Genomic DNA, 72,089 nt, shown 5'->3' with positions numbered 1-72,089 from the left:
TCAGATAGTCTAGACAATACCCAGCGGCCTTCAGAATCATGGTCAGAAGAAAGTACTGATAACCCAGAATTCTTAGAAATAAGTGTGAGCACACCATTCCGTTTACCAAGAGCATCAGAGCATACCACATCCAGAACCCAGCCTTTCCACAACCACAGAGCCTCTTTATGGGATAATTTCGTCTCCTGCAAAAATACCAGATCCGAATACAAAGATTTGCAGCCCTCTTAACCGGATGATTTAAACCCTTAACATTAAGGGAAACTACATTTAAGCCAGGCATAGATGTACAACAAGGACAAACACATTAAGAAGCAAAAATGGACGCAGAAACAGAACATCAGCAGTCGACACAAAAAAGAAAAGCACCACCAGGAGATCCAAGAGGAAAAAGAAGAAAGAAAAAGAAGAAGAAAAGGAAAGAGAAGGAGAAAAAGAGAGAGAGAAGAATGGAAGAAGAGAAAAAAAAAACCGCTAGGGTAGGTCTATGAGAGACCCATCTCATACCAGGGGGAACATGGAGAGGGAAACAGAGGACCGTCAGGAAGAGCAATCGAGAAAGCTAAAGATCCCAGACTAAAGAAAAGAAAGAAACAAGCAAGGGTTCCGAGAACGATAGAAGTAGACCTTAAAATATAATGTAAACCAGGGGAAGAAGAACTACCAGAAATATGCACAGAATAATCAAGCCCGGTCAATGACCGAATAAAGACAACAAAATACAATATAAGGCATATCAAAGAACAAGCTTATAAATAGAAGCTAAAATGAGATAAAAGAATCTTGTCTATATGTCAAACAAACAAATGGCGATAAATCCACTCAGCCTTCTGTCCTGTTGTTGCTGTTATTTGTGGCCACAAAAAGCGCAGAGATACTCCTTATGGAGTCGAATCAAGCGCTATACAAACCCGCAAATAAATAAATAATAAATAACTATAAATTCCATACAAAGAACATAGAAGTATGTATGAAAAGCATAAAGTGGTGAGAACTAGAGCTAGCAAATATAGAAACGAAAGGGAAGGAGTACATGGTATATATTGAAATAAAGGGGAGAAAAAAAGAGAAAAAAAAATGCTAGCAATAATTGTGAAAATTGAAATAATTAAGCAGATAGAATAACGAGCAATATCATACATCAGCAGGAATAAAACCTGCAACTTTAAAAACAGTGCGGAAATATAAACAGGACATAACCAATTGACAAGAAGAAAATACCAGGAAAGGAGCCATAAAATAGTATCAATATAACCAAATATAAAAGAGCCAAATTATAGGAGTGAGTACAAGGGAAAACCTGACAATATCGGAACGAACGGCTGACAAAAACAAACAGATAAGCATAGACCATAAAGGGAAGATCAAATAGCGGCAAAGTACAAAACCGAGAAACACCAATAATTGAGGAACAAATAGATTACGACAACAAAAAAACACACCATGAAACAAATATCGGAGAATATGAGAAGCAGAAACAAAGAACCGAAAGCACCAATAGCAAGGAAGATAACCAAAAAAGACGAAATAAACACGTACAAACAGCGGATACATCGAACAAAAAACATAAGTCGTTCAAAAAGAGGTAAAAAACAGGGCAACCAGGCGGATAGATAACAAGAACGAGTCAACAGAACAGTTGACAAGTTACGGACAAATCATCTGGAAAACGAATATCGAACCAACGACCAACATATGAAGCGAAAAAACAGTGACACATGTCAAACAGCAAGACGCACCAAACCACGTGAATCAACAAAGACAGAAACTCATGACCCAGAAGAGCCAGGAGCCGGAGAAGAATCCATCTGTGATTCTGATTGGTTATCCAAAAAAAAGGAAAGATCAGCAGGTTCATCAAAAATCTGATATTGTCCCTTGAAAGTTATACGAAACTTGGAAGGAACAGCAAAGGAAAAGGGGATATTCATGTCCAACAGACGTTTTCGCAGATTGAGAAATCCTTTCCTTCGAATTACAGTGTCTCTGGCAAAATCCTGGGAGATACCAATCCGATGACCTTCCCAGGACACCGACTTAACTTTCCTCATGTGAGCCAAAATCTGTTCCGAATGCTGATGACGCAGCGGTTTAAAGATTACTGCCCTCGGATAAGTGGAGGATTTGGGTTTAAACGCAGGTACTCGATGAGCTCTCCCAATTTCAAAGTCTCTCTGAAAGGAGATTTGTAGGGTAGAAGGAGCCACTTGGAGAGGAAGTCAATCATTGAGGCTGACTGCTCTGCATCTTCAGGAAGACCAAAAATACTCAGGTTACTCCTCCGATTACGATCCTCCTCCTGCTCTGTAAGGTACCTGCGCAAAGCCACCATCGAACGTTCCATCTGTTGAAGAGACCTCGAGTGTTGGTGTGTAGTATCCTCCACCACACTGATACGGGATTCAGCATTCGTAACCCTGACAGATAAGGCTTTAAAGTCACTCCTGATAGCAGCCACCTCAACTTGCAATAAGTCGGTATTAGTCTTAGTAGACTGTGCAATATCATGTACAACATTTAAGCGCGCCAAAATAGCATCCAAAGTGGTGTTAGTATCCTTCTGAGAGGACTCAGGAGTGGGGGACTGCTGTTTAGATCTTTTTAAAGTCCCTTTAGAGTCTTTAGCAGTGTGAGGAGGCCCCATGGTGTCCGCCATAGGAGCAGAGCACAGTACACCGCTCCAAAAACCCACCACAATAGGATAAATTAGTAAGGGCCAAAAATGATACAAAAAATACCTTAATGTAATTTACAAAGTGAGAAGCACTCCTCTTTTTATATAAACGGTGGTTTCGAAATTTTTTGGGAAATATTTTTACTTCTTATTTTAACACATGCGTGCAGCAAAAGTGGCACGTTTGTCCAAACACCGTGCCTCTAACTAAGCAACCTATCTAGAGTGGTGAGACCACTCAACCTTTGCGCACTGTTGCTCCTGGTCAATTCTGGTTAGATTTATTGACCAGGAGCAACAGTGCGCAAAGGTTGAGTGGTCTCACCACTCTAGATAGGTTACAAAAAATACCTTACCAAGTGTCACTGATATAAGCTCCTTAGGCTCAGACTATGCCCATTACATCAGCTCACAAAATGGCGGACAAGAGCAGTTAAGGTAAAAGAAGAAGCCATGGAAATACCACCAGAGTGTAAAAAAACAGATTCTTCCAGATATCAAGCAACCTAGAAATCAGGTTATACAGCACAAACCCCTCAGGTGAGGCAAGGAATCATCATTAGCGAGCAGAGGGAGGTGAAAAATGGCAGTCAGAGATCCACAGAAGTCAGCAAGCATATATTGCCCCTGTATGTAGGAAAACCACTCCAAAGGACCACCAATATATAAAAATAATAAATGTCACCTCATTTCATCCTCCAGTACGCGTTGCGCTCGAGTACATTGCTCTGGTGCCAAAGAAACGAGCTACGCCACCGCAAAGACAAAATGGCGGCCGCTCACAGAAATGCCGGTAACGAGGTTCACAGACGAGAAAAAGGACAGTTCTTGTCTTCGTCAGCTGTTGCAGCATAGATGGAAGCACTCACGGCACCTTCCGACACCTCATGCTGGATTCGGGAGTAGAAACAACATCGAGCGGGATCCTAAAATCGTCCCGACAGCCGCTGTCTCCTTGGAGCTCAAGCGCGACCCTCCATCCCGTAGCGGCGCGCAAGCCACGCCCCCCTTGATGCACGAGTTTTGACCTTGTAAGGATCTAGTCTCTACTAAGATGGTAGGAGAGACAGGAACGATAGGACTGAGACAAACTCAGTTTCAGGTCCAGACACTGTTAAGGGGCTCTGTAATCTCTCCTGTAGCTCTCTCGCCCGGCTGCCTTTAAACCTATTCGGACCTTCCACTGGGGGGATCAGTAGGGGTCAATTAAGGTCAGTGGGATCAACAAGGCTGTGGTTGACATGAACCCCCTCCCGCCCTTCTCCCAGAACAATAATACGGGCGCTAAAGTCAAGGAAAGGGAGCAGCACCGTGCAGGCTGAGTGTCTCCAACTCTGTCAATCAGCCAGCCAGCCACATGCCAACCGGCCCGCCAGAAACCGGGTTAACAGAATTTCCAGCTTTCGCCAGATACCACGATCGCCAGCAGCATATCTTTTAAAAATACCCTGCACCATATATTCTTACAGCAGAGTGTTAAAAAATAACTCTGCCCTGTATCAGTGATGCTCCAGTCCATGTGATGTACAGAATTGTCCAGGATAGGAAAGGGGACTTTAACAAAAAGAAGGTTATTGCATTTTATAAAAGTTGTGTGACTATACGATGGGGGTTTTCGCAGGGCACATTTCACAAACCCAAAATTCTTTATTTCTAGGTACTAATATTTATTGCTTATCTGCCCATTCACCCCATTATTCTGACATTTCGCATTAGACACAACACTACTTTGTGTATCTTAGCTTAACAAAATCAGCAATCAGTCTTCAAACCTGTGGCCTACAAGTTGCAGATCTCTACAGTAAATGCGCTCAAAGCCTGCACTGTCTTGCACATTTTCTAAGGAAGAAGCAAAAGCATGTATGTAATATTTGACTAAGGATCACTAAATGTTTTGCTTCAGTAGCTGAAGTAATAAGAGCTTTTGAGTTGATGCTAAATGCAGTGCAAATTTCTTACAGTGACTTGGGGCCATATGTATCAAGCAAATTAGCATTCGCAAAGGCCAAATGCTAATTTGATAAATGGTATGTATCAAACATTTTTGCATCAAAATAAGGAATCGCTAAATTTGCCATTCCTTATTTTGCGATTGCACTTAAGGAATCGCAAATTTTGCGATTCCTTAAATGCAATGTATCAAAGAAAAATCAATGCAAAAATGCCCATAAGGATTCGCAAATTACCACCAACTTCTAGTTGGTGGTAAGTTGCGAATTCTTTTGAAAAAGCAATTTATTTAAAATTCAAAGGTGGCATATGACGCTCATGTGCGCAATATGCCCACACATGTAATTTTCAGGGGTGCAGCAGGGTGTTCTTGTAACACCCCTGCACCCTTGAAAATATTCGCAATTTGCGATTAGCAAATTGTTAATCGCAAATATCCCCTTCATTCCTATGTGCCTCCTGGCCCATAGAAATGAATGGGAAAATTGTGATTAGCAATTTGCTAATCGCAATTTAGGAATGTGTGGGAATCGCTAAAAATAAGCGATTTCCTACATACATACCGTTTTGCGATTTCTAGATAGCGATTCCTTAAAGTTCGCTATTTAGAAATCGCAAATGGTGAGGATGATACATATGGCCCTATGAAAGGGGCATTATGGTGTTCAGGATACATGTTCTTCGAGTCCTTGTCCACTCTGCATAGACTACCAAGAGGGACAGTGACATATGTGTCAAAACAAGTTACATTTTTTAATGGAAGTGTGTGAAGTAGGTACACAGCAGTTCAATGAATAATAGCTCCAGAGGTAAAGAAACTACAGTGTTTACAACCAGGGAGTGTATGTGTGAGCTAGTGTGTGAGTATGTGAGAGAGAATATTGATGTGGTATATAGGGAAGGAGTATCACACATGGAGAAGAATACTGAAAATAGACAGCAAGGAACAGAAAGTGTGAGAGAGCTCAATATGGAAAGATCATAAAGAAGAGATATGGAGAGGAGAAATGGTATGAGTAAAAATACTGAGGGAATGATTGCAGAGATATTGATTTGAAGGGGACAAACAAGAGTGAGTGAGACACAGAAGGATCCCATTGGCTTGCACAGCTCTGGGATCTCATCGCCCTGAAGAGAGGGTGATTTGGGCACGAGACGACCCATGCTTAGGGTGACCAGAAATTCATATAAAAAATCCGGGGCAGCCACAGACAGAGAAATAGGACTTAATGTTGGCTGGAACTGACCATTGAAGTACTGCAGTGAAAACCGATCCCATTATATTTATACATATATATATATATATATATATATATATATATCAAACTCACAAAGTTTTCCCAGATTGAAGACGCCCTCACGGAGACAAACCTCTCTGCCAGTGAGGTCAGCAATCGCCTCTGTACAGTGCTGCGGTCAGAGATACTTCCTGGCTTAACGCGTTTCGAATTTAAACATTCTTGTTCACAAGCCTCGCACAAACACAGGACAGCAGCTTTCTGTAGGAACACCTGCAATTTATTAAATAGTTCCGCCCCAGTCGCCAGTAGGTATATATAGTTAGGATTTTTTTCCTATGGGATTTTTGAAAATTCTATGTCGAATAACTTTGGCGTTTGAGGACGGAATTGGCTGAAATTTTCAGGAAAATGGAACATTTTGTTTCTGAGCAGCCCCTGAAAATTTGGGGGGGTTTTGTCAAGGGGGGGCCGAGAAAAAAGGGGCGTCCCAAAACGCGTTTTCCCCATGCAATTTTCCATAGGGCGGTTGGACTCACTTTTAGCTCGAACGGCTGAATGGATTTCCATGAAACTTGGCAAAATTGTAGATATTGTTTGCCCGATGTGCCTTTGCTAGGTCTCAATATATGTGCTCCAGTGGATTTTGATAAATTAACGTTCAAAAAAAAATATATATCTGTAACAGCGCTCCGGTTAGCGCCCCGGTTCGCGTACCTGACGCGTAACGGAACTTCGCGAAGCGAAGCTGATTGGCTCTCCGGTGTCTGTCAACATTCTAAACAGTCCGGAGCGGCCGCCATCTTGTCTCTCGGTAGGATCGAGAGACAAGAGGTGAAGAAAAACGAAGGGGGAAATTAATGAAAGGGGGCAAGGTAGACCCCTCCTGACCCCCTAGGATTGATGAGGGGGCTATTAAAGGGTCCCGCGGGGCAAAAAATTTAATAAAACAAAATTCTGTTTTTTCGCGGTAGAGGCGCTACCCGGTACGCGAACCGGTTAGCTAACCGGTAGCGTAACGGGAGTCCGCCATCTTGTGTTTCGGTCGAATTTAATCACAAGATGGAGGAAAAACAATGTGGGAAATGGGTATAAGGGGGCACGGGAGACGTATCCTGACCACCTAGGTTTTCTGAGGGTGGCTGAGGAGGCCCATATGTGCGAAAAAAAAACAAATTTCTTTTCAAACTTTCATGCGGTTAGCGTCTGGTGCGCGAACCGGGTAGCGCTCCGGAAAGCGTAAATCGTGAAAATTAGTAAAAAAAAAGTTACATTCAAAATTTGTTTAGAGTGATCATAGTTAGGGTAGCTCTGAGAAGAGCTTTTGGGTCTGTGGTAGATTTAGGTACTTATAAGTAGGTACCAATACATAGTCTTAAATTCAGGATGAAAACTCTGTTCCCCTCATCTGAGAAGTGAACTCCATCTCCTCTGTAGATATCTTGCATGTAGTAACGCAAGTTATTGTTGTAGATGGAGCCCATTCCATGGTCTCTCATGTAAGCTGAAACAGACTTATTTACATGCTTCCTCGATTTCTCAATTTGTGGACAAAATTAGTTGGACCACCTCCATTTCTGTCTTTGGCATATATTTGAATATACCAAGGCAGTTTGAGGAAAAAGTACCATCAATTGTTCAAAGCTGTCCTTTAAAAGCATTTCCAGACCTACCCCAGTCAAAGTGCCCAAATCATTTCCTCCACAGTGCACAATTAACAGGTCAGGGTTTGGCAAATGCAAAAAGGTTTTCACCAATGGTATCAATTGGTGACATCTCAATCCTCTGTGGCCAATCCAGTTGATTTCCACATTTTGTAAACTGAGGTTGTGTAAATTTCTGTTATCAGCATACCTTTGAGCCCAGTGAATGTAACTATGTCCAATAATCCAGACAGAAAACATGGTGAGAGGAGGTTCTGCTGCAGTCAGATGAAGTGTGGGAATGAAATGGCAGTTGAAACAGTAGGAGTTTGTAATGAAAAAAACTGTGGAGTTTCAGTGCTAATGATTCAGTAGCAGTGATTGGTGGATTTTGATTGCTGAAAACAGAAAGTTAGGGTGCATGGATGAGTTCTTTGAAAGATGTAATTTTAGTGGTCATGAAAAAATCATTTTATGAAAGATTGCACTGGATACGCAGGTGTACTGAGAGTTCAGAGTTCAATTGAAACATTGTTGTGTGAACTTGTAAACATGAGAGGTCTTTCAGGAGGTGGTTGCAATGGAAAAAAGGCAGAAAGGGCAGAGGGGGGAAGGGTGTTGATTTGAAAAAAGTGAGGGAAGAGTTTTGATTGGGTGACATGAGAGATATGTGTGATGAATTACAGCATTTCTGTGCCTTTGTTGGTTGCAGCCTCTGGAGTGCATACCCTTTGCTCTGCTAAAGAAAAATTGATGTGTGTCTGAGACTGTTTTGAAACTCCAAAAGTATTTGCTAAGGTGAGAAAAGATTCATTTAATTTAGATAGAGAATAGTATGCTTTAGGGAGAAAATTATGAAGAAAGTTGTGTATTTAAAATGTTGCTTTGTGTCAAGTGTTTTACAAATAGATTTTGTTTCTTTGAGTTTCATAGCCATGTTAAAAGTGACGCAAAAGTGGTGCAAGGGCCTTAAAAATACGCTTTGATGTGTGTTAGGGCATTTTAAGTCACTTCCCCATGAATCTGGGTGAATAATTTGCTTACTTAATGTGTTTAAAAACGTTTCTTGAAGTCAATTAGGTTTCTTGATATGTGCTGCTAGAGTTTCATAGCCAGCATGGGGCATATTTAGAAGGACTTTGAGCCACTTTCACGTTATTTTCCCCATGTTAAAGGTGACGCTAAAGTGATGAAAGGGCCTTGTAAATACACTCTCATGTTTGAGCCATTTTCATGTTATTTTCCCTATGTTCAAAGTGACGCAAAAGTGGTGCAAGGGCCTTGTAAAATATGCCCTCATGTGTGTTAGGGCATTTTAAGTCACTTCACCATGAATCTGGGTGAATAATTTGCTTACTTGATGTGTTTAAGAACGTTTCTTGAAATCATTTAGGTTTCTTGATATGTACTGCTAGAGTTTCATAGCCTGCTTGGGGCATATTTACAAGGCCTTTGAGTCACTTTCACGTCATTTTCCCCATTGTTAATAGTGACGCAAAAGTGGTGCAAGGGCCTAGTAAATACGCCCCCATGTCTGTTAGGGCATTTTAAGTCACTTCACCATGAATCTGGGTGAATAATTTGGTTACTTGATGTGTTTAAGAACGTTTCTTGAAATCATTTAGGTTACTTGATATGTACTGATAGAGTTTCATAGTCAGCATGGGCCATATTTACAAGGCCTTTGAGCCACGTTCACGTTATTTTCCCCATGTTAAAAGTGACTTTAAAGGTGGTGCAAGGTCCTTGTAAATACGCCCTCATGAGTGCTTTGCAAATTTAAGTCATTTCCCCGTGGTGCAAGGTCCTTGTAAATATGCCCCCATGTGTGCTTGGCAAATTTAAATACTGACAGGGTGTGCTTGTACATAGGAGCTGTGTTGTGTTTTCAAATTATGACCAGAAAATCGTTTTTAAAAAAAAAGGCTTTTTACATTTATGAGGAGGTCAAAATGGTGTCTGCTTCTTTAAATAAATATTTCACTTTCCACCATGAATATGGGAGAATAATTTCCTTGTTTGCCGGTTTAAAAACACGTTTCTTGAAGTCATTAAGGTTTCACAATATGTTCTGCAAGAGTTTCATAGTCAACATGGGGGCAAATTTACAAAGCTTATGAGCCACATTCACGTCATTTTCCCCACGTTAAAAGTGACTTTAAAGGTGGTGCAAGGTCCTTGTAAATACGCCCTCATGAGTGCTTTGCAAATGTAAGTCATTTCCCCGTGGTGCAAGGTCCTTGTAAATACGCCCCCATGTGTGCTTGGCAAATTTAAGTACTGACAGGGTGTGTTTGTACATAGGAGCTGTGGTGTGTTTTCAAATTATGATCAGAAAATCGTTTTTTAAAAAAAAGAAATCCTTTTTACATTTATGAGAAGGACAAAAAGGTGTCTGCTTCTTTAAATGAATATTTCACTTCCCACCATGAATATGGGAAAATAATTTGCTTGTTTGTCGGTTTAAAAACTCGTTTCTTGAAGTCATTTAGGTTTCACAATATGTTCTGCAAGAGTTTCATAGTCAACATGGGGGCAAATTTACAAAGCTTATGAGCTACACTCACGTCATTTTCCCCATGTTAAAAGTGACTTTAAAGGTGGTGCAAGGTCCTTGTAAATAAGCCCTCACGAGTGCTTGGTAAATTTAAGTCATTTCTCCGTGGTGCAAGGCTCTTGTAAATACTCCTGCATGTGTGCTTGGCAAATTTAAGTACTGACAGGGTGTACTTGTACATAGGAGTTGTGCTGTGTTTTCAAATTATGACATGAAAATGGTTCATAAAGAAAAGGAATGCTTTTTACATTTATGACAATGACAAAAAGGTGTCTGCTTCTTTAAATAAATATATCACTTCTCACCATCAATCTAGGAGATTAATTTGCTTGTTTGTCGGTTAAAAAATCGTTAATTTAAGACATTTAGGTTTCACAATATGTACTGCTAGAGTTTGATAGTCACTATGATGATAATGATATACATTTAGAACTATGTAGGAGGCATGGAGAAACTGAGGCTTCTGTAAGTGTCAAGGGAGGTGAGTAATGTACATTGCTCTGTTGCATACAGTCCTCATCTTCTGCGTACTCTTGGATATGCTAGACTACATCTGCACAATGAGATACCTAAGCTGAGGAAATACAGGTGATGTGATTGTGAAATGAGCAAAAATATTTGCACGTTTTTCAATTATATCACCTGTGTTTCCTAACATTACGAATCACATTGTGCAGATGAGGTTTAGGCCTGTCCAGGGAGACAGAGGAGGTCTGGCCTTTGTTCAAGAGTGCAGTGGACATGACTCACTTCGTTGGTAGGCCTGCACATGTATTATCTCCTCTGTACTCTTCAACATGCCTAAATTTCATCTGCAACCCTGAGTAGGCCTCACCTCAAACAAACCTCTGGATAGGCCACACCTTATCGGCATCCTGAATCAATCATTTAAAATGTATGGGGCAGATTTATGATGGCCGTGCGCCTCTTTTGCGCCGCTGTTGCGTCACTTTTGTGACGCAGCAGCGGTGCAAAAGATGCACCATGTTGCAAGATAGGCCTCACTTCATCTGCAACAAGATACCGTCAGTTTAAACTGTATACATTTAGGACTGTGTAGGGAGCATGGAGAAGCTGAGGCTTCTGTAAGTGTCAAAGTTGTTGCATACAGTGCTCACCTTCTGCGTACTCTTTGATATGCTAGACTACATCTGCACAATGAGATACCTAAGCAAAGGAAACACAGGTGATGTGATTGTGAAATGAGCAAAAAAATTTGCAAGTTTTTCAATTACATCACCTGTGTTTCCTAACATTACGAATCACATTGTGCAGATGAGGTTTAGGCCTGTCCAGGGAGACAGAGGAGGTCTGGCCTTTGTTCAAGAGTGCAGTGGACATGACTCACTTCGTTGGTAGGCCTGCACATGTATTATCTCCTCTGTACTCTTCAACAAGCCTACATTTCATCTGCAACCCTGAGTAGGCCTCACCTCAAACAAACCTCTGGATAGGCCACACCTTATCGGCATCCTGAACCAATCATTTAAAATGTTAGGGGCAGATTTATGATGGCCGTGCGCCTCTTTTGCGCCGCCGTTGCGTCACTTTTGTGACGCAGCGGCGGAGCAAAAGATGCGCTATGTTGCGACATATTTACAACTTGATGCATCTAGGCAGATGTGTCACGCTGTAAAGTCCTGCGCCACATGAAACCTGCGTCAGGTTTCATGTGGGCGTTTTGTTGCAGGGTGGGTATTCACTTGCATGAAAGCCCTGTAAAACTAACACAGTGAAATTTACAAGATTTCACTGAGTCAGCTTTATGGCATTGCTGAATCAAATCCTTACGCCTGTTTGAAACAGGCATAAGGAGTGGTGCACCATGCAATGTGTGGCTTGCCCCTGTGCATTGCAGGAGTCATGTCGCGCTTGCGACGTGATTCCTGCAATGCGCCGCTTTTACGGCACAGATGCGTGACGTATCTGTGTTGTTTTTGCCCCATGGTGCTCCGCATTGTAAATGCGGCACACCATGGGTGGCAGAGCAGCGGCGCACGTTAACTGGTGCATCCCTGGGGATGCGCCAGTTAACATAAATCTGCCCCTTTACATTTAAGTATGAGCAGGGGACACAGAGTCGGTGAGGCTTATCCAAGGTTAAGAAGAGAAGAGTCCTGTTCACTGAAAACTTGGACATAGGCCTCACCTCCTCAGCATCGCTGGACATGGCTAAATAATATCTGCAAAATGTTACTCTTGTTAAACAATTTTACTATTATAGTCTCTGAGATTTGTCTCTTACTCTGCAACATCTCATTGTTGTTCTCTTTCTTTAAAGATAACGACAACATCAACCATGAGTGATAATGAGCAATCTGTTGATCTCGATCTTATCATTGAACTTGTCATTGAAACGTCAGTGGAAGTAGATCCCTTGGATGATTTATATCCTGTGGATGATGAAGAATATGATGAGGATGCCGATTTGTCAGAATTGTATGACATAGGGTGGGCAGCTGACCTGATCGAGCCTATTGAACTATAAAGACTTTTAAAAATAAATTTAAGTTACTGGAAATGAAAAGTAACCATGTTAACCAGTTTATTTAAAATTAAATACAACTTCAAAAACAGCTTGTGTGAAGTGTCTTTAATAATATAGTGAAATATGCTAATAAAATTAGTTCAGATTCACATATAAAAGAGCACAGGTCAAATGTAGAAGCATTCCATTTATTTGCTACTATTTGTGAGTTTTAAATTTTTCAATGCACTAAAAATTATTGTATGTAGAATTGACAACTAGTGTGTTAATTTTTTGACGACTGTTATTGATTTACTGTTTGGTAATAGTGGTTAATAACATTTTTTATTATATTTTACCACAGATTCAACTGCAGATCATTTCAAAATTAAAACATGCCTTCGAGGCAAAGGAGGAGAAAGGCTACAAAACGTCAAACACAGCAGCTTACTACATGCTTGCAGCAGTCCTCTACAATAAAAACTCGTCAAGTCAGCAAAAAAGCTCCGGGTAAGACAACGAAATCTTTCCTAAGAAACATTTCCAGAAAACAAAGTATCACTACAGAACATGTTTTAGTCCAGAAGAAGAGAGTCAATTTAAACAGGAAGGAAAGGCCCCTAATAAAGTTAGTGGTAGAGCAGGAGAAAACTGTGAGTGCCGGTAGAAGGCACAATCAATTTACGGACATTCGTACACGAATGTTCCGCAACAGGATAATTGTAAATTTGATGAAAAATGTAAAGAAAGGTCAACAGAAACTGGCTTTTTATAAGAAAAAAAAAATGTTGAGAAAATTATTGATCAGGCTTTGGAAATGAAGCGAAAGTTATTTATTTTGGTAATCAATAGAATTAGGAAACTAAACAAGGCAATTTATGAATTCAAAACAAATAGTAGATGGAAGAGAATAGTTAATCGTTCAAATTTTTGTGAAGTATTTTCAGGAGAATGGATGCATAGTTCAAGTTGTGAGGCATTTTTCAATGAGGAGAGTTACTTTCAGGACAATGATTTGGTGCATGCAGTTGACACCAGTGGTCGAGCATATGAGGTGAAAGACGGTTGTCCAGTTGAAAAAGAAAAACTTGTGTCAACAGAGGCATAAGAGGTGTTAGGTGATGAAGTTTTAGGGAGACGTCCTAAGGGTCCAGTGTACACCTGGAAGTGTAGTAGTATTTGCAGTGTGCGACAGGATTCCATCAATTTGCTTTGTGATTTTGTACGGACATTTAATAAGAAAAGTTTAAAACAGAAAATGAAGTTGTTGCAGAAATTAGATCCATGCAGAGTGAGAGAATTGACAGGTTTACATGGTCATTCACTGGCTTGTCTTTCCATGAGAGTATGCCAGAGTGTTTTTCATTATTTCAGGATGCTAGCAGTCCATCATAATAAAGTGAGGAAATTAGTGAGAATGTTGTATTTTGCTAAGAGTCCAGCAATTAACTTAAACAATTAAGCAGTGCTCTTTTGCATGGTTCTGAAGTAGATGTGAAGAATATTTGTGAAGAAATTGAGTTTTGTTACTTTGCAAGTAAAGAGGAGAATGTTGAAATTGACCCAGAAGAAGAAGGTAATGTGGAAGAGAGTGTACAGATTTCCAGTACAGATAATTTTCAGAAGGAAATTGCCACGTTTCAGGTGAAATCAAGTGAGAGGCCTAATTTCACTTGTGTGTGTTGTCGACGCACTTATTATAAGAATCAGACTAAGTTAGTGGATTTATATGCAAAAAGTGAAAGGGAAAATAATAGTGAATGGAAGGATTTCGCAACATACTTGATGGTAGAAAATTGTTTTGATTTGGGATCGGATCAACGTGTGTGTACTTATTGTTGTAACAAATTAAATCAAAACCGGATGCCTGCTAGAGCGGTTCATAATAATCTGGAATTGGTTGACATTCCTTCTGAATTGAAGGATTTAAATACTTATGAATCTATTTTGATTCAAAGTGTCCATCCCTTTCAGGCTATTGTACGAATGGAGCCAAAGACAGGGAAATTGCCTCCATCAGATTTACAGAGAGGATTAAAGGGAACAGTTGTTTATTTGCCTCTAGATTTGAAGAAAAACATTAATACAATTGGAGTAGAGAAAGTGGAAGAGGAACCTCTGGTTATCTTAGTTAATGGGGTTCCGACAAAGAGTAAGAAAATCTGGCAAGATTTAGTGGATGTTAGGAAAGTCAAAAAGGCAACATTGTATTTGATGAAAAACAATAAGTATTACAAGAATGTATGTGTTGCAGAAGAGGAAGTAAGTGAAGAAGAGGACAGCGATTTGTGTGCTGGACAAATTGAGAAAGTAGAAGCCTCTAAAAATGAAGAAATATATGAACATTATAGTGTTCATCCTTTGCATTCCAAGGAAATCATGGGGAATGCTATTGAGTTGTTTCAAATGAAACAAGCCAAAGAGAGTCCCATTAGTGTTTGGGAGGAAAGTTTGGAAGCTCGGTGTTTCCCACAGCTATTTCCAACAGGTCAAGGAGGAAGATATGATGAGTGACCTGATCAAATTCCTGCTTCTGAATACAGGACTTTACGATTGTATGCAGAAGATCCTAGGTTTCGTCAATGCATTCCCTATTTGTTTCATCTACTGTTTGAAAGTGATCTCTCTGGACTGTCATATGCAGTGAACCACATCTTGAAAAGTGGTGTACAGATGCAAAATATCTCGGCAAGGGACTTTATGGATAAAGTCAATGTGCAAGACAGTATTTTGGATTCTCACCTGATTAATCTCATGGCATGTCAGCGTGGTACTAATGAGTACTGGTACTGTCGTCATGGTGATTTAAAATGTATGCTGAGGAACTTAGGAACTCCCACATGGTTCCTCACTCTCAGCTGTGCTGAGTATGGCTGGGAAGACTTACTTGAATTTCTACGAGAGGCAAATGGAAACATTGAAAATATCGAATTCAAGACACCCGGAGAACTGTGCTCTTTGGATCCAGTGAATGTATGCAGGTACTTCAATCATAGATTTGAAGCTATGATGTCTTTCATCATGAACAAGAAAAATCCACCTCTTGGAGAGGTGTTGGATTTCTTCTGGAGAAAGGAGTATCAAGCAAGAGGTGCTCCTCATATACATATGCTGCTATGGATCAAAGATGCACCCAAATTTGGAACAGATCCGGATGACTTAGTGATGAGTTTCATAGAACAGTATTCTACATGTGCTGTTCCAAAGACAAAGGAAGACAAAAGCCTAAGAGAACAAGTTTTACGCTTTCAAAGCCATCGTTGTGGAAAGTACTGTCGTCGTAAATTCAGAAACAAGGACAAGTTCTACACAAAATGTCGTTTCGGCTTTCCACGACCGGTGATTTCTAAAGGAAGAGTGAACAGTTTGATGTTTTTGCTGCGACATAATGTGACGAGGAAATCACCCAAAAATACATACAATTTGAAAAGAAACGAAGAGTCCAAGTACATCAACGACTACAACCCAGTGATTTTGTCCATGTGGAATGCTAACATGGATATACAGTTTGTAGCTGATAACTGTATGGCTGTGGCTCGGTATGTGACATCTTACATCACAAAAAAAGAAAAGACAGAATTGAAGGATATTTGGGAGGACATTTCCCATGAAAAGAGCCTCAGTAAGAAGTTGTACAGTTTCAGTCTGAAGATGTTGTCGCATCGAGAAATCGGAGCTTACGAATGTTCTGACCGGTTATCTTCAGCAAGTCTCTATGCCAAATCTAGGAGTATCATTTGGGTGAGTCTTGGTCTTGCTGCAACGCGTAATCGAGTTCTGAAACCTGTACGGGAAATTGAGTATTTGGCGGAGAAGGAGCCAAACAGTACAGATATTTTGAAGACCAACATGTTGGATACATATTATCCAAATAGAAGCAGTCACCTCGAGAATGTTTGTCTGTATGAGGTTCTACAAAATTACATATTCAAGAGGAACATCAAAGAAGATATTGATAAAGGAGTGTATGCTGTAATTGGAAGTGAGGGATGTCTGGTCAAGCAAAGAAAATGCCAATTGGTAAATCATCGAAAAGTGAGTGGCGAATCTCCTGAAAGAAAAGAGTTTTTCTATTTAGCTCTTTTGCAACTTTTCAAGCCTTGGCGTGCACAAGAGGAACTGCTTGGAGATTTCCTCTGTTACGAAGATTCTTTCAATGCAGCCAAGGAGACCATAGAATGTCCTGTTTTTCCAAAATATCTAGAAATGTTGAATGCGGAAATCGAGCAGGAAGCAACAATTGCAGCCGAGATTGCTAGAGACAGTTCTCAGGACAGTCAGAGTTCTGTTTCATTGAGTCAGGATCCACTAGGAGGACCAGTTATCGAAAATGAAGCTGCCACTGCCATGATTGAAGTGGAAAGAGCCATGGCACATGCTCAGGAGGATGCGGTTAACTTAGAAGATTTGGAAAGACAACTCAACGTTGAGCAGAGGAAAATATATGACGAAGTTACCAACCAAATTGATCATGGATTAAGTCATGAGAAGAAAGAGTGCTCATGTACGTCGTTGAAGCCTGTCTGACTGTACGTGAGTGGAGAAGCAGGAACTGGAAAAAGTTTCCTCATTAAAGCAATTTCATGTTATCTGCAGAAAAGGACCGAGTCATTGCTGTCTTGTGTTGTCACCGCTCCAACTGGGCTGGCAGCACATAACATTAAAGGGATTACTTTACATCGTCTACTGATGCTGCCAGTGGAGCATGATAACAAATAACAATACCACAAGTTATCTGGAGATGCTTGTTGTGAAGTTTCAAGAATCCTGAAGAAGATGAAACTTCTTATCATTGACGAAGTAAGCATGGTTTCTAATGTCATGCTTGCCTTTGTGCACATTTGAGAATGCAGGAAGTTCTTAAAACAGAGTATGATGTGTTATTTGGTGGCAAACACATCATTGTTTTCGGTGATCTTCTGCAGCTGACACCAGTGAAAGGACAACCAGTGTTTAAACTGCTTACGCATGAAGATACCAGGAAGTGCCTAGGGAGCATTGGCAATGTTAACATATGGTTAAACTTCAATTATGCTGAGCTGCGTGAAAATATGCGTCAGGCGAAGGATGAAGATTACAAGAATATTCTACAAGATGTTAGAATCGGGAAAGTGACCGAGCATGGGAGAGAAGCTTTACATGCACGACTACTGTCAAATTTGTATCCAGAAGAAGACATTCTGCCAGAGAATATTTTTCGGAAAATTGATGAGAAGAAATCTGGAATATGTTTGATGCCAACTCTTGCAGAATGTGCCATCTTCAACAACAAAATGTTGAATTTAGAAAACCAAGAGATTGTGAAACTGGAAGCTATTGACAGAATAGAGCATATGGGAGCAACAATTATTTTGTCTGAGAATTTGAAATCTAAATTGGATTCATTAGAGAAGACTATATCTAAAACTGCTGGTTTTGAAAAGACTCTGAATGTGTGCTTAAATTGCCGTATCATTTTGAGAAGGAATTTACATGTTGAAAGAGGTCTGGTAAATGGATCAATGGGTAATGTTGTTGATTTTGAGAAATACAGAAATAGAGATGGAATTGAATTTAAAAAAATTAAATTTGATGGCATTGAGGAAGTACAGCTAATTGGTCGTTGCTCTGCTAGGTTTTTGCTTGTAAAAGACTTATATGTTCGCCGTAAGCAGTTTCCTGTTTGCTTGGCATATGCGGTGACAATCCATAAATCACAAGGTTTAAGTGTAGACAGTGCATTTGTGAATATTGGCAGTTCTGTGTTCAAGGAGGGTATGGCATATGTGACATTGTCACGAGTCAGAACTTTATCGGGATTGTACTTAATTGAGTGTGATGTCACAAACATTTGTGCGGATCTAGATTGTGTTAAGGAATACAATAGGTTAAGAAGAGAGTATGCACCACATTTGCCTCAATATCCTTTGTTTGAGAAACGTGTGGTAGGCCGGAAACGAAGAAATGTGACCAATAGTAGGGAGGTTGTAGCAAAAAGACGAAAAGTCGATGAACCCGAAATTATAAGCAGAAAGAAAATGGATTCTGTTGAAGATGTTGTTGGTTTTCAATTTGAAAATAGTTCTGGTGTCAACTGCTATGCTAATGTAGTGGTTAATGTTGTCTTTTCTCTAGAAACTTTAAAAGAACAGATTGTGATCAATTCGAGTCAAAGTTTTTGCTGTTTGTTGAATTCTGTGTTAGAGAAATGTAGTACTGATAGAACAAAAATAGAAAGTGTGTCTGAAATTCGAAATCTGTTAGACAAATGTTCAGGTCAAACGCAATTCTCTCAAAATATTCAGCAAGATTGTCAGGAGTTTTTAATGTATATGCTTGATGTATTGCAAGATGAAGGTGTAGATGTAGATCATCTGTTTGGCCTTTCTTATCAATGGCAGCATGACTGCGAGAACTGTAGGGTATCAAGTACTACTAGTGTAGACTCAGAAAGATTTATATATTTAACTTTGCCAGACAGTAAATCAGTGTCCTTTAATAAGCTAGTAAAAGCAGCTGATCAAAACATGGACTGTAGCCAATGTAAGTCTGCAATGCTGTCCACATTATTTATAAGAAGTTATGGCCAGTATGTCATTTTAATGTTCCAACGATGTAGGCCTGATGGAACAAAATTGACAACTTTAATTAAAAATTTTGTGGCTTCGCAGTTGTCAATATCAGAAAGGACTTTTGTAACTGCAGCAATTATAAATCATGACGGTCCTTCAACAACATCAGGACATTACACAGCTTATTTGAAGTCTGGAAATGGCTGGCCATTCTGCAATGATTCTGTTTTAACTTTGAAAAAAAGATTGCCTTTTGACCTTAAAAATTCTTACCTGGTGTTTTTACAACCAAAATTTTAGGGAAGAAATCTCGGGATTTGCTCTGAGGAATTTCAAGAGGTTCTAATGGCTCCTACACTTTTTGGCCTTGAGGATAAGTGTAGTACAGAGTGAAAAGTTAATGTGGAACATGAGTGAGCAAGAAGGGTGAGATATTACTAGTACAGGATTGTGAAAGTGATCTTGGACGTTTTCTTTCTGAAAGTTGTGGAAAAAGAAAATGACGGGATTTGCTTAGAAGAATTCCAAGAGTTATAAATGGCTCTTACACTATTTGGCCTTGAGGAGAAGTGCGGTAGAGAGCGAGAAGTCATTTATTGTATGTAACATATTTGTCAAAACGATGGAGCTTTTCTTTCAGAAAGTGGCGGGCACAAAATAATAACAGCACAACAGAGTATAAGCTGTTCATAGGACATCCTCCGACGTCATGGAAAGTAAGTTACTTTTGAGGAGTTCTGATTTCTGATTGGTTATGTTATATGGGTTTTTTAAACACAATAATTTTGATTGTGTTTTTTTTTCCCCGCTGTTATATGATGAATACCTTCAACTCACTGTTTTTAGTGAAATTTGATATTTTCTGAGAACAGCAAAAATAAACCATTTAACATGTATAATTAATTCTGTACTTTGTATGGTGAATTTTAATTTGTACTCATCTTGTCTCATGCTCACTCGTCTTTTACTACCTTCTATCAATCCTCTTTACATACTCACATTGCCTTTTGTTTTATTCTCTTTCACCCTTGTTCTCTAACTCCACTTATCTTTCAACCTTTGTTTCCCTATTCCAACTCTGCTTTTTTCTTTTCTCCCTTGCACCATTTTTCAGCTTTTAGACCTTCTGCTTCGCTTGTCTTTTCCATCTTTCCTCCCTTTGTTTTCTAAATTAAATATTTTTGGGTTCTCCTTTTTTGGTGCAATCAGTTAGTATAACTCACCCTCACTCATTTATCTTTCTTTGTTGCCTCACTCAGTCTGTATCTGACACTCTTTCCTTCACTTCCTCTGTTTCCTCTCTCCCTCACTCTCTTTTCCTTATTCACCCTTTCCTTGTATAGTTTACCTTACTCACTTTCTTTTAGTAGCTTACACAACTTCAATTTAGTTTTCTCTTCTATCCTTCTTTTCTGTCACTGAAAGTATCTTCCTTTTTTTTCTCTTAGTAATTCACTCTATTACAATTTCTTTTTGTCTCTGTCTGTCTATCACCGTTTCTTTCTCTTTTTTTTCCTGCATGTTTATCTCTAACTTTATTTCTTTGTAAAATTGGATGATTTTCAATCTTTTCCCTTGTCTTTTCTAATTTTTAAATACATGTTTTAATATTTTTCAAATTTTTGTTCTTTCTTTCACAGATTGAAAGTATAAAAATAACAAGTGACTAAGTTAACGACAATTATAAGGTAAGTGTTTTGTACTCTTTTCGTTACATCTCTATCACATTTAACTTTTATTACTTCCACTGCTTAATTTCTTTAACCATCAGTTTCCTGCCTTTGCTACTTCCCTCATTCCTTTTTCTATTACTTACTTACTCTACTCCTTCCACTCCTTTTCTCAGTCCCTCTGTTCTCATAGTTCCTCACTCCTGTTCAATCACTCCGTCTCTATTACTCTCACTGTCTCTGACTCATCACTCTTTCACTACTTGTTCATTATGCTTTCTCCCTGTAGTTCAAGCACACTATGTTATTTACATTTCTTTGCTGTTTCAATTATTCCTTTTCTGTCACTTCTTCTTTTCTGCTTTCTGTTTTTTCTCTCTGTTATTCCACATGTTTTAACCTTAGTCACTGTCATACATCTTGTTTTATTCCTATTTACTTTCGCTCACTTTTTTCTTAACACTTTCCCTCAGGGTTGTTCTTTTAGTCCGGTTCTAACCCTACCTCTCATTCCACATCCTTTACTGTTTTTCTTCTTAATTTGAACATTCACTCACATTCTCCAAGAAACTCTTGTTTATTATTCTTCTACTCTCCTTTTTTTCTTTCACTTCCTTATCTATTTTGTTTTTCTCAATTATACCCTCTTACATCTTTTCTTTGGTAAATAGATCTATTAAACAGTATCTCTGTGTTACTCCCTCTAGCTGTCTTTCTTTTAACATTACTCTCTGTTTCCTTCCCTTATACTCACTCTTCCTTTTTTTTAAACATTTTTTTTCTGTTTCGCTTCCGGTTCGCGTACTGGCGCGCGAACCGGGAAGCGAATCAAAAGAAATAGAGGTTGCCAGAGTGTTACACATTCTAGCAATTTTTTATAAATGTGAGGTAGTTCTGAAAATAACTTTTTTTTTATTGTTTTTGTTGTTTTATATTTTTTTATTATTTTTCGGATTTTTTTTTATTTTTTTGTATTTTTGGAACAATTTTAATTTTTTTTGGTTTTTTTGGGGGGGGACGAAAATCATTCATTTTAAAGGGCTCAACAGGAGCAACAAAAAAAAAGATAATTTACTTTCTGGGGCGTTTTGGACATTTATGATTTTCAATAGCTCTGTTGATTAGAGTTATGCTACTCTCCCTATAGCAAATTAATTTGCCGCAAAAAATGCAGACTTGCTTCACGACCCCGAAGTTCATCTGTATGCTTGGGATCGTCTCGCTCGCCTCTGGTCCCGTCACTGCCTCTTCGGTTGATGTACTGGCCACAGATGGGGGGTTTTCCTGCAGTTCACGTACCTGCGCAGCACTATAATTTATAGGGTGCCATCTCTCCATGTGCCGATGCATGGTGTAATTCCCAAAGCTGTACTTTTTATCAGTCCCTCTGGACAGAGCTTTGTCACAGATCAGACATGTGACGTAGCTGGCATTTACTTTTTTTTGGCCCCGGGGAAATGTATAGAATTGCCAGATATAACTATCCTTCACATGGGACCTCCTTGGCTCTTCAGGCAAAAACTGTCTCCTCTCTTGCTCCTCTTCCTCTTCTTCCTCTTCTTCCTCCTCTTGATTAAGGATAACCTGAGGAGGTGGTCCTTCCTTCCTAGGAGGTGGTGGTGGTGGTGGGGGTGCACCAGCTGCAGCTACTAATGACGCCATTTCTTATTAATCAAAATAGGTCTTCCTCTCACAAAGTTGAAAGTCAGAGTGAGAAAAAAGGTGGGGGCTTTCATCATTTGGGAAAAAAAATGTTCTAAACCAATGAAAAGTGTTATTTTTAGGTCACATGACCTAGCCTTACATCATTAGGAAACCAAAAGTGAAATGAACCAATGAAAAGTTTTATTAACAGGTCACATAACCTGTTACGCTTACGTTACACGCTGCGCGCCGCGCCCCGGATCGCTTCAGGGGTGCTGCGCTTCGCGCCTCGGTTCGCGCTCCGGAGCACTTCCGGGTGCGCTAACGCGGCGCGTCATAAGACGCATTACACGACAACGCGATACGTCGCGATTACGCAACGAGTCACGATGTTGTTTTCTAACGCGGCAGTTGCGCAAACGGAACGTTTACTGGTTCGCGGACTGGGTCGCGGCACCAAATTGAGCTAACGGGAAGCTACCCGATGCGCGGACCGGTAGCGAAACAAAAAAAAATATATATATATATATATATACATAAAAAATTTGTATTAAAAACATATAAAATATATTTTTCGATTTAAAGAAGAATACATTTTAAAGCTTTTGATATTTGCTATTAAAAAACCATTGAAATTCACTGAAAAAACCATAGGTTATAGACCATATATAGTTAGGAATTAGCATTTACAAAACCTTGAAAATTCACTGAAAAAACCATAGGTTATACACCATATATAGTTAGGAATTAGCATTTACAAAACCTTATTTTGCTCACACAAAACCATTGAAATTCGCATATATAGTTAGTTGCACTAACTATATATCGCGCACCCGCAATCCACTGCTGATCATGTCACATATTACATCATTCATGACATGGTCAGTGACATCACTGATGACATCTCAAATGACATCACTGATGACATCACTGATGACATCTCAAATGACATCACTGATGACATCACTGATGACATCTCATTTGACATTACTGATCACATCACTGATGACATCATTCATGTGATAATACGATGAACCTCTTCAGACTCTAATATAACCTTAGATCCACTCAGTGTAAACAGACACTCACAGACTGTCACTCATCCATGAAGTTACACACACACCTAGTCAGTCATGCAAAGAATCAATCACACCTCCATTTTCTCAACTATACAGTTATACACACCTTACTTATTCAAACATATACTAACACATATTTACTCTCTTATACAATCCCGGATACAAGTTCACAATGATCCATACAGCCACTCACACATTCACTGGCTCTTATGCACAGTTATTTATATATGTCAACTCTCAAATGTACTGTGTTTACATATGTACTTACTTTGACATGTAGCACTGAGATATCCATTTACTCACCAATACACTCATGCACAGAGTCAACCGCCCATACAGCTGTTTCCACATGCACTTTTGAACCCATACATCTAGTGAATCAACTGCTCACACATCTATGCACAGAGTCATACACCTCCCAGCCACCCACACACACACTCAGTCTCCCATACAAATACTTGGGCAACCAATCAATAACCCATATAGTTACTCATATAGCTACTGATCAACACATGCAGCAGTTTACAGAACAACAGATATAATGATGCACAAATTAAGACAGTTTAGTCACTAATCCATGCACTCAGTGAGACACATTTAATCACTCACTCATACAGTCAGTCATGCACCTACTAAATCCTTCATCCAGACACTTATAAATCCACTCATTCTTCAATATGTAAGACATATTTTAACTTTACAGAAACATACAGTCACTGGATGTTGTCATCAGTGATGTCATCAGTGATGTCATTTGATATGTCATCAGTGATGTCATCAGTGATGTCATTTGAGATGTCATCAGTGATGTCATCAGTGATGTCACTGACCATGTCATGAATGATGTAATATGTGACATGATCAGCAGTGGATTGCGGGTGCGCGATATATAGTTAGTGCAACTAACTATATATGCGAGTTTCAATGGTTTTGTGTGAGTAAAATAAGGTTTTGTAAATGCTAATTCCTAACTATATATGGTGTATAACCTATGTTTTGTTCCGTGAATATATGTATATATATATATATATATATATATATATATATATATATATATATATATATATATATATATATATATATATATATATATATATATATATATATATATTCACAGAAAAAAACAAACGCTTACTGGGAAGTTATAGTTAAGAAGTAGATTTTTTTTTAAAAAATAGACATTCACTGAAGGCTACAGGGATGTTGTAGTTAGAAAACAGAATTTTAAACAACCTTAGAAACATAACCAAACGAAGAAGCACTTTATTTAGATATTTAAGAGGAAGTTCCCTTGTTTGATGGAGATCCACCTCTTTGTGGTCTCATGATCCTCTCTGTAGGCACATTCATGTTATCACACATTTCTGGAAGAGGAGGTACAAGGAACAATCACATTGCCGAAATTAAATGCATAGAGGGTCACTGGAGACATTTCTTCCTGGTCCATCATGCAGCTTTAGTGTAGAATATGCACTAGACATTTTCCCAACAAGCTAGCACTTGCTATTCAGCCAGTAGAAAAGGACTTCGGTTGGGTAGGCCTTTTGTGCAAAATTGTGGACTCTTATTGGATAAAAAGGCAGGTGAGGTACAGTGCTGGCCCAGTCACTCACACATCTACTGATATACTCACACAGACACTCATACACCAACTCACACACCCATTCAGCCACTCTCACATCTACTCAGAGACCCACACAGCCACTCAAACATTCACTCAAACACCCATTATGTCACTCACATACCCACACAGAAACCCACAAAACCACTCACATGCTCACAGACCCATACATCACTCACATCACTCACATACCTACTCACACACCAACATAACCACTGACACACTCACTCACTTTGCGATTTCTAGATAGCGATTCCTTAAAATTCGCTATTTAGAAATCGCAAATGGTGAGGATGATACATATGGCCCTATGAAAGGGGAATTATGGTGTTCAGGATACATGTTCTTCCAGTCCTTGTCCACTCTGCATAGACTACCAAGAGGGACAGTGACATATGTGTCAAAACAAGTTACATTTTTTAATGGAAGTGTGTGAAGTAGGTACACAGCAGTTCAATGAATAATAGCTCCAGAGGTAAAGAAACTACAGTGTTTACAACCAGGGAGTGTATGTGTGAGCTAGTGTGTGAGTATGTGAGAGAGAATATTGAAGTGGTATATAGGGAAGGAGTATTACACATGGAGAAGAATACTGAAAATAGACAGCAAGGAACAGAAAGTGTGAGAGAGCTCAAGATGGAAAGATCATAAAGAAGAGATATGGAGAGGAGAAATGGTATGAGTAAAAATACTGAGGGAACGATTGCAGAGATATTGATTTGAAGGGGACAAACAAGAGTGAGTGAGACACAGAAGGATCCTCATGGCTTGCACAGCTCTGGGATCTCATCGCCCTGAAGAGAGGGTGATTTGGGCACGAGACAACCCATGCTTAGGGTGACCAGAAATTCATATAAAAAATCCGGGGCAGCCACAGACAGAGAAATAGGACTTAATGTTGGCTGGAACTGACCATTGAAGTACTGCAGTGAAAACCGATCCCATTATATTTATACATATATATATATATATATATTCACAGAAAAAAACAAACGCTTACAGGGAAGTTATAGTTAAGAAATAGATTTTTTTTAAAACATAGACATTCACTGAAGGCTACAGGGATGTTGTAGTTAGAAAACAGAATTTTAAACAACCTTAGAAACATAACCAAACAAAGAAGCACTTTATTTAGATATTTAAGAGGAAGTTCCCTTGTTTGATGGAGATCCACCTCTTTGTGGTCTCATGATCCTCTCTGTAGGCAAATTCATGTTATCACACATTTCTGGAAGAGGAGGTACAAGGAACAATCACATTGCCGAAATTAAATGCATAGAGGGTCACTAGAGACATTTCTTCCTGGTCCATCATGCAGCTTTAGTGTAGAATATGCACTAGACATTTTCCCAACAAGCTAGCACTTGCTATTCAGCCAGTAGAAAAGGACTCCGGTTGGGTAGGCCTTTTGTGCAAAAATGTGGACTCTAATTGGATAAAGAGGCAGGTGAGGTACAGTGCTGGCCCAGTCACTCACACAGCTACTGATATACTCACACAGACACTCATACACCAACTCACACACCCATTCAGCCACTCTCACATCTACTCAGAGACCCACACAGCCACTCAAACATTCACTCAAACACCCACTCTGTCACTCACATACCCACACAGAAACCCACAAAACCACTCACATACTCACAGACCCATACATCACTCACATACCTACTCACACACCAACCTAACCACTGACACACTCACTCATAGACCCATACAACCACCCACTCACATACCTACAAAATTATTCACACACCCACTTACAGATCCATAAAACCACTCACCTACCCATACAATCACTCATATACCCACTCACACACCCATACAGCCACTCACACAACTAATTGCATATTCATACAGCCACTCACAAACTCGCACACACACAGCTACTCATACACACACTCACAGAACCATGCTGCCACTCATACATCTACTCACTGACTCATAAATCCATTCATACACCGACTTACACACCCTCAAAACTACTTACCCACGCACTCATACACCTATACATCCACTCACACAACCACTCACACACCCAAAAACCCACTCACATATCCACTCACTGACCTATAGAGCCACTCATCCACCCACTCTCAAAGGTTACAGGTTGTAGTTAGGAAATAAAATGTAAAAAAAGGTCAAAATTCACTAAAAAGAGAAACATTAGAGCTAGGAAATAAGACTAAAAAAAATAGAACTTCACTGAAACAGCTGAATTTTGGAAGGAGTTATAGTTAGTAAATAAAATTAAATAGACCTTAGAAATTAACCAAAAAAACAAAGGTTACATGGGCTTTATAGTTAGGCTCAGATTTCACATGCACAAAACCATAGAAATTCAGCAGTTAGAGTTATCTGGCCTAACTATAACTTGTGCCCCCACAACGTACTGTTTATGACCATACACATTACATCACACATGACATAGTCAGTGACATCACTGATGAGATCTCAAATTATATCACTGATGATACAACTTATCACATCATCCACAGAATCACTCACACCCCATATAATCTCTTTACACACCCACACAATCAATCACATACTCATTCTCAGACCCATACAGCTACACACATACCAACTCACTCATCCATAGAGCCACTCGGTGAACAACCTTTACAATGCAACTTTTACCACGCAGTGCCTTTCCGACGCATCTTTTACAACGCAAACCATTACAACGCATTGTGCTGGGGGGCGCTCTAGGAAAGGGAATAGGTTTAATTTACTATCCAACACCTTCCCGACTATCCACGGGGACTGGAGTTGGAATAGTAAATTAAACAATTCACTATCCAGCGCCCAAAAGCACTATGTAAAGGCATGCGTTGTAAAAACAGCGTTGTAAAGGCATGCGATGTAAAAGCATGCATTGTAATGTCATACATCCGAGCCACTCACATGCCCACTCACTCATATAACCACTCACACAACCAAATAATCATCCATAAAGCTACTCAAGTACACACTTATTCACCCGCACAGCCACTCCCACACCCACTCACTCACCCGTACAAAATCTCAGCACAGCCACTCACTCACCCATACAATCTCTCATATACCCACTCAAACACCCACACAACCACTCGCATACCCATTCACAAACCCATACAGCTATTCATGCACCCATTCACTCACTCATACAGCCACTCACAAAACCACTGACTCAACCATACAGCTACTCACACAGCTGCTTACTCACCCATACAGCCACACACATCCAATCACTTCTTCATACAAATACTCACACACCCACTTAATCACCCATACAACTACTCACACATGCGCTCACACACCAACATATCCACTTGCATACCCGTTCACACATCCATAAAACAATTTACACACCCACTAACTCACCCATTCGCACACTATATATATATATATATATATATATATATATATATATATATATATATATATATATATATATATATATATATATATATATATATATATATATATTCACTGAAAAAAACATAGGTTATAGACCATATATAGTTAGGAAATAGCATTTAGAAAACCTTATTTTACTCACACAAAACCATTGAAATTCCATATATAGTTAGTTGCACTAACTATATATCGCGCACCTGCAATCCACTGCTGATGATGTCACATATTACATCATTCATGACATGGTCAGTGACATCACTGATGACATCACTGATGACATCTCAAATGACATCACTGATGACATCACTGATGACATCTCATTTGACATTACTGATCACATCACTGATGACATCATTCATGTGATGATACAATGAACCTCTTCAGACTCTAATATAACCTTAGATACACTCAGTGTAAACAGACACTCACAGACTGTCACTCATCCATGGAGTTACTCACACACCTAGTCAGTCTTGCAAAGAATCAATCACACCTCGATTTCCTCAACTATATAGTTATACACACCTTACTTATTGGAACATATAATAACACATATTTACTCTGTTATACAATCCCTGATACAAGTTCACAATAATCCATACAGCCACTCACACATTCACTGGCTCTTATGCACAGTTATTTATATATGTCAACTATCACATGTACTGTGTTTTACATATGTACTTACTTTGACATGTAGCACTGAGATATCCATTCACTCACCAATACACTCATGCACACAGTCAACCGCCCATACAGATGTTTCCACATGCACTTTTGAACCCATACATCTAGTGAATCAACTGCTCACACATCTATGCACAGAGTCATACACCTCCCAGACACCCACACACACACTCAGTCTCCCATACAAATACTTGGGCAACTAATCAATAACCCATATAGTTAGTCATATAGCTAATGATCAACACATGCATCAGATTACAAAACAACAGACACAATGATGCACAATTTAAAACAGTTTAGTCACTAACCCATGCACTCAGTGAGACACATTTAATCACTCACTTATACAGTCAGTCATGCACCTACTAAATCCTTCATCCAGACACTTATACATCCACTCATTCTTCAATATGTAAGACATATTTTAACTTTACAGAAGCATACAGTCACTGGATGTTGTCATCAGTGATGTCATCAGTGATGTCATTTGAGATGTCATCAGTGATGTCATCAGTGATGTCACTGACCATGTCATGAATGATGTAATATGTGACATCATCAGCAGTGGATTGCAGGTGCGCGATATATAGTTAGTGCAACTAACTATATATGGAATTTCAATGGTTTTGTGTGAGTAAAATAAGGTTTTCTAAATGCTATTTCCTAACTATATATGGTCTATAACCTATGGTTTTTTCAGTGAATTTTCAAGGTTTTGTAAATGCTAATTCCTAACTATATATGGTCTATAACCTATGGTTTTTTCTGTGAATTTCATTGGTTTTTTAACAGCTAATATCTGTAGCTGTAAAATGTATTCTTCTTTAAATCCAAAAATATATTTTATATGTTTATGAATAATTTTTTTTTAAAATATATTTTTTTTCTTCGTTCCCGCTTCGCGAATCGGGAAGCTTCCCGTTAGCTGACCTTGATGCCGCGAAATAGACCGCGAGCCGGTAAACGTTTCTTTACCGCAAGTGCCGCGTTAGAAAACAACATCGTGACGCCTCCCGTCCGCATGACGTTCCACGTTGTCGCTTGATACGTCATATGACGTGCTACGTTAGCGAACTGGTACGCGAAGCGAGTGCCAAAGCGCAGGTTTCTGGAAGCAAACCGGGAGGCCCTGCAAAGCGCTTAACGTAAACACAGCAAGTCATGTGACTTGGTAATAACACTTTTCATTGGTTCATTTCACTTTTGGTTTCCTAATGATGTAAGACTAGGTCATATAATCTAAAATGAACACTTTTGATTGGTTGAGAACTCTTGTTTTTCCCAAATGATGAAAATCCCTCCTTCTTTCCTCACTCTGACTTTCATCATTGTGAGAGAAAGACCCTTTGTGATCACTGAGCAATGGCTTCTTTAGTAGCTTCAGCTCGTGCTTCCCCACCACCTCCACCACATCCAAGGAAGAGTGGACCACCTGCTCAAGTTGTAATTCAACAAGAAGAAGAAGAAGAGGAACAGGAGGACGAGCACGAAGAGAGGCAGTTTTTGCCTGAGCAGCCCAAGACGTCTCACCGGAAAGAAAACTTCATTTGGCAATTTTTTAAAATTCCCAAAGGTCAGAAAAAAGTAAATGCAAGATACGTAACTTGCCTTATATGTCAAGATAGACTGTCCAGAGGGACCGACAAAAAATACAGTTTCGGAAACTACACAATGCATCGCCATATGACTAGGTGGCATCCTAACAACTACAGTGCTGCACAGTTTCGGAACGACCTAGATAATCTCCCTATTATGGCCAGAAGATCTGTTGTACCGGAAGTAACGGGACCAGAGGGCAGGGAGATGGTGCCAAATATACAAATGAGATTTGGTGAAGTAAAACACACCTGCGTATTTTGCGATGGATTCATTTCCTACGGAGAAAGAAGCATCACTCTGATCAACAGAGCTATTGACTATCATATGCAAGTTTGTCCGAAACGCCCAAAATAATAAATACTTCTTTTTTTTGTTTTGTTGCTCCTGTTGAGCCCTTTACAATGAATCGTTTTCATTGCCCCCTCCAAGAAAAACCCAAAAAAATATAAAACTGTTCCGAAAAATTCAAAAACAGTAAAAAAATGTTCAGAAAAATAAAAAAAAAAGTTCTTTTCAGAACTACCTCCCCGTTATTAAAAAATTGGTACAATATTTGGAACTGTGCCAACCTCTATTTCTCTTAGTTCGCTTCCTAGTTCGCTCGCTGGTACGCGAACTGGAAGCGAACCAAAAACAGTAAGTATAAGGGAAGGAAACACACACTTATGTTAAAAGAAAGACAGCTATAGGGGAGTAAACTAGAGATACTATTACCCATAATCCACTACTGATGATGTCACATATTACATCATTCATGACATGCTCAGTGACATCATCAGCAGAGGATTGCGGGTTTTTTGGCAACATGCCTTATCCACGGTTTAATAACGCTGCCTTTTGCTTTATATAAGTTTTCAAATTGTATGAAATATATACCAATAGGTCTTTATGAACCTTTAGGTAGTGCTTTTGTTCATGAGGTCTGGTCGCTTCCATACACATACAGATGTTTCAAAGATGATCAAGAAGTTTATCTGAATGGAGAGGAATGCACTGAGACGCCAGATCATTCACTAATGTGTAGGCACATACAGTTACACGATTCATGCAACAAACACCGACCAAATATGGCTTGCGTGTTGCAAGGCACGCCAGTTCCTGCTATCATCCCCACGTTCAAGTTGTTGGAAAATGGTAGTTATTTGATGCTCAATAATGAAGATTGTTCTGAGTTAATTAAAAGTATTCCTTTTATCGTAACAGTAAGTGAACGGGTTATTTGCTGCAGAAATGTTCTATTTCCTCCCACACATGAACATAGGGAGTTTTCAATCTGGCCACAAATACCAACCTTGGGACACGTTTCAACGGCATGACAAGAATAAGAGCTCTTTTGTCTCAGAGAGAGGTGGCCTTGAGTTCGGCCCGTGAAACTTTCGTACTTCACATAGCGAACACCCGTACACAGGTTTGCCTTTCAATTTCAGCAACATGTTTCCGACTATCTTTAACGCATCCTCCACAAAATCCCTGGCACACTTTTTTAAAGTTGTTACCAGTGGTCTCGTGACTTCATTTGAGAAAATCTTTGGAGTCATCCCTGCTCCCTTTCATTCCATTTTCTCCACTCTGGTTCGTGGATTGCATTTTTACTTTCATTACCAGCGGACGCTCTTGTGCTTTTTTACATTTTTAAATATGGATGTCCCTCCTATGCAACCTCCGACCCTGCAGCTGCTGACACTGTTCCGCAATCGCATGCTAGAATATTATGGCACAATGCCGTTGGCGATATTAAGCACGGCATATGGATTATCTTTTCGGTTCTCCTACTTCACCTGTGTCCAGCCTGTATTTCACTGCCTGACCTGTGATTTCGATTGGGCCATTGATTTGTGTCTCTGCGGACCGGTTTCTCCTGACGTCGACTTTAATCAGCTGATGACTCCTATCATTACTCACGAGTTGATTTGTCCTGGCGAAAGGATTATGGCTGTGGCATTGATGCATGGACTACTTGGTCCCTGGAATTTACTGGCGGCAGCACAGTCTTTCTTGGAACACAGCTTTCTTGAAAACCCACCGAGCTGTCCTCTGATGGTGATAGAGGATCCGGTGCTGGGAGAGCACGTATGTTCTTTTCCGCTTTTAAATTGGATGGCTGAACTGTTTTCGGATGAAGACGGTGACTTCCTATTGGAGGCTGTTGCAGCTTATTTTGCATACACAGTTATGTCATAGACCTTTTTCATGTTTGATATGCTGAGTACTAGCATTTCATTGACAATTCATTGACTTATTTGTCAAGTTTTTATTATTTACCTTGCCTATTGGCTTAAGACTCGATAAAGTACTTGGCTGTTTTATTTTTCTTTAGCATTGAATTTTCCTAGTTTTTAATGCTTTACCTTGCGGACCGTCCACATATAAACTTGCAATCTGCTCTCATGAGATGGCACTTCTATTATCTTATTCAGTTCGTTTCCGGATCATGAGGAGGTGTCATCTAGGTCCTGGATATCTTTACACCGTGTTAAGTTAGCATGGGCTCATTACCGGTTTAAACGCCATTTTTCCTTTTTTGCAACTTCTGCACACGACACTTAGTTGTTGCTTTAGCTTTCCACCTAGTAGTTCATCGTGGTTTACATGAGAATAATATGTTATTGGTCTACTATCTGCTTTACTTGTTAAACTATATCTGTACAGCGAGTGCTAAAGTTTCAAGAACAACACGATACAGAATTGTTATGAGGTCTGATCTCCACGACTTCATACTCATAACATAAGTGCAACTTCTGCCAATTCTGGGCATGAGGCGGGTTTTATATTGCTTTGCCGAACACACATACACAACAGTTGATGCGGTTCACATGAAGAGAGAGCTGGTGTATGCTGATGTGATTCCTTCAAATCTAAGACACTAAAGTATGGACACGCCCTAAACCAACACAAAGAGACCTTCTTAGCAAATAATATAATATGTGTATTAGGGAGGGTGAGATATAAGCAGCCGCGGGCCGTGGAGGGAGTTACGATGGGGCAGGGAGGCGGGGAGGGGGAGAAGCAGGGTGGAGCCCTCTCTACCTTGCCTCTCCCCCTCCCCGCCTCCCTGCCCCACCGTAACTCCCTCCACGGCCCGCGGCTGCTTATAAGTGTTGCTAACTCTTATTCATTTACAGCATGTTAACATACTGTCACCATTCGCTTTTTATGTACTAGTAACTATGCTGGTAATTTTGCTACTGATAATATGTGTACTTGTATTCTCCACCCTGCTTCTCCCCCTCCCCGCCTCCCTGCCTCACCGTAACTCCCTCCACGGCCCGCGGCTGCTTATAAGTGTTGCTAACTCTTATTCATTTACAGCATGTTAACATACTATCACCATTCACTTTTTATGTACTAGTAACTATGCTGGTAATTTTGCTACTGATAATATGTGTACTTTTATTATCTAAGGTACTACGCCTGAGAAGACGGCATTAGTAAATAAACATTTCAAATACACATGTGTTCTTCTTAACTCCATGTTCTGGTTTCTAAGAAATATATAACGACCGACTGTTCATGAGTTCCACGTATCCTGAGGTACTATAAGTTCATATTCTGGATTGTCTAAACATTGAGAGTTTGTTATATCCAATGTGACACTGTACCTAGCTTGCTAAATAGTTTTTGATTACTAACGTGAGTTTTGGGACACCCTAATTCGCCGAGGTTCCAATCCTCTGTCCACAGTTCTGTGTGAGAACAGAAACCCTGCGACAGGGGCACCCCCGACCCTTGCTGGAGCTTCATCACACTTGCGATACAACTCCAGCAATGCGCCACCTTTACGGCACAGATACATCACGCATCTGTGCTGTTTTTGCCCCATGATGCGCCGCATTGTAAATGCAGCACACCATAGGTGACGGAACAGCGGCACAGAATGACTAACACATCCCTGGTGATGCGCCAGTCATCATAAATCTATCCCTATGCTTCTTATCTTGTTAGAGATGAACCGCCATATGTATCATCAAAGTTATTTGCATTTCCTAAATAGCGAACTTTAAGGAATAAATAGCGATTCTTTACCATTCCTAGTTTGCGATGAGCTATTTGCTAATTAGCCGAATGTAGCCCAATGAAGCCCAATGTAGCCCAATGTAGCCCAAAGATGGCCGCCAGACACACAAAAAAACAAATGTAGCCCAAATATCAGCCAGATGTAGCCCAACTATAGCCCAGTGACAGAATGACCAATCAGCTTCGCAAACCTCCGTTACGCGAAGCGGAGCGCTGTTACAGATATATATCTTTTTTTGAACGTTAATTTCTCAAAATCCACTGGAGCACATATATTGAGACCTAGCAAAGGCACATCGGGCTACCAGTCCCTAATATTTTGCCAAGTTTCGTGCAAATCCATTCAGCCGTTCAATTATTATTTTTATTATTTTTTTTTGCCCCGCGGGGCCCTTTTAAAACCTCCACATCAAACCTAGGGGGTCAGCGAGGATCTACTATGCCCCCTTATAGTTATTTCCCCCTTTGTTTTGACCTCCTCTTGTCTCTCGATCCTACCGAGAGACAAGATGGCGGCCGCTACGGACTGTTTGGAATGTTGACAGACGCCGGAGAACCAATCAGCTTCGCTTCACAAAGCTCCGTTGCGCGAAAAGTCCGCGAACCAGAGCGCTAACCGGTCCGCTGTTACAGATATATATCTTTTTTTAAACGTTAATTTCTCAAAATCCACTGGAGCACATATATTGAGACCTACAAAAGGCACATCGGGCTACCAGTCCCTACAATTTTGCCAAGTTTCGTGCAAATCCATTCAGCCGTTCGGGCTAAAAGTGAGGCCAACCGCCCTATGGAAAACTCAATGTTAAAAACACGTTTTGGGACCCCCCTTTTTTCTCGGCCCCCACTGGACGAACCCCCCCCAAATTTTCAAGGGCTGCTCAGAAACAAAATGTGCCATTTTCCTGAAAATTTCAGCCAATTCCGTCCACAAACGCCAAAGTTATTAGACATAGAATTTTCAAAAAACCCATAGAGAAAAAATCCTAACTATATATACCTACTGGCGACCGCCAGTAGGTAATATATATATATATATATTTATATATGTTAAAAGTAGTATCACTTATTGGTAGTACAGTGTTTAACACTCTTAACCCCTTCGCTGCTGGCCCGTTTCCGCCGCTGTGCGGTAAACAAACGAACAGGGCGAGGCCGTGACGAACCCCAGCCGTCATCAGCACACGAGCACCGCGGAGCGTGACGGCTGGGGTTCGTCACCAGCATGCAAGGGGTTAAACCTTTAGTAAACTCTTAAAATCATTCCATGATGTCATCAGTGATGTCATTTGAGATATCTTCAGTGATGTTATCATTTATGTCACATACCATGCATTGAGTGATATATGTGTATTGTGGGGGTGTAAGTTATAGCTAGCTCGGTAACTATAACTGCTGAATTTCTATGGATTTATGCATGCATATTCTAAAACCTAACTGTAATGTCCCTGCAACTTTGTTTTTTCAGTCAATTTCTAAGGGTTTTTAGTGAGTTCATCACATGGGAATCCTATATATACAGCAGCCCATCCAGCCCATCATGGAGCTTTCTGGGAATTGTAATCATGTGGAAAAAGAAAACGCAAAAAAAAACCTATGAAATAAGCTAAATTCTATCAAAGCAAAACTAAATATAGACATTCTTATTTGCAATCTGCTCCTTGCAAAATTATGATTACTTTGACATTATTTAACAGACAAATTTTGAGTTGAGCGCTGTTATTCTAAATACTTACGTTCAATGTGCTGAGTCATTGTATGTTTGACTACACTGTGACTAGCTCCTTAAATGATTTATCACCCTTTGCAGCCTATTGTTCACTTAATGTTATGTGTTGGGCACTGACATAGCGGGTGCATGCATCAGATGGTACAGTCTCAGCTGAGTGCCCCTATGATAGATCATTGATCCATACGTATACATGACATTATCAGAATGTGAGTCAGTGTTTTAAGAAAGGTATCACTGTTTGTTAGTCAGGGATTCACATTAGTTGGTCAGATCTCACCTGTCTCTTTTATTAAATAATGAGAGCAGCGAGGCCAGGAGATTTGTGCCAATCATAATCCTTCAAGTTGTTCCTCAATTAGCTGGTCGTGATTAGCTAGTTAGTGTATGACCTACAAGTTAGTGCCTTTTCAAGATCTACCTCCATTTCTTCATCAGTGTTCAAGCCATATGGGATCATGATTCTTAGACTGATAATGAATCCTGATTCCAGGCGGCGTAGTTGTTTTATTCCATACCCACCTCTCTCTTTCATTCAGATGGTTGCTATGCATAATACATCATGGTTTTACGGTTATTGTCATGATGTTGCAAGTAACTATTGACTATGGCCTAGCTAGTTATACACTTTCACATTCAAATCAATCTGAGTTTTGCTCACAGTATTTGTAAATTTCAATCCACATTCTTTGATATATATTAAAGTATGTCAGTAACTCTTCATTTGTATGATTCCAGATTATGTAGAGGTCATCTATATACCTAACCAAAGTATGAGTTTCTCCAAGTGTGGCTCATTCTCTTTACTTCATGCTATTTGCCTCTCCCACCAGCCCATTGTTAGATTGGCAAAGCTTGGAGAGAAGGAAATTCCCATAGCAGTTATGGATGTTTGTTGGAACATCTCCATCATATTTATCAGCATCTTTGAATGTTGCTACTCTTTTATATTTCTCTGCCTTAGGAAGTATTCAGCGATGTAAACATTTCTGGAGAAGGAAGATGGCAGACTAGGGCCACCTCGTCTCCGACGCAATATGAGTGGATCCTGGCCAGTTTCCCCACAGCAGGCATGTTGCGGTAAAACGTTAAACAAACAGAGTGGGAGTCTGGTAGACTTACTATGGTGGTTTTTGGCAGCTCCTGCCATCGTGCACGCAGATGCTTGGGCCCCTGAGGAGCTTCCGATGGCTTTGGCTGTCTTCGCCGGCTTGTGTGTTGGCTGGCCGGCCCCTGCGACTCTGGGCTCCATTGGAGGTGCCTTGCTAGTCTTGCTTCAGTGCACGTACCGGTAGGAGGGATTACGCCACCTCAGATCACAGCGAAGCCTGCCGGAGCTACTAAGGCGGCTGGTGGGTACAGAGCATCTCAGGGAGAAGAGACTGCAGCAGCAGCAATCACAAAGAATGGGGAAAAAGGAGGCTTGTCACGGGTTGGCAAACCTGCACTTCATTTGCTGCAAGCAGGAAAAGCGGCTGAATTGATCTCTCTGGGGGAGGTCGGGGTTCAAACGGTCGATGCAATTGAAATTGATACTATCATGTCTAGCGCTGGCAAAAATGTTGCACATGAGGGATCCCCCTAACAAAAGTTTACGTGTGGATGTGGTCTCGGCACAAGATAGTGATACTTTGCTACCTTCTGCAGCGCCTGAAGTTTTGGGGGCTGATGCTGTTGGACAAGGGAATGTGTCTGCGTTGGATTGCACTCAGGCCCAAGTGGCAGTGGAGACTCTGGCCATTACCGGTGAGCCTATATTGGAAGGGGAGAATTGACTTTTGCCGGAACTTGAGGGTATGGATGATCTTGACTATGACGCGCCTGCAGAGATCGGCAATGTGGCTGATTTGAATGACGGGAGCCCTATTTCTATTCCCCAGGACCCTAATAATTTTAGCACAGATGGGGATAGAGATGTATTTGATAACACTGCCAGGGGCAAGGGGATTCCTCCAGGATATAAGGAACAAGGTGCCAAACCAAAATGGGGGAACCCACATGGGATTGATATTACGATCACAGGGGGTTAGGAACAAACAGGCAGGGTTCGTAACGTACCCAGAGCCCCTCTATTGGGAGTAAAAATGAGCACCTCAAGCGGCCAAACCTCGTAAGAAGGGGCAAATGTGCATGAAACTAGCTGGCATAGTAGTTCCCGCATACGTCAGAGAGCTTGTTTGGAGAGTAGCCCTCTTCGAAAATGGGTTCAAGCGAAGGGTGAGGTTAAGACCCTGATCTCTTGGCTGTCTGGCTCCGGCTTCGGCTTGAAAAATGGGCAGTGTAATGAGAGCACTTGTTATCATGAAACCCACTCAACAGGATGTGCTGTTAGTTCTGATGTATCTACTATGGTGGATTATTTAGCTCAGAGCTGTCCAGAGATGGGGCCCTCGTCAAATGCTGTGCAGGCACTTGAGCTGGGGAATATAACAACGATGGACATGACAGACAGGGCGGAAGGCCAGTCATCCGCTAATGAGCCATCACTTGCTGTAATACTGCAGGTATTACAAGAACAAAGGCGGGAAGCGCAAGAGTATCATGCACAGATCAGAGCTGATTACTTCAGGATTCAGCAGTCACTAAATGAAGTGACTGGGACAGTGGCCGGAACAACAAGGGATATGGCTGAGTTACAAACAAGGGTTGCAGAGTCAGAAGATACTATTACAACTACGGTTAAGACAGTACAGTCTCATGATGTGTAGCTCCTGACTTGCCAAGCTAAAATTGAACATTTGGAAAAACGGCAGCGCTGGAATAATCTAAGATTATGTGGGGTTCCCGAAGGCAAGGAGGGATCTGATCCCTGTGCTTATGCAGTCCAGCTCCTACAAAAGGCCTTCCCAGATTTGTCAGACTGGAATTGGGATTGTCAAGTTCAGAGAGAGCATAGGGTGCCGTTAGCTTTGTAGAGATCTAGCTCCCGATACCCCCGACCTATCTGATTTTTTGGTGGAATTGTTTGCTAAGGCAGGCGATATCTTTAAAGGCTCAACCTAGCTCTCCAATAGCTGTTGACTCTTTGTCCTTATTTGTTAGATCTGATTTAAGTCATGCTACAATGGAGAAACTGTGGAAAATGAGACAACTAATTGATCCTATCAAAGCAGACGGTGCCCAAGTTTTTTTGCAGGAACCAGATCGGCTGAAAGTTAATAAAGATGGGCACTCGCAATTGTATTTGACTGATCTAAAGGCTAAACAAGCTGTGAATAAATGGCAGCTGGATAGAGCATCTGATCGGACTTATAGGACTGATGGGATTTAGCACTCTTTAAAAAGTAAAGGGGTAAAGATATGTGTTGCATTTGGGGTTAGGGATAGGGACAGGGATGCTGTTGATGACTGATATATGCCTATCCTCTGCAATCATCTTGTTCTGTTTTCTTATCTCTTCCTTCTTTTTTTCTCTCTGATTCAAGAAGGCTTATGCTTTTACTTCTTGCTATTTACTATTTAGGAGTTTTTGTGGTAGGTGGGGGGTGGTTGGACCTGGTTTCGTGGGGCGGCAAGACGTTAGCTGCCATATCCAACGGCGGCTTTTTGAAGAGGGTGATTCCTTTTTTAGGATATTGAGAGGGGGCGGGGTGGTGATGATGGGTTTTGGCGTGGGTGCACCAAAGGATGTGGGGGCTATTAAAAAATAACATGTCAAAAATAATGTTTATGGATTCTGGAAGTGGTGGGAAATGGTGGATTTTTATCTTTCTGATTTGGGGCATGGCGTTTATATTAAGGGATATAGCATTGATTAGGTGTTTATCTTGGAATGTGTCAAGATTAAATAGAGGAACTAAACCACAATTAGTATGGGAAGAGCTTAGGGCATATAAACGTTGTATAGTGCTTCTCTCGGAGACGCATTTAGCATATAAGGACTGAGGCCTTCTCAATCAACTGGGGTATCAAAATGTAATATTTAATTCACAGAATGTGTCGATAGGGGGCACTGCTATCTTGGTTTCTAAAATGCTGGATTGTCAAGTGCATATGATATTAGGGGACCAAAGGTGGAGGTGGGCATTGGCTCAAATTGAGATCAACAGCATGACATATGTGTTTTGTGCATTGTCCTATATTACTATCTTTTCGGGTTAACCCTGGGCTTAAAATACTTTGGTCTTTTTCTTTTTCTTGCTATCTGATTATGGATTCTGAGTATGTGGTCTTCATTTCTAAAAAACTATCTAAGTATTTGGAAGATAATCTAGGGTCAGCTTCCCCATGTGTGGTGTAGATGAAGGCATACATTCAAGGAGTTATCCAGCAGTTTGTTTGGCAAAGGAATAGGGAACGAGAAAAGTTAGGTAAGGAAGACTATCAAAGGCTTATAGCCAGTGAACTTCAGCACGCTGAGGCTGTCGGGCAGAGGGCAGGAGATCAGGCTTCTTTGTATGCTTCTTTAATAGAAGACAGGGTGGCAATAAATAGGCTCTTAAAGGAGAATGTAGCGGTGAGCTATATTAAACATAAGACACTACAATATAAGTCTGGTGAGCAAATTGGGAAAGTACTTGCTCACCAACTTAGGGACAATCACCTTAAGAAGATGATCAAGTTATTCAAGGCGAGGATGGTACATTATATCAGAAATTATACTCTCCAGATGCAGGTCAGGATCTGACAGATATGCAGAGTTATCTGGAAGAGAATAACCTCCAGGCTTTGATGGATGAGGAGTCACTCCTATTAGAACAGGAAATCACATAGGAGGAAATTGAGGAGGCAATAGGGGGGCTCCTGTTGGGGAAGGCGACAGGGGAGGACGCTATTCCTGCAGAATTTTATAAGAGCTGCAAAAGGGTGGTGGGCCGCTACTAAGAGAGGTAATAAAGCAAATTGGAGTAACTGGCTAAGTTCCAAAGTCATGAAATATTGCTAATATAATCTTTTTCTTAAAAAAAGGATGAAACACCAGAGGAACGGGTTTCCTATTGCCCAATTTCTTTAATAAATGAAGATGCTAAGGTATTTGCCAAGATATTAACCACCTCGTTAGCCCCTATGATGGCCGGCCTGGTTTCTCCCCAGCAGCATGGATTTATACAAGGGAGAGATACCACTGCCCATGTCAACACGGCAGTGGCAGCTTTCGATGCAGCAGAGAAGCTAAAAATGAACCTGGCCATGGTCTTATTAGATACAGAAAAATCCTTCTACCGGGTGGCTTGGGACTATCTCTGGGCAACACTTACTGCATTTGGGGTAAAGGAGAAATTCCGGAAATTAGTCCAAGCTATGTATCACAGTCCTATGGCTAGATTACTTTATTCTAATATTCAAACAGCTCCTTTTGTTATTCGCCGTGGTACCAGACAGAGCTGTCCTTTTTCCTCTCTCCTTTTTGCTCTTCATATTGAGACATTTATTAGGGCTCTCCAGGCCAATGTCAGGATACCCCTGCTGAATATTGGGGAGCGCCTGTTGAAAGTCACCGCGTATGCGGATGATATCGCTATCTTCTCGGCTGACCCAATATCGGCAATAGAGGGTATCAATATGGAAGCTAAGATGTTTGGCCTTTCACGGGCCACAAATTAAATATTAATAAAATGCAAGTGCTTCTTAAGTATCAGTCGGAACTTCCGGTGGAAGGAGTTTGCCCGACCGCTATGTATTTAGTGGTTCGTATATCTCCTTGGATCGAACTTTTTCGTGCATTAAACTATGATCCTTTGTGGGCTATTACTACTAAGCAATTGAAATCTTAGCACAAGCTCCCAATTAGTATTCTGGGTTGGTGTATCATTATTAAGGTGAAGATACTACCTCAATTTCTGTATTTATCTGTACCGATCCTGTTGCGTATTCCCAATTCGGTTTTCGGTAAGTTGGATGGGGTCTTGAGTAGTTTTATTTTATGGTATAAAAAGTCAAGATGCGCTATTGGATTAATGAAACTTCCATATAACCAGGGGGTTCTGGAACTACCCGACTTTAAATTGTTTTCTTGGGCTGCCTTTATCGGCTTCTTGCGCAGTCTTTTGAACCCAGATAAAGCGGATGTTTTGGCACTGGCTTGTTCTTGGTCCGGAGAGTCATATGTTTTTATATTGAATTAATGACCATAACTACTTTAAACGGGTACGGTTTAACCCCTTCGCTGCTAGGCCTTTTCCCCTCATGTGCTTAGCCTTTTTTTGGCTATTTGGGGTAGAGCGCGCTTAAGCCCCTGTAACTTTTTGACCACATAAGGTATCCACGCCAATTCTGCTTCCTTTTCTTCCAACATCATGGGGATTTCAAAGGTACCCAGGGTTTGTGGATTCCCTTAAAGGTGTCCCAGAAATTAGCCAAAATACAGTAATATTTTTGATTTTTTTCAGAAGAATGGGAAAAACGGGCTACAAATAAAAGCTTCTGGGTTTTTCCCTGCAAATGTTATCAAAAAAGGGTTTGTGGGGCTGAAATCACCATTTTCCCAGATTTTAGGGAAAGACAGACTTTTGTCAGAGAACCAACATTTTTTACACAGTTTTGCCATTTTTCTGGGACATAGCCTATTTTTGCTATTTTTAGTGCTTTCAACCTCATTCCAGTCAATGGTAAAAATGAATATTAAAGCAATAATGGATCCTGGAAAGCTATACATTTTAGTAAAGTAGACAAAATTCTGAATTCAGAAAGGGGCCATTTGTGTAGATCCATCAAGGTTTCTTTATAGAAATATTGGAAAAATTGAAAATTAGTTGAAAAAAACGGCCTTTTGTGTGAACGTTTTCACCTGTAACTTCTTGTAATTATGACAGCTCTATGAAAGCAATATACCGGTACATCTGATGGACCTTCCTAGTTGTGGGGATATATAGGGACTTGTAGGTTCACCAAGAACCAGATGAACCCAGAGTCAAAAACTGAGTAGCAATTTGCAAAGGCTTTTTAATATGTACCGGGTCTATAGCAATTATTGTGCGAAAATGTATACATGGAAAAATCGGTATGAAAGACACCTATGTATTTCTGAAATGGGTACAAATTATAGAGTTTAGAAACAGTACATATTTGCACATTTTCAAAATTGGGAATACTCATACTAGCATAAGAATTATCAGTCATTTTTCAAAATGACTTCTTTTTTACACAATGTCTTTCATTTGGAAGGCAGCTATGATTCAAAACTCAATAGGTAATACCAGTTACTTTAGAAATCTGAATTACCCTAAGTCTCCCGATAAAAATGGTATCTCACTTGTGTGGGTAGGCATAGTGTCCACGACCGGAAAGGGCTCAAAACCCAACGTGAACACGCCACATTTTCACAATGAAAATTTACCCTTCTTTTGCGAAGTGTGAAGCTGTCGTTTTTTAACCCTAGCTCTGCCGGCACTTAGGGAAACCTAGCAAACCCATAGATTTTTGACAACTAGACACCCAGCGAAATCCAGGATGGGGTAATTTGACTACCTGCCACAAAGTTCTGGTTCCCAGAATCTCTTGCAACCTAAAAAATTGTCAAAAAATCCACATTTTCCCCACATTTCTGTGGTGGAAAGTTTTGGAATGCGTGGATCCACACATTTCTACCCACCCTGCATTCCCAAAGTCTTACAAGAAAAACAGTAACTCACTTGTGTGGGTCGGCCTAGTGCCCGCGACAGGAAACAGCGCAAAACGCAACATGGTCACACCTCAATTTCGCAGTGAAAAATGACCCTTTTTTGGCAAAGTGCCTAGCTGTAGTTTTTTAACCCTAGCCCTGGCGGCACCTAGGGAAAGCTAGGAAACCTATACATTTTTTAAAACTAGACACCCAGGGGAATCCAGGATGGGGTGACTTGACTGCCTCCCACCAGGTTCTGTTACCCAGAATACCTTGCAGACCTAAACAATTGTAAAAATAAACACATTTTACTCCACATTTCTGTGGTGAAAAGGTCTGGAATCTGCGTAGATCCACATATTTCCACCCACCCCGCGTTCCCAAAAGTCTTCTGAGAAAAATGGTACCTCACATGTGTAGGTTGGGCTAGTGTCTGCGACAGGAAACCTTGCAAAATGCAACATGTTCTCACCTCAATGTCGCAGTGAAAAATTACCCTTTTTTGGCAAAGTGCCTAGCTGTACTTTTTTAACCCTAGCCCTGGCGGCACCTAGGGAAAGCTAGAAAACCTATACATTTTTGAAAACTAGACACCCAGGGTAATCTAGGATCCGGTGACTGGACTGCCTCCCACCAGGTTCTGTTACCCAGAATCCCTTGCAAACCTAAAAAAATTGACAAAAACAAATTTTCTCCACATTTCTGTGGTGGAAAGGTCTCAAATCAGCATGGATCCACACATATCCACCCATCCCGCGTTACCCAAAGTCTTCTGAAAAAAATGGGACCTCACTTGTGTGGGTCGGACTAGTGCCTGCGACAGGAAACGGCGCAAAACGCAATGTGGTCACACCTCCATTTGGCAGTGAAAAATGACCCTTTTGTTGGAAAGTGCCTAGCTGTAGTTTTTGAACCCTACCTCTGCCGGCACCTAGGGAAACCTAGCAAACCTATACATTTTTAAAAACTAGACACCCAGGGAGATCTAGGATGGGGTGACTTGACTGCCTCCCACCAGGTTCTGTTACCCAGAAACCCTTGCAAACCTAAAAAATTAAAAAAAAAACTCATTTTCTCCACATTTCTGTGGTGGAAAGTTCTGGAATCTGCGTGTATCCACAAATTTCCTTCCACCCCACGATCCCCAAAGTCTTCCGAGAACAATGGTACCCCACTTGTGTGGGTGGACCTAGTGCCCACAGGGAAAGCTAGGAAACCTATACATTTTTCGAAAACTAGACACCCAGGGGAATCCAGGATGGGGTGACTTGACTGCCTTTCACCAGGTTCTGTTACCCAGAATACCTTGCAGACCTAAACAATTGACAAAAAAAACACATTTTCCCCACATTTCTGTGGTGAAAAGATCTGAAATATGAGTAGATCCACAAATTTTCACCCACCCCGCGTTCCCAAAAGTCTTCTGAGAAAAATGGTACCTCACATGTGTAGGTCGGGCTAGTGCCTGTGACAGGAAACGTTGCAAAACGCAACGTGGTCACACCTCAATTTCGCAGTGAAAAATGACCCTTTTTTTGCAAAGTGCCTGGCTGTAGTTTTTGAACCCTAGCTCTGTCGGCACCTAGGGAAACCTAGAAAACCTATACATTTTTCAAAACTAGACACCGAGGGTAATCCAGGATGGGGTGAATTGACTGTCTCCCACCAGGTTCTGTTACCCAGAAACCCTTGATAACCTAAATAATTGTTAAAAAAAACAAATTTTCTCCACATTTCTGTGGTGGAAAGTTCTGGAATCTGCATGTATCCACAAATTTCCTTCCACCCAGCGTTCCCCAAAGTTTTCCAAGAATAATGGTACCTCACATGTGTAGTTCGAACTAGTGTCTGCGACAAGAAACGTTGCAAATGACCCTTTTTTGGCAAAGTGCCTAGCTGTAGTTTTTTAACCCTAGCCCTGGCGGCACCTAGGGAAAGCTAGTAAACCTATACATTTTTTAAAACTAGACACCCTGGGGAATCCAGGATGGGGTGACTTGACTTCCTCCCACCAGGTTCTGTTACCCAGAATCCCTTGCAAACCTAAAATATTGACATAAAACAAATTTTCCCTACATTTCTGTGGTGGAAATTTCTGGAATCTCTGTGTATCCACAAATGTCCTCTACCCCACGTTCTTCAAAGTCTTCTGAGAAAAATAGTACCTTACTTGTGTGGGTCGCCCTATTGCCCGTGACATGAAACGGTGCAAAACGCAACGTTTTCATATCTCAATTTCACAGCGAAAAATGACCCTCTTCTGGCAAAGTGCCTAGCTGTTGTTTGTGAACCCTAGCTCTGCCGGCACCTAAGGAAAACCATCAAACCCACACACTTCTGGAAAGTAGACACCCGGGGTCTTCCAAGGAGGTATGGCTTGCATGGATCCCCCAACGTTCCCTTACCCAGAATCCCTTGCAAACCTCAATTTTAGCAGAAAAAAAACAGTTTTTTCACACATTTTTGTGTGGGAAAGTGTTGCATCACCGGGCTCACACAAATGTACTACCACCCAGCATTCCCCAGGTCTCCAGATAAAAATGGTGCCTCACTTGTGTGGGAGGCCCAAGTATCCGCGACAGGCAAGGGCCCAAAAAGTAGTGAGGCGACATCAACATTGCCTGTCTCAAAACCACCCGCTTTTGCAATGGGGTCATCTGGGTTTTTGGCTCCGTGCTCGACGGCCATGTAGGGAAACCCACAAAACCCACACATTTCTGAGAAGTAGACACCCGGGAGCTTCCAAGGAGGTATGGCTTGCGTGGGTGCCCCAACGTGCCTATACCCAGAATTGTTTGCAAACCTCAATTTTAACTGAAAAAATCAGTTTTTTCACACATTTTTGTGTGGAAAACTGTGGCATCACCGGGCTCACACAAATTTCCTACCACCCAGCATTCCCCCAGGTCTCGTGATAAAAGTGGTGCCTCGTTTGTGTGGGAGGCCCAGGTACCCGCGACAGGCAAGGGCCCAAAGCATTTTGAGGCAACATCGATAAACCAAAACCCGAACTATTGGCGTTACCTGGCCGTATTATTACTTACATGCATTCCTTAATTCTGCCTCGTAAGGTGGATTGGGATAAATTGACAGCATGTAAGCAGAAGAAAGACGAAAGCATTTCTGATTTCTTCACTAGATTTGAAGGTGTATTCTTTGACTTTAGTGGACAGGATTTATCATTGGAAGGCAGTATACAATTATTTGTTAATTGTTTTGTGCCCTATTTGTTACCGGAAGTTTCTGTGCGGCTACAAGCCGCTGAAAGTACCTGGACTACGTCTACACCCTCGGTAATATTGAGATTTTCCCAATATTACAAACATAGAGAAAATGAGAGTAAGGATAAGACGGAAAAGAAAACGAAAGATCTTAAAACACGGGTGTTGTTGCAACAAGTCGTTCGAGGAAGAGGCAGAGAGAGAGGCGGTAGGGGGTTCGTCCCGAGAGGGGCGGGAACCGGACGAGCCGGAGGGCCGGCTGTTGTTTTGGGACCAAACCAGTGTGCTTACTGTAAGGAGGAAGGGCATTGGCGATTTCAGTGTCCATTGTTGCTGGCTCAGAATGGGGCTATGAGAGGAAGAGGTCGAGGTGGTGTGGATCGCAGTGATATGCAACGAGAGGAGGTGACGCATGTCGGATCAGAAAATAATTATTTTGATAATCCGAGAGGTAGGCAGTACTATAATGAGGACTGTGCGATGGAGCAACCAAAGGGTATGCCTATACATAGGACAGCCAAGGACAGAGTGGGGGCCAGGTGTCAGTACCCATTGATCAGCAATGTCCTTATGTAATAGCGCATTTGATGGGGACATCTGAAAAGTTTTTAGTTGATACAGGTGTGATGAATAGTTCTATTTCTCGTTCTCTGGTCCCAGGGGCTGCTCTGTCTGGGCACAATAATGTTTTGGTTCGATTCTTGGGAATTCCGGTGGTAAGCCCCATTTCCAAACCTATTCCGATTACAATTGGTCCAGTTACGGTAGACTTCCCGTTTCTCTTGACTTCTCATTGTGATGAAAATGTATTGGGCTTGGATTTGTTGAAGAAATTACATGCAAAAATTCATTATTTACCTGATGGTGTTTATTTTACTATCAATCCCCTGGGCAGGCATACTTTGCAGTTTTTCACCAAAAATGAACCCCTCCCTCCTGAGTTTGCTGCTATCCCAGCGACTCTGTGGGCCACTGGAGACACAGATGTAGGATTATTAAGGATTCCACCTGTTTCTATTACTCTGAAACAAAATGCTCGGCTTCCACGTATACCTCAGAACAAAATTTCTCCGGCGGGTGAGAAAGCTTTGCTCTCCATCATACAAAATCTGATAAAAAGGGGTGTGGTGGAGGAGACGGCTGCTAATGTATGCAACAGCCCCATTTTACCGATCTTAAAGAAGGCCTCTGTTGGAAGTGATCCTGACTATGTTGATACTTATCGTTTTGTGATTGATTTGCGTGAAATTAATAAAATAGTGGTGCCCCAATACCCTGTGGTTTCTGACATCACTACTATTCACACTACGATTCCTCCCACTGCCAAATATTTCTCTGTGATCGATTTGAAGAATGCTTTCTTTAGCATTCCGATACATCCTGATAGCCGTCATATTTTAGGCTTCTCATTATCTGGTCGCAGCTTCTGGTTTTGTCGCGCTCCCCAGGGGTACACAGAGAGTCCTAGTATTTATAGACAAGCTTTGAAGACATTGTTAGATGATTTGGTCCTGCCCCCTGGTAATGTGCTTTTGCAATATGTCGATGATCTGTTAGTGGCCTCAGACACTGAGGAAGGTTGTAAAGAAGGCACTGTACAATTATTGCCTCATTTGGCGGCTAATGGCAATAAAGTATTGCTTTCTAAATTCCAATATTGTCAACAGGAGGTGACCTACCTCGGTCATCTACTGTCGAAAGAGGGTAGGAGACTAACCCCTGAGCATGTGACTACCATTTTTAATATGCCTGTACCTCGTACTCAGCGTGATGTTCGTGCATTTCTCGGCATAACTTCTTACTGTCGCCAATGGATCCCTAATTTTTCCCTTCTCACTAAACCTCTACTTTATTTAACCACTAAAGATGCGCATGAACCTTTACCCTGGACTGATGCTTGCCAAGATGATTTTAACTCTTTGAAATCTGCACTTTGCTCTGCACCTGTTATTGGTACCCCTGACTACCAAAAACCTGTTGTGCTTTATGTACACGAGGTGGACGGTTGCTCACTTTCTGTGTTAACACAATGATTTGGTGGTAAGCAGAGACGTTGTGCTTATTTCTCGGAGGTGTTGGATAACGTCGCCAGAGCACTCCCTAGCTGTTTAAGAGCTACTGCTGCGGTCCCAGTGGCTGTTCGACAGTCGGAAGAGCTCTTTCTGAACACTTATTTCACAGTGATGGTACCGCAAGCTTTGGATACATTATTGAACAAAACGAAGACCCAGCACCTTACGAGTGCGCGTCTTACAGGTTACGAATTGACTTTGTTTGCTCCCCACATTACGATTAAACGATGTGCCACTCTGAACCCTCCTACGTTACTACCCCTACCTTCAAACAAAAAGAACAATGATGTTCATGATTGTATATTTCGGACGGAGGAAGAGATGAAGGGACGGGTAGACCTGACAGGCAATCCTCTATCTGACCCTCAAGGGGAGTTGTCTGTCGATGGCTCTTGTTTAAAACTACCAGATGGCATGACAACTGCTGCATATGCAATAGCTACTCTTCACACTGTAGTTGAGGCTTCTTGAGTACCCTATCAATCAGCACAGGCAGCTGAGTTAGTGGCATTGCTTCGGGCCTGTGAGCTAAGTGAAGGATTGAGAATAAATATTTACACCGACAGCCAGTACGCCTTCAGCGTGGCTCATAGTTTTGGCCGACTTTGGGCTGAAAGAGGTTTTCTTACTTCCCATGGTCAGAGCATACAGCATGGCTCCTTGATTTTGCGATTGCTGACAGCATTGACGTTACCAGATATGGTGGCTATAGTTAAATGCAGTGCACGCAAGGCAGTGGTTGATGCAGTGTGTGAAGGTAATGCCTTTGCTGATCAAGTAGCTAAGGAAACTGGGAAATCCAAAGTGACCTCAATGTTTGTGACTAGCTCTGCTAGGTGGGTGGCTGAAACAGAGATGTTTAATAACACTATAGAGAGTGTCCGAGAAATACGGAAAGAAGCTACCCCTTTTGAGCTGACTCACTGGAAAGAGAAAGTGGGGAAATTAGATGCAGATGATTGTTGGATTGATTTGACAGAAAAACAGCAGTGGTTGTTGCTCAATGCATTAGTGAATACAAAGGCACATGGTTCAGCTCATATTGGGGCAAACGGTATCCGTGCATTATTAGATCCTGTATGGTACAATCCCAATATTACAAAGACGCTGCTCATTTGGTGCAATATTGCATGGTTTGCTTACGACATAATCCTGGGGGCAGGGAGCCTGTTCTGAGTGGAAACTTTGCACCACCATCTTTGCCTTTTGAGGTGCTCCAAATGGATTATATCCAGCTGGAGTGTGTAAATAATTTGAAGTATGTCCTGGTCGTGGTGTGCGCTTTCAGTAAATGGGTGGAAACCTACCCGACCAAGGAAAATACTGCTTTGGCAATGGCAAAGGCGTTGGTAACGGAATACTTATCACGCTATGGATTGCCTCGGAGATCTGGAGTGATAACGGGGGACACTTTAATGCAGACCTCATTAGTCACATTTGTAATGGACTACAGATTAAACAGACATTCCATGCGGCTCGACACCCCCAGTCCGCTGGGTTAGTTGAGAAGTATAATGGGATACTGAAGCTCAAATCGGCAAAAATTCAAGCAAGTACCAGATTGAAGTGGCCAGATGCTCTACCGCTGGCATTAATATCAATACGGGTTACCCCAAATTCCCGTTCTGGCTTATCTCCGTATGAGGCTATTTTTGGGCACCCTGCTAATGTTTGGGGCGTTCCGAGACCCAGAACATTTCATGATATAGAGTATCCTATGTTGACAGACTATCTGTATGCTTTGATCAAAGATCTCCCTTCCATTCATCAACAGGTCTCAGCAGTTTTGCAGCCCCTGCCGGAGGGTCCCGGACATTGCTTGGGGCTGGGACAGTGGGTTCTGGTCCGTAATTACCAGCGAAAATCCAATTTGGATCCCCGTTGGTCTGAACCGTTTGAAATCTTGTTGGCCACGCGGACGGCGGTAAAGGTGAACGGCAAGCGACACTGGATCCATGTGTCACATCTGAAAAAACAACCCCTCCCCCTTCCACATGATCAGCAAATCCAGGAAGGGGGCCTGACCCAGGAAAGTGAGCGAGTTCCTCGTTTTGCTCCTTTTTCTGATGCCCAGGTAATTGGAGAAGGGTAAGGAGAAGGTGTCTCGGACTCGGAAGGGACTCTGTCATCAGCACGAGTGATTGCCCCAGATTTTGTTGCCCCTACAGTCGAACGAGAGGCTCGCAGTACCCCTGTTGCACCGGATTCATCATCTTCTGTTTTGTTCTCTGATCAGGAAGTGCCTGGCCATGCTCGATACAACCTGCGGCCCAGAAGATAACGCGGTACCCCAGGTGAATATGGTAGGAGGCAGGGAGAGACTTGAGTGATAGGGTACAGACTTGTTCCATGAATGTCTGTTAGATGCGCTTCTGGGGTACTGAGCGAGACACTTGACTGAACGCACTGAGAAACTTGAACATTTGCTTGCTCTGTTCAGAAAGAAAGACTGAATTTCTTGTTTAAAGAGGCCCAGGTTGTGTTTTTTTCAAGGGTTGTGTGAGAACATAACTCCAACGTGAGAAGTTTGCTTTGGTCCTATTTGTGATGAACGATAGGAGCCTGCCTGTGACGCTCTAAAGTGAAACAGGAACAAAGCACCCTCTGGCAGGTTGGACTGCATCGCCCGAGATTATTTTTGGATTTTTAGCTAGTATGTATCCCTTTGCTCGTTTCGTTCCTGAAGAGGAACGTCCTTTTGTACCGCATTATTTCCATGCATATATGCCTGTCTTTTCTAGTTGGACTCAACGTGTTAAAATAAATTGCATTTATAGTTATTATAGCGATATTGCTAATCACATTAATGGGAGTATTTATCTATTTAGAATTTTGTCACCCTATGCATACTGTTTTAGGAACAACTGCCCCACCTCCAGAACATGTGTTTTATACTTTAGCCCCACATAAGGAAAGGCATCGTCAGACGTATGTGAAAAATGTATTTGTTGAAATGCTTCATCGAACCCTACCAGGCTAGCCTCTGGGAGGGTTCCAGCGATGATGTTTGCTGATGATACCCACCTATCACCAAAATCGCCCATGGGAATTCAGCGCATTCTGAACAGCTTTGACGCTTTTTGTAAGAACCGGGGGTTGCAGACCAACACATCAAAGACCACATATATGGTCTTCAACCCTGCAAATCCATTCCTGCATTGCACCTCACTGGAAAGAGTGTCGATGTTAGACTATCTGGGTGTTATTCTTACAGAGCAAATGGAATGGGGGCACCAGGTGACCAAAGCAACTAATATGCTAGCACAGACAGTGGGAGCGCTCATAAAATTGAATACTACTTCTACACTTAAACCTGCAAGGCCAGTGGTCGAAATCTACAAAACCCAGACTAGGGGTGCTACAATGTATGGGGCGGCATTGTAGGGACATTGCTCCACCACCAGCTTGACCAAAATCGAGAACAACTTTATAAGGCAGCTGATAGGTCTCCCCTCTAGCACACCCCTCATCCCCCTATGTCTAGATCTGGGTATCAGGCCTATTTGCGATGAGATAGCCCTCAGACCCCTAACTTATTGGAGGCGTCAATGGGCGACCCCTGAACTGGCATCTATCAAGCTGAGGTCAGGGAGATACTGAATAACCCGGCCTCTGCAAAGTTACCCTGGCTCAAACACATTAGGGTTCTCTGCAGAAACCTGGGCAAGGTAGAACTTTGGAAAAGACCCTACAGAATGAACAAACTATCAACTATCCAAAGCTCGCCCTGTGGTCGCCTGACGGCAGACTTTTTCCAAATTAAAGATGAATACTCAATCAAGCCTTTCCTGGATGATATCCAACTTAGCTCGGCCAGAAAACTATATATGCAGTTCAGAATGGGGATCCTGCCACGTTCTGGCTTTACTAACAAATGGTCCAAACCTGACCTCCATGGATGCCCTTCCTGTAGTTATAAGGAGGAAACAGATATACATGCGCTTTTTTTCTGTCCTGCTTATTGAAGAATACGCCATCCAATTATGTAAGAACCTAGGCTTTACCCAATGTGCTGTGGCATGCAGATTTCTAAAATATGATACTCATACCCCTATTGTCTTCCCTGCTTCCTGTTTCCTAAACTCTATGCGGCATGCCCGGCGGACCTTTTTAAATTCATAAGCATTTTGCTCCTACTTTTTTAATCCATTTTTTTACTGTTTTAACCTGGGATAGTAGCCCAATTTCATCTGCTTTTAACTTCCTAGGGATTTCTTTCTGTACCTATTCCTAATTTGGCCCATTCATTATCAAATGTGTAGTTTTTCGCTTTGCAGTAGTTTTATGATTGTGTACTATCCATGATTCAAATGTATATACTGTCTTTTTATTCTGTTTGTAACTGTACTTTTAGGGTCATTGAGACGGAAATAAAGTTATTGAATGGAAAAACAATGGAGACAGTTCATTGTATTTCTCCTCAGGCATTATGTTTATTAATGTACAACTGCTCATAGTGAAAGATATTGAGCAAACATTTTCTTTCAATATAATCTTCGGAAAATGTTTGAATGACTTTGGTTCTTTGGTATGTTGATTTAATTTGAATGACATTTTTCTTCACAAGTGGCCAAATCAACATGTGCTTGTTTTACTGAGGTAATCCAGACATGGAACAATTATTTTCATCACTTTCACTTGATACTGAAATAGAAGAACTGTTTGACAATGTTTTAGATGAGGATCAATTTCGTTCAGTGTCCATTTGTCTCATCTGATGTTGGCGCTTGGTCTCGTGGGTGTGCACCAAAAGTTGCTACTAGAACGCTCTGGCACCCATTTTTTCTTCGCATCATGACACACTTACTTTTCTCTTTGCTTTGCAAACCATCACAAAATGGTTCAGCTTCCCACAGCTTTTGAATATTTGTCCAAAAGAGGAACATTTAGTTTTGTGTGGAAATGAAAATCCACATCTGAACCAATCTTCTTTTAACATGTAGACATCACTTTGTGTCCTTCACTCTTTTGTTTTGGCTTACTTTTCACGCACATGACAGATTAATTCTTGGTACCTCTGGCCAATATGTCAGCAGTTTGTCTATCAGCACTTGCTCCAGACTAAGAGTGTCTCTCTGCATTCCTTGTCTGAATGAATCTGACAACTGTCCGTTAATAACTCTCAGACACATGGATTTTTCATCATTAAAATATTTTAACTTACAGTGTCTGATGAGTGTGTCAAGTCTCTCCACAGATTCATCAATGGTTTCACCAACTTTCTGGCATTCTTGGCTGAATATGTGTCATTTGTAATCAACATTCGGCATTGGATTAACCTTTAGATTCAACACTTCTTTAATCTCACAATATGTGTTGTCTTCCTCAGTTTGCTGCATTTTCTTTTTGACTTCTTTTACACCATCACCAGCACGATTTTTAGATACTTGATATTCTTTTTGTTATCAATGTCTTCATGTGCATCAATAAAATCATCAAATGTCCCTATCCAAGCAGTTCACCTAGTGCCAATAATTTTCTTTTAGGTGGTATCAAACCTTGGTGGCGATTTCAGGAAAGCGGCAGCGTTGTAACCATTCATGGGAGTGGTTGATATTAAGGGTGGAGCTCTCTCTGACTCCCTTGGCTGTTCATCTTAAATCGATTAATGTGATCCATCTTTAAGGCCTAGCCTATGAATCATCCTTGATGACTTTGGAATTGGAGTCCTAAATCTTTGCCTTTATTCTCTTAGCCTCAGGTTCTGGTGAGTAACTAACTGTTTTATTCGTTGACATCCCTTTGCATACACTTTCCCTATACCACTTTCAAATTGCCGAGTTATCTGGCAACTTGCGATTATTAATAGCTGCTCTTTGTAAACCTGCTTGTATCTGCCTTTAATGTTAGCGCTTTGGATTACAAATGACTGTGTATTGCATAGCAGCATGGAACCTTTATGTATGATCTGAACGGCAAGTTCTCGGTCACCGATATGTGGATTTCATTGCACAGCTGTCATTGTTTTCAACTCCTTTACAGCTGCTGAGGTTGTGCTTTGACTCCACAGGAGTTAAGTGTTGATTCCGTACTTCCCCACATGTGGCACGTACGAGCAGTTTACACGGACCACGTAAAACTCCCTGGGAGAGCACTGTAGATCTTCAGGTTACTTATCCCCTAACTCATTGTCATTTGTAGCATCCTCCCCAGCATGGGTACCCTCCAGTAACTACATCACACACACAGATTGGTTTTACACATATTTATTTCTCTGCGTGTTAATGCAAACTCAACATTCAAAACCAGCCGTCAGTGCATTCTACTCTAACACTTGCGTCGCAGTTCTACAGAGTCCCTCTGGAGCCAAAAGGTTTCCATCATTTCTACCTGGCAAGAGAGTACACATTGCATGATGGGGGACAAGTTATAGTTAGTTCACTAAACTATATATGGTGCATTTCAGTGTGTTTGGGATGTTTTCAACACTAGGTTGTGTTTCAATCCAACTTCTAACTATATTTGTTAATTTATATGATACACTAGGAAACATCGTGATTCTGAAATGCATTAATTGTACTTGTAGGTATGAATTTCTTTGTTGATGATAGATAATATTATAAGTGGGTGAAGGAAATATGTTGTACACAAAGTGTGGGAAATTTAATTCATCAAGGCATAGTTTCGTCGCCAGCTGCTGAAAAAAGGGCCTGTTATCATGCACAAAATGTCCTGTCCAAAAGGAGATAGATATTGTGGAAGTCGGGGAAAGAACGAACGAGGCATAGTAGGCGATAGTGAAGATAGAGGTAAGGAACTGAAGAGGACAGGGAGGGATCTGGAGTTTGCCTGATGCCCCTAGTCGCTGCTGTAATACTTGCCCGCTTCCAGGGAAGGCTGCTGAGTCTTCTTGTGTCTTTTTTTTAAACAATTTGTTTGTGACAATTTAGTTTAGCAAAGCCCACAGATTTGTGATTAAAAAATGGAGATGTTGCGAACTTAACAATTTAGATCTACACACACCCCACATAATTTGCCCTGGGATTTTCATACAGCTCATAATGCTTTTTATTATTTTCAATTCTCTGCACTTAAATGCTGCAGATCATGAATATGATGAAGCAGCACCCCATGACAGAGCAACTTATCTAACAGCAAGGATATGTTAATCTCAAGGAAACACCTCCCTGTATCTATCACAACATTATTTTGTTGTCTGTGAGATTCCAGCAGGAGATAATTCAGCTCTAAAAGTCCATTAAGATGACCCCATAATGTATGGCTTTTAGGTCTGGTCTTACCCAATAACCTTTAATTTTGCTAAAATGATGTGCATAATATATTTTCTTATGGGCTCTTTCAGAAAGCCCTCTTCAGCCAGGGGTCTGTTTTTTTTTAATCAATTACAGTTTTCTTCCACACAATACAGCAAATAGCATGGGACAGTTGTTAAACCCAGTTCAGCAATTAATTCACACAAAATGTAATTCGCTTTTGTGCTGAGGGCTCAGCAACTTCGCAAGCAATAACGTTTTGCAAAAGCCATAACAAAGCAAAACAAGCATTTACAATATCAAAAGGTTGGCAGACAACTCCAAATCTATCAGCTTTGCCAATGCATGTTGATTATGGATCTGCATGTTAATTTCGGGGCAATATGGACGCATAGAAAGAAAATCCTCTCAGACACGATATATGAATCACACAACTATTTAAGCAAGCTCCGCTTTAGAAAACATACATTTTGTTTGAAAACTGCATGTTCCATGAATATATGTCACTGTTTGAATACTCTGCAAACTATCCTACTCTTTGTGATATTTCCATGTTTGATTCCTGTTTATTAAGGTGCTGTAATAAAGCAGCTTAATGCCTCATTCGGTGAGCCCTAATATTTTGGAAACAAGCAGTAGTACTACCCCTGCAAATACTAATTCAGTCAGGTGTGGTTTTACCTGGTGTGGTATTAACAATTGATTACAAGCTCTACATAACAGAAAATGGATAAGACACTAATGCTGCATCTTTTCCCATGCTGTGAGCTGCACAACACACAATGAGCATTCGTTTCACATGCAAATTCTGCCATTTTTTACCTGGTTACCTTTATGAGTATTTTGGAAATGACCATCTTTTGTGTGGTATTCCACCAGAAACTTACATTCTGTTGCTGAACCTGTTTTTGTTGGCCATAGGACTTTTCCCTGCTAACCAGGGCTAAAGTGCTTGTTCTCTTCTTTCCAAATGTGGCACAAATGGCATAAACCTATTTGGTGCATCTAATTTACGTATAAGTCCCTAATATATGGCACTACCTGTACCAAGGGCCGGTATGTTAAATCCAACTAGTGGACTGCAGCCCTCATGTAGCCTCACCCTACGGTAGCCCTGAAAAGCATGTCTTTCCAGGCCTACCCCAGTCCCTTACATTGTGGAATAAAGGGGCATATTATCAAGGGGCTTTATCTCCGCTTTTTTGGCTTTAAAAGCCAAGAAAGCGGAGATAAAATTATCTCCCTATTACCAAGCTGTCGCTAACACCAGTTAGCGACAGCTAATAGGAGATAGTGACCATCTTGGGCCCCGCTTTGCATGTCAGTGATATTTATCACTAATGACATGCAAAGTGGGCGTGCCAAGATGTTAGCGACTGAAAGCAGTCGCTAACATCGCTATCTCCTATTACCAACTTTTGGAGATATTCGCGCTAAGCGCGAATATCTCCAAAAGCTAACACTTGCCCAGGAGCAGTTCTTAGCCATGTTATCCAATGGGAGGTGGATAACATGGCTAAGAGCATTTGCTCGATAATGCATGAATATCGCTGACTTTTCAGCGATATTCATGCATTGCGGCCGTTTTTTATCGCATTTGCGATAAACCTTGCTAATAGCAAGGTTTATCTGCGATAAAAATCGCCGATTTGCGGCGATAATTTTTGTCTCTAAATAAGTTAGAGACAAAAATTATCTCTATTGGTTGGTAATATGCCCCAAAGTTTGATAGTACCACACAAAATGAAATGCCAAATAGCGATCACCAACAAGCGTGGAATGAGAGTCAAATGGCCAAATGGAAAAATTAGTATAATGCAGCATGTCAGCATTAATATCTTTATATTCACCATCTACTTTGTGACTAAGTAATTGGGAGATTGAGTAGTAATTTTAAGTCACTATGAAGTGAAAGAGAAACAATTGTGTGACATAAATGGGTCAATCATACCTCAAATTAGAAGGCATGTAAACACCCCCAAACTCATACAAAGGAAAAGCTAGACTACGGGAACACACTCAATTTCCACATCACCACCCATCTCACCAACAAATCCAGGTCATCAAAGTGCTGCAGCTAGACTCAAGACTGCACTTACATCTCCACATGTAACATACCATAAAAACTATAACATAGCATAGCATAACATAACGTACCATAACATATCATATCATATCATATAACCTAACATAATATAGCATAGCATAACATAACATAACATAGCATATCGTAACATATCGTAACATTGCATAGCATGTTTCAATAATAGAAAAACACAATTCCAATCATTCATCTACAAGAGAGTGTGGACACACCATTGCTTGTACTATAAAGTTGCACTATCCTGTGTGGTTGGCCTACACTTGAAATGCTGAGCGTGATGGCCTATGTTACTATCCCTTGCAGAGTTAAGATGAAACGTCCACTTTGAAAACATAGACCCTGCATGCTAACTGACAGCTCTTCACTTTAAAAATGACTGAAAATGCTTGTGATTGCTGATGAGCTGTGCTAAAGTGGTAAAGGAGGGTGGTGCTTCGTCAAATAGATATCTTAAAGTGAAGTAAGCTAAGGTAAACTAGACCATTGAAGAGAAGCTGCTAGGCTATACCTAGCTCAGCTCATTGGTGCACAGAAATGAAACAATAGAGAGCAGTTATTTACTTTTTTGTATGAACAAACGATTGCGTGTGTTTTTCTGGGATATGATGGTTATTATAACTGTACTACTGTGTCAATTGAACTGTGTTTGTGTTGGAGAGAGAAGCCTTAATAGGCAGCTATATAGCATGATGTTTTCATCTGAAATATTCTGTTTAATGCTTTCTGTTGAATGCTCATGTGTGGCTTGTTTTAGTGTAATGTACCTCTACAAGCGATGTGAGAACCAATTATAATGTATAGCTATGCTGCGTTGTGCTAGGCACATTCAGGGTAGTGTAATATTTTCTGCTATAGGTTTATATTTTATGGCTTTTTGTTTTGGATATTAACAGATTATTTCAAGCATTTCATACGTCTTTGTTTATGCTGTTTGTGTCTTCCTTAGTTGGATGAGAATTCCCAGACATCAGTTCTGAGTTTACTGTGAGGTAGCACTCAAGCTGTTGTTATAGCCTTTTACCTAGATATATTTTTACTGAATAAATAATGGTTCTGTGTTGGATGTTATACTGATACTGAATTGATATAAATATAGTTGAAATTAGTGTAATATGTGTGCAGAAGTGGGTTTATTCTTATAGTTAAGTTGTGACACATTTTCACAAAATCAGCATATTAGTTAGCATGGGTACTGTTTGATGCTCATTTCATTGTGCACTTACCCCTCCCATATTATCTCCCTCCATGCCTTCTCTCCTCTCCCAGGCTCCGCAGAGCGGAGACAAGCCTGATGTGAATAGAAAAGTTTCCTTTCGTGCATTTATTGTGAATGAACTTTCTAGTGTTTCTAACTGTTGCAACTGTTCAATGTTCTTCTGTTTTCCCACTGTTGTGTTGCTGGGATTAGCACTCTTTGACTGGTGTATAGTTTATAATGCAGAAATGTTGCATTTTAGTTTAACTACCTATATGAACGTTATGCTGAAGATGCTGCTCTTTCTTAGAAAATGTGATAGCGCAAACGTATGATATTGACATGGATTTCCCAGATTTGTCAAAGATACATGGGATCATACCATGCTGAATCTATAGTTTACCTAATTTCAATGCAAACATTGTGTATAAGAACCCATTGATTTGGGGGTGAGCCAGATTTGATGATGGCTTTCTTGTTCTACTAGGGACTTATGAGATGTTCTGGAACATCTAACAGCTAGGGATTCCATTTGATTTCTTTGTGATTTTGTTCTTCGTTTGAACTTAAAATCATTCCGCATCTGAGCGTTGATTATATTTGAACTTTTATTCTGTATTGCTTGATTCTGAAATGTTGTAGTCAAACCCTTTAACTTTTCCCTCATCTAGAACTCAGGTATTGAGTGATCTAAATTAATTATTTGTAATTCTGCCAAGCTAATGTTGGGTCTGATATTGAGTAGGGTGCCTTTCAGCACAAGATCAACTTCAAGCAGAGCGGCCAGAGGTCAATTTGGGGTGATTTAAATGTTTGGATGTCGTTAATGTTGGCGTTCGGGTTTCTGCACCCACACTGCAGATTAGGTTCACTAAAAATTACATATAAGGTCCAACAAGACCACAAATCTCTGAGGTTGCTTGTATTCTTGCTCCTATTGGAATTTACCCAGAGGTTCTGTCTGGACCTGCTGATTTGGAGCAGAGCCAAGGGGGCAGATTTACAAGCCTCTTACGCCACGTTTGCGTCACTTTTCCCATACTAAAAGTGACGCAAAGGTGGCACAAGGGGCTTATAAATCTGCCCCAAGAAGTGCATATGTTCGGTACTGTCTACATTGGCATCCAATAGGTCAGGAAATAATATGATCATGCTGACATGCACAAATGCTGTGTGTATGCATTGACACCTTAAGACTACAAACAAGTTAATTAAATAAAGAGAAATACGGAAAATTATCTGATGTAGTGATATATTAAATAACCACATTTTAATGTTGTTCGTGTATTAATCCGAAGTATTTATTACTTGACCTGGGAATTATTTAAAATATGGAGGTGTTTGTTAAATTTCTGGAATTTTCTGTTACACTTGTATGTGAAATTCCCCAAATTACGCCATCACTCCACTTTACTTAATTATGGTAAAAATGTATTTGGAAATGCACTTTTCATGGTAAAACGTTACTGTAAAAGTATGTGAGCAGCAGAAAGTGAGTGGCTGTTGTTTATGGTGCTTTGTCTAAATTTTCCTTGTTCCAAAAGTATGTGCGATGATACATTTCATGCTAAAACATAGCATAAAATGATGGATTTGCATTTTGCAAATTTACGCCTAAGCAAATCTTGCACACTCCTATTTCATTAACTATAGCTTGCATACTAAATTTAATTGTTTTCTAGGGCCCAAAAGCCATTTTCATTTAAGTAATTCCTTTGCACATCTTTGCAACCTTTAATAATCCATAGACTAGTTATCACCATTGGCAATTAGAAGAGAGATTTTGAGGAAAAGTTGTAAACTCAGACTATTCATGTTTCATTAACTATGTCTTATCATTCCCTCCATGATAAGATTATCTCCTTCTCATCAGATAGTTTTTTTTAATTACAGTGTCTATGACAAGTTCATATTTCATTCACTTTGTATAAAATTGCATACATTTTAGCATTACAAGCTTCAGCTGACTTTTTGAGTGAATTCTCTGGGCGGTTGTCAATTGCTATATTGGTGTGCTGCTTGCTAAGTTTACATTAAATGTTTGCTAGACCTTTGGGTCTCCCAACGTGTTGTGTTTTACCTTAACATGGTCCAACTTACGTTCATCACAGTTACATCAATATCAGGATGCCAGTGAAATACAGCTGGATGCAGTTGAATGACTCGTTTTGTTGTAAGTGGAAAGAAACAATATAAAAACAAATCAATTGTACTTTGGTTTTGATTAGTTCAGGTCAGAGGGCACGGCTTCAATATATAAGTTTGCATATGCACGTTCACGAGTCTAGTGATTTTTGCTTGTTTTTTATGTTCTAAATAAATATGCCAGTACTGGTTTATGATCATGATGGTCTGTGTCAAAGATCTGAGTGCAAACCCTTATTTTATGGAATAAGTTACCCTAATGATGAGTGTTTTTGTCAATTGTAGGTAAAAACTACTTCTAAAAAAATAGTTAATTAGTGGAATGGAAAAGCAACTCAAAAAGGCAAATGCTGGAGTGTAGAGAAAATAAGTAAGAAAGTTGGAGCAATTCAGATGCAGAACGCAACGTATTCTGCGTGAGGACAGGAAGAGCAGCATAGGAATTCAAGTAAGTGATGGAGCTTGGGTGATGAAAGGGATAAGAAGAACGAAAAGCACAATGCAGGAGTGCTAACAGAGATTATTGGGCACAGTGACTTTGGTTGTATTCCCAGCAAACCCTGCAGAATTAGGAGGTAGAATGAGCAATGAGAATCCCTCTTTGACTGATGTAATTTGATCAACCTAGCTCCTAGATGGAGTTTTTTCTTTTTTTTCTAAATATTTGTATCAGCATGCTCAAGCAAAACAATTAAACCAAAATAGCACAAAATGTCGATATTTGCAAGCTTAGAGAGAGAGCACAGGAGCACAGAAGTCACAGTATCACATCAATTAAAGTATTGGGAATATCAGGGTGATGGATGCAAGTCATGTTGAGTTAGTGGGTGGGGATTAAATATTTGTTGACGGAAATATAGTTCTCAAGACAGCTGGGAGTGATTTATCACTGAAGGATAGTTCTTGGGTACTGGACTTAGAATAAGGAACACAAACACTAAAATGAAGTAAGAAAGTAGATAGGTGTTGAGAGGGGAAGGGAGTCATGTGTGTTAATGGTAATTTGCCAATACCAAAGTTGTAAACGTAGTCCATGGCAGTGAGACAGTGTCCAAGAGTTCCCATATTTTGCAGGGGGGTTGCGAGACATACAGGGCCTCTTTTATGAGGCTGTGCGTCACTTTTATGCCGCCCGTGCGTCACTTTTTGTGACGCACCAGTGGCGTAAAAAAATGTGCCTTGTGACGCCATATTTACAAAGTGACGCATCTAGGTAGATGCGGCACTTTGTAAACCCCTGCGCCACATTATACCTTTGCCAGGTATAATGTTTGCAAGGGGGGCGTATTGACGCAAGAAAGGGTCATGGAAGTGACGCAGTGAAATCTATGAGATTTCACTGCGCCATTTCTAGGACTCAAATGCGTCAAAATCTTACGCCTGCCTCACAGCAGGCGTAAGACTGACGCAGGCCCTTTCACATGGGGCTTGCCCCATGTGAAAGGACACATTGCTGGAGTTGCGTCACTTTTGTGACACTCCAGCAATGCGTCACTTTTGCGCCTACAGATACGTCAGAAATACTGACGTATCTGTAACTCCTTGCGACATGATGCGTCATACTGTAAATATGACGCATCATTGGTGTCGCAAGGAGGGTGCAATGAAAAGTGACGCATCGCTCATTTCACGCAGCAATGCGTCACTTTTCATAAATGAGGCCCGTAGCGTTTCCCATATTTGTTGTGATGTATTGGGGTTGCTTTGTTAAGAGATTGGGATATATATGTAGTTCTAAGATAAGTAACCCATACCCACATATGTGATAAGAAACATTATTAATGGATTTCCAGTCAATCAGAATTGCCTTAAGGGCAATGGTGAGTGGCAGATCTAGTAAAGCAAGGACTGCATTTGGGAGTTCGATTGGTGGCTCGGCTGAGCGTGGACCCAGGATAATCAATGGGAAGTCTAGAGAGATTTTGATTTTGAAAAAATTGAGCAGTTGGAGGGAGATGTCTGACCAGGTGAAATACAGGAAGGGGCATGAAAAATATATATGTTCAGCATCACTACACAATGTATGTGGAAGAAATTTTTGTTCCATTACAGAGACTCTTCAACAAAATATTCATCCAGGGAGAGCAAATTCCTTCTTCCTGGTTAGATGCCACAATCTCTTTGATAGCCAAACCAAACAAAGACCCGGAAGAGATAGAGTCATATCGACCCATCTTGCTTTTAAACTCAGATTTAAAAATGTACTCTGGTATCTTGGCGTCCAGGCTTGCTAAAATAATTAAGTCAATCATCCACCCAGACCAGAGGGGATTTATACCAGGCCGCCAACTGAATGAACTGACTTTTCAAGTCATCGGAGCAATAGACATTGAAATTGAAAAAAAGGTGCCGCTTACCATTGTAGCGATAGACGCGGCTAAAGCGTTCTTTCAAGTGAACTGGCTCTTTCTATGGAAGTCAATGATAACATTTGGCTTCCCAGAGATCTTTATTAAGGGAATTGAAACTTTGTACAGGGGCCCCAGAGCTAAGATTTGGGTTAATGGCAGTCTGACTGAATGGCTGAGTATTTTTAGAGGGACAAGGCAGGGCTGCCCCCTATCTCCCCTCTTATCTTATTCGATATCTATATTGAGCCCTTCGTATGTTCTTTAAGACAAGACCCAGAAATTAAACCATTCAAAATAGGAGACCTAGTGCTCAAGACAGCTCTCTATGCTGACGACCTCCTCCTCTATACGTCTAATCCAGAGGAAGCAATACCAAGATTATTCAAATTGGCCGAGGATTTTGGTTCAATATCAGGGTATAGCATTAACAGAGACAAAACTGATATAATGAGCTGGAATAACCCTGTCCCTATCCCAGAAGCAAAATCCAAAATCAGATATCTGGGGATCCATCTCACCCAAAACCTGGATGAAACCCCTAAGACCAGCTGGCTAATAGTTGTAAAGGAGGTCAGAAAACTCCTGACTAGATGGAACACTCTACCTTTAAACATCTATGGTAGGGTGAACCTAGTTAAGATGATAATCTTGCCAAAAGTCACCTTTCTATTCAATTCTATTCCCTTAATCTTCAATAAAAAAGATATCTCTAATCTGCAAGGTAGGATTGGTTCCTTTATTTGGGCTACTAAGTCTCCTAGAATAGCTTGGAAGAAGTTGAGGAGAGGATTAAAGCCTGGTGGATTGGCACTTCTAAACCTACTTCTTTATTGCTACGCCTTCCAATTCAAAAACTTTAGACTTCTAGCTAACAAGTTGGATTCTACCTCACACGGCAGACTTTTTCAGGCTATGTTATTAGACCTCCCATATAGTGCAGATTTTTTTTTGTTTAAGTTTGGAGACCAAAAGTTTTTTAAAAAAATTCGCTTAAAGCTCCTACGGACAGCCCTAGATAATTGGCAACGGATACGGAAAATTTTAGGCATCCCTTACTACCACTCTCAAGCCCCAATTTGGGACTCCCCCGGTACTTCGGAATGTTTAATGGATCAACTAGCTCTCCCGTTGAGGAAAGCTGGCCTTAAAAAATGGGGGGACCTTTGTGACGCTTCGATATTACTAAGTTGGGAAACCCTATCAAGCTTAACAGAGGGTACCATCACAAGATTCGAGTTTTACCAACTGTCTGCCTGGTGGGGAAGTCAGAACTTGAATACAGAAGAAGAGAGCCTCCCGCTTGAACTAATAACTAGGCAGAAGGGATGGAAGGGCGAGATTGCTGAGTGGTATAGAATTTTAGTGGGAAGCAAAGATAATCTAGAGGCCGAAATAATTAAATTATGGGATACCTCCACAGTGCAGATTTCAGATGACATAATAAAAGTCTGGACAGATTCTTTCACAATGTCTCAAAAAGTTATTAAACCATCGAACTTGAGAAGAAACCACCTGTTCATAATGTATAGGGCTTATTGGACCCCGGCGAAACTTTCAAAAATTTCAACAGTACAGTACTCTTGTCCAAGATGTAAGCTTCCAGCAGCAGATGATGCCCATATGTTCGCTGAATGCCCTGAAATAGGTAGTTATTGGAGGCAGGTGTGCGGATTCTTGGAAGAGGTATTGTTATAATCAATCATATGCACCCCCAGACTAGTTTTCTTCGGTTTTCTATCTGATTATGATATAAACAGCTGTATATCACAGTTTATTTTTTATGTAGTTGTCATCGCCAGAAGAGAGATCTGTAAAGAGTGGAAATCAGAACTCCCTCCAAAATTTGCTGACTGTCTCAAAAATATCATGGCGGTGAGTAGATTAGATACACTATGTGGAGGGGTAAAGTCTGTTAAGCTTTGGTCTGCCTTAAAAACATGGTGCGAAAAATAACAACAAAAGTCCAATGATTATGCCAGAGGTTAAGTGGTTCTGTCCTCCCTATGTAGCACGTAACATAGGGAAAGGGAGTTGGACTGGAAACAACCCTACCTCTGGGCAACCTTCACCGGCTATCCACAAACACAAGGGCAGGAAAGGAAGGTTTGTGTCAGTGGCCTGAAGTACGCCCATTTAGAGCTAACATCTACTGGTGGCATATATGAGGACAAAAAAAAAAAAAAAAAAAAAGCATCACTACACAATGAGTTACAGGCTCACCATGTAGAAGGATTTCTTTTTGAAATATGTTATGCTAGTTCTAAATATATTGAAATGAATACTTCCCTAGCCTCTTTATATCAGCTTGCTATTGGAAGTGAATATTTGGAAGCAATATTGATCCCTAGCTCACAGGTTTACTTCTGAAAACGAATGTTGAGATTTTTGCTCGAAATTGCCAACAGGGGGATTTAATGCCAGAAAAGGAAATTGTGATCGTGCATCTAAAGGCTCTAGCAATCTGCTATAAACATTGCCTAATGCAAATTGGAGTGCACCCAATCAGCTGTGCAAATGATTTTCTGTTTCCACTATGTTTCCCAGAGATTGCCATTGTCGAACAGATGTTTTTAGAGACTATTTAATACATTTGATTGATTTCACTAACTAATGCATTAGTTGATAGGCTCATTTTTTGTGTTTAGCAGGTTATTGTTTGTTTAGTGGCTATCAAAGTATTTTACGTTGAAAAAAGGTGTTTTTATAATTGTTCCTAGCTAAACAGAAAAATGGATATTACGATGGCAATGGATCTAAGGCTTCAATTTTTCTCCAGATTGCTTGATCCTGCAGTCAACATACATGTTTAATCACTGTTCATTGTTGCTGACCGATTAGAACGGTTTGATGTCTTAGGAACTTATACAACATGAATAGTGCAGTCTGCATGGAAAGATAAAAAATATCGCAGACCAACACAATACACTCATCTCATCTGCACTTTAGATTCCAGTTTATTGACAGTCCTTCTGTCACAAGTGAGTTGGATTGAGGGATCATGTTGCTCGCTGCATGTGTTTCTAAACTCCTTGTGGTATTTGGAGTTATAAATGCAGACAAGATCAGTAGCAGAGTCGTGGAATTGCAGCAGATCTACAGCATGCTTTCAGGATAAGTACTTGCCCTGAGGCACCTCCATACTCAGAAACCACTAGAACAGGATCTGAGTCAGTGATGCTCCTTCCTGAATGTCCTTGGCATTTGAGCAGCAGTCCTCTTCCATACAGTACAAACATATCCGGTCTGAAATTCCACCCAGTGAGGGTAACAAATAGTTTACATCCTCAAATGGGTGCCTCAAAACGGCAGACTTTGTCTTGCTTCCAGAATGTATTTGTGTGGGTAGTTGCAAGGAGCCTGCTATGACAGGAAACCTTGCGATTTTCCCTCAGACAAGACCTGTAGAAGAACGAACAAAGGGGCATATTATCAAGGGGGTTTATCTCCAATTTTTTGGCTTTAAAAGCCAAGAAAGCGGAGATAAAATTATCTCCTTATTACCTAGCTGTCTCTAACACCAGTTAGTGACAGCTAGTAGGAGATAGCGACCATCTTGGGCCCCACTTTGCATGTCAGTGATATTTATCACTAATGACATGCAAAGTGGGCGTGCCAAGATGTTAGCGACTGGAAACATTCGCTAACATCGCTATCTCCTATTACCAACTTTTGGAGATATTTGCGCTAAGCGCGAATATCTCCAAAAACTAACACCTGCCCTGAGCAGTTCTTAGCCATGTTATCCAATGGGAGGTGGATAACATGGCTAAGAGCATTAGCTCGGTAATGCATGAATATCGCTGACTTTTCAGCGATATTCATGCATTGCGGCCGTTTTTTATCGCATTTGCGATAAACCTTGATAATAGCAAGGTTTATCTGCGATAATTTCTGACGATGCTTAGCGTTAAAAAATTCGTTGCTAAGCATCGTTAGCGATAAATATCGCTTAACGTTGGTAATATGCCCAATAGAGAGCAAGAATAACTGTGGCTTGGGGCTGTCATTTCTCATAACAACAGGCTTCCCCATCTCTTGCACTCACCATTTCATACAATAAAGCTGTTTGTGATAAGCTGAGGTTAATCGTAATGACAGGTGATTTGAAGGTGATTAAGCACAATCTTCCAACCACTCTTGTTCAGATTTTGACAAACAGTATTGCACAACAAATGCAAATAATGTACACACTGAACAATATTTATTTAAAAAAAAACATGAAGGTACCTCATTTTTCCCAGGCACTGAACTTAATTTACATGAGGAGAACCGTAAGAATTGCATCTGAGTGCAGCTACTGCACCTCAGAAATAACATATTCATGCCACCTACTTGTGCCTGCACAAAGAGGAACAAGGTGGGGGGTTCTCAGTAGGTCTGTGGGGTGGAAAAACAATGACAGTCTCCACAATCTTAAACCACATTAAGATTGTCTTTAAGCAGTATCTGATCTGCCATTTGGGAGGGTCACGCGAATTTAGGAGCACCGCACATTACACTGAAAGGAAAAAACAGGGGACCGATCAGGGAAAAATTTAAAATGGTGGGATGGACTTGCAGCAGAGCTTGTCAGGGACTTTCATTCTTGCACTTGCTTATTTAGGATTAGCTGCAAAGAATATTACTCTGCTGCATGATCTATTTACTATTTGCACTGTATTTAAGAATTAATAATAATTACTCTGACACCTTGAAGGAAGTGACCCGCTTGGGGCCACCCGGGTCACCTCGGACCACCTCTCAGCTGTCCATACCAAAGGAAGAGTCAAAAGAACAGTGGAGAATATACCAATAATTTCGTTATTCAGATACACTCAGAGTGAAGCCCCGTCTGCACAGTCTCGAAGAGTGGTACAGAGGGAACTGAAATCAACAAGCAGGGAGATACATTATGTACATTTCATAGCCGGGCAACGACATGCCCACAGTGGAATTTTCCAAGCAGATGCAGCTGGACAGTGAAATACAAAAATAGGTTTTGGTTCACGTATCTCACACAACCTAACACAAACCCTGCGCCTGCCACCAGACAAGTGTGAGAGGGCCTCTATATAGTGAGAAAGGTATGCGTTAATATGAACAGTCTGTTCATCACTGAGACAAAATTTCAACATTTCAGAAACAAAACTTAACAGAGGCTTTTTCTTGGAAACGGCAAAGGATTAGTTTCAATCGTCATTCAAAATGGCACCTGAACAGAAAATGGTGCCACTAATGCTAATTTATATAGGGCACTGCATAAGCATTCACTGGTCTATTCTAAAAGATCATCCTTTTAGCATGAGCTGAAACATTTTCAATATAGCAATAAAGGAACAGAATTGCAAGCAATAACAGAATATCAAATTGAGGGACAGTTATGAACACTCCATACCATCAACATCAGAAAGCGAAACAGCAAGGCGTGATGAATTCTCAAATATTCCTTCATCAAATCATCAACATCTTTCTTAAGCATTATTGCGGCATTTGTGTCATTAATTGATATCTTTTTTTTGGGTGTAAAAACACTGGTACTATAAGAACAGCAAAAGGGAAGATACTGAATGAGGCACAGCAGAGCATCAATACCACAACAAGATAAATCCCTTTTTCAAGAATCCATCCTCAACTGCCGAAAAGGGACCAACTCCAAATCCCACTTTCCATTCACTTGACATTTTCAAGAATATCTAAAATGTGTTTGGTGATATTCTTTTTCATATTCTTGATCCCGACCACGCACTGGTTGACAACTACCATGCACACACCACCACTCTTGGCTAGAATAAAATCTACCACATACCTAGTCTGTTCCTAATATATCAGCATACTTCCCAACTGAGTAGTGATGTGGTGCAAAGCTGCCACTGTACTATTAGATAGAATTTGCAGCTTTCATCCAAAGTAATCTCTGGCCTTCTCACCCCTGGCCATGGAACTACCACCCAATATGAAAATAGAAGAAAGGATGTACCTAAAGGTGGTACAGTTACTGAAATTATTGAGCTCTAGATCGGTCACTCCCTCACAGAATTCTTTCGTTAGTGTCCTTTTAACCCATCTTATTTTAGGTTTGGCATATTTACAGGGCACACCCTACCATTCCAAGAGCTACATCGTCTGTACCATTATAGACATTGGAATAAGTCTCATTAGGCAAGAAGAAAACCCTGGGTGTGCATAAATCGGCCCCTCGTAATCCACTGAAGCGTACCTTGAGTTCATTCCGAAAGAATTTGGATCCTCTTTATTCCCTAAGGGGACTGTGTGTTTGTGCAACACTATTCCTGAGCAATTTATATACAATGAAGTATCCGTACTGTTCACAATAGTACAACATGCAGGGTAATACCCGGCCTCACAAGGGACTGTCAACTCCTTGAAGTGCCAACCCACTAATGTTATGTTCTGTTTTTTCATGTAAAAATTATCACAGTATGTATTGTTATCACAACCTGGATAACCCACTCCCAGTGTCTTTCTATGGTCTAGACATGGCCCCGAATAACCAAAACAAAACAGTCTTTTATTTCTGTATACTGAGGTGGTCGAGTGTATGTGTAATTTACACGTGACAATGGATATATAATCCACAAACAAAGAACCTCTTATGTGTTTGGAAGAATACATTACTTGGGGCAGTTCTTTAATTTCGTCTCGGGGAAATGACATTACCCTTACTGCGTAAAGGCAAGCTTTGAGCATCTTCCAAAACCCATGACACCCTGACAATATTATTATCATCAGAATCAAAAGAACAACGCATATTATTTTACTTTTACTCAACCACATCATATTACGTTGTGTAGTGACCATTGGCTGCTCCTCCTCAGCAACCTTTCTGCCAAAAGGATGCATAGTGTCTTCAAAAGAAGGGAAGTGCAAGAAAATATACAGTTCCCAGTGTCTGTTAGAGCCTCACTGTCACAGGCTCATATTGTCCATCAATAAGTTGGCGCTCTTGAGCACCTTTGGTGGAGCTTGCTCTGTCCTAAGCTCTTCTCGTAATCTATCCCACGTCGATATAGATGCTGTACTTTCAAAGTATACTTTTTCTTAATCTGACCAATGTTCAAACAACAAAGACAAGGCAAACACTGAATTTTGACCCATTTAAATTATTTTTTGGTACTATTACTGTCAGGAATCAGCATCCTCACCCCAAGAGTCGAGGCCTGTCAGTGGGGGCAACAATACACAACCTGTCCTGGACTGCTTTAGTAAATACGCCGTCCTACTAAGACGGCTGCCAGCACTAAGGTTAGTGCTGCAGCCTTTCAATTGTGAGCACGAGGATTCCAGTGCAGCTGTGGCCTGCACTCTTCCTCAGCTGTGCGCACTTCACCAGGACGTCAGGCCAGCAGCAGTGCTTCTGGTTATGTCTGTGGTAGCTTGAGAGTAGTTTAGTGAGTTTTTCGCAACGTTTGTCCCCGGCAATAGCCTAGTCTTCTCGCTACGCGTTGGAATCCAGAGTTCACAGACAAGAAGAATCTTGAGACGTCCCTGAACCGGGAGTTCATTCCTGACGCATTCCAAAAGTCTTTGTCAGCTGTCAGGAAAAGTCATCAGTCACGCAAGTACCCTCCTAGAAAAAGTCATAGCATATGTTATGGCAACAGTGTTTCTAGTGTGAATAGCTTTCTGGTAGTCGTTTCCTGTTTGAAATATTAGTTACAAGGCAACTGTCAACTAACAGTTTATTGAAAATAAATTACCTGAATCAGTAGGCCAATTGGC

Source organism: Lissotriton helveticus, chromosome 5_1, assembly GCF_964261635.1.
Source record: "Lissotriton helveticus chromosome 5_1, aLisHel1.1, whole genome shotgun sequence".
Taxonomy (NCBI): Eukaryota; Metazoa; Chordata; class Amphibia; order Caudata; family Salamandridae; genus Lissotriton; species Lissotriton helveticus.
This window is presented reverse-complemented; position numbering follows the sequence as displayed.